Here is a 72,089-nt window from a genome sequence, read left to right as displayed (position 1 = left end):
TCATCCAGCTCAAAGGCTGGTGTATCTTTTGATCATGGAGAGCTCCATGCCAGTATGTACTAGGCTGGATCCCGCCCAAATTCACTCTGAAAAGTACAGTGAGCAATACACCTGATTGCCCACGGTGAAAAATTGGAGCAGTGCAAAACAGAAACTGTGAGTGGTGAATTAAAATAGGGTGGTGTGCCCCAACATGAAAAACTTTTGATTGAGAGTGCGGACACAACCCCCTAACTAAAAACAGAACAGTGCAAAATTCAGTTTGAACAAATAACTGCCAAAACGGGCCAACATGTTTCAGCCAGGCTGGCTAATAGCCCCTAGGCTTTCTTCAGGGCCTCTGCTCTCTTCAAATTGCTACTGCATATATAAGTGAAATATTCGTGAAAACTAACACACAGAACAAAATACTTGCTGTGGTTCGTAAGTGTAATGACGTGAATATGTATGATCCTCCACATCAAATAATGCATGTGGCATCCAGCTTGACCGGGGACTGGACAATCAGAACACCGTCCTGCACCTAGCCGCAACCGTAGGAAGTGAAATACAAAGGTACACTACTGTTTCAAATGTTGATGCAGCAAAACTATGACTTAGAAATTACTTCTCTGAACTGTGCCATGACTGTGCTCTAACATGTTATGGGTTGTTACACAAATGAGGTGTGTGAAGTGTGATTAAACACAGCACCTGTGATACAGAAATTTTGTGAGAGTACATTTTTTTCTTACCTAAAAGTAATTTTGTGTGATCTCAGACCGTCTCTGCTGTCCAACCGCTACTCCGACTCCTGCTGTTGCCCTGCCAGGGGGAGGTGTGCAATCATCATCTGATGAGTCTGAGTCAATCTCTTCAATTTCAGTGCCTTTCCTCATTGCCATGTTGTGTAGCATTGCGCAGCTTGTTACAATCTTGTAACATGTTTCAGGCCAGTACTGCAAAGCCCCTCCACTTTTATGTATGCACCTGAAACGGCTTTTCAATATGCCAAATGTGCGTTCTATGACGCTGCGCGTTGACCGGTGTGCCCTGTTGTATCTTCTTTCACTTGCATTTGATGGATTTAAGTAGGGCGTTAAGATGAAGTCGCACACTGCGTAGGCACTGTCACCTGCATTGAGGGAAAGTAAGAGTAAGTGCATGTTCCACTGACAAATTACTAATGTATGGAAGGATGGATGTGTGAGATATATTTACCAAGCAGGTATCCCTCTCCAAACTGTCCAGCATTCACATGTCCATGTATCCCACTATGTCGGAAAATGAAGGAGTCGTGTGCTGCCTGGGTATTTTGCCACAATATCAGTTATAATGTATTTGGCATTACACACAATCTGGATGTTCAGGGAATGGTAGCTTTTCTGATTCCTGAAGACATATTCTGACATTGCTGGTGGTGTGATGGCAATATGGGTCCCATCAATGCAGCCAATCACATGGGGAAAACGTGCAATTTGGTAGAAATCAAGTTTTGTTTCTTGCAATGCCTGTTGGGTGCTTGGAAAGTAAATGTGATGTTGTAGCCTGTTCAGCATTGCATCAAAAAAGGCATGACAAAACCTTGAAAGAGCACTCTGGGACACTCCACCAACCTCTGCTATGACGCCTTGAAATGACCCTGAGGCAGGAAGGTGCAGTGAGCACAATACCTGCACATGGGTAGGAATTGATTGTGTCCTGCCTGTTGGGTGCTCCAAGAAAGGTTTCAGCTCATCAATGAGGTCCAAAATGGTGTGTGGGTGCAGCCTGTACTTATCATAGATGTCCTCTTCAGTCTGCTGGAACAGTGTGATGTGCAGTCTGAATATTCGCTCCTGTCTCTGTCTTCTCTGTGCAAGAGCACGGATACGCAGCCTCCTGGCTATCAGGTATAGTCCTGCCATTTTGAGGTTACTGTACCATTGTAGGTTTCTTTTTATACTTTCAACCTGGTTACCACCTGCATGCACTTGGTGGTAATTGCGATTTCTTAAATTGTGATTTTCATGAATTTGCAATTTGCGAATTTATCATACACTAGCTTACCCTTTGCGCGTTACTGCGATCTCCGAAGAAAGGAAATTCAAGGAAACTCGTTATGATAACATTCAATTTACATTGTGTCATTTTGATTGAAACGTATTCATTTTAATATAGAAAACATTTCAAAGTGTCGTTTTAATTCTATTTATTTATTCGAGTGCTTGTGGATACACGATTTTTTGTTTTTCGGTCTGGTGCGTACATCAGTATTCAAAAGATTATGAGGGCCCTGGGGGGACGATATTTAAAAATAATTTATGCCAGAAACCTTCGCGGGTGTGTACTCAACAACTTCCCAAAGTTTGCTGGCGATCGGATGAATGCTGTTTTAATTCAATTTATTTATTCGAATGCTTGTGGATACACGATTTTTTGTATTTCCATCTTGTACGTACATCAGTATTTGAAAGATCATGAGGGCCCTGGGAGGCCGATATTTAAAACATTTTTATGCCAGAAACCTTTGCGGGAGTGTACTCAACAACTTCCCAAAGTTTCATAGCGATCGGATGAATGGTGTAGTAATGCATAAAGGACAAACAGACTGACAGACAGACAGACAGACATACATTTGTTTTTATTAGGACGAGGCTACCGTCACACTGCGAAGCAGTGTGCGGAGCCGAAGATTTTATGACTTCTACAGTGGGGCTTGAACCCGCCCCTCTTCTCCATTGGCTGGCCTCGTAAATGCTGGCCAGCCATTGGAGGAGAGGGGCGTCACTCGGTTCTAGCCCTGGCTTGAGCAGATTCGGGGGTGTTTTTCTCTAGTTTTTTAAGCCCCGCCCCATTTCTAGTGGTGGGCCTTTGTGGGCGTTTCCTTTTTTTTTTTTAACAGGGCTGTTTTCGCGCAGTTGGTAACGTCTCTGTTGCTGGGATGGACGTAGCGATTTGCGAGCAGGTAAGCATTTTGTCTCTTTTTATCATCTAATGTGTTTGTTTGTTTATTCCTGTTCCTCGTTGTGCTCGTGTTTGTTTATTCCTGTTCCTCGTTGTGCTCGTGCCCCCCCACCCCGCTGTTCCTCATTGTGCTCGTGACCCCCCCACCCCGCTGTTCCTCGTTGTGCTCGTGTTTGTTTATTTCTGTTCCTCGTTGTGCTCGTGCCCCCCGCACCCTGCTGTTCCTCGTTGTCCAACGGCCCCCCCACCCCTCGTTGCGCTCGCTTTTCTCGCCCACCCCCCTGTTGCTCGTTTAGCGCGCTGTCCCTCTTTTCTGTCTAACCTGCAGTGTCACAGCCGCATTGTTGTGGCGTGCTGAAGTGATGAACTTCCGGCGCGCAGAGTCACCGGCCATATAGAAGGGAAAAGGATGGTGAGTGAGCGCTCGGCGTTTGTAGGTTGTGACTAAGTGATTTGCTTGTGTTATGAAGGTGGCACTGTGCGGGCTAGGATACCGGGAGGGTAACACGATGTCTGCCGGCAAGAGACTGATTTTAACTTGTTTTAGGGGTGTTCGCCACATGATGCTCGTTCATAGTACAGTGTCTCGCTATGCACCGAAGTGTAATTATGTTGCCTTGTTGTAGGCTCGGCGAGTTCACTGTAGGGCGCCCCATGTTACAGGATAGGTGATGTAATGCCTGGTTCTGTGTTTTGCCATTGACCGAAGGTGAGTTATAATGCTCTGCCACATTGGTAAGGCTGGTAAGTGCACAGTGGCTTGCTGCCTCAGACAGGGAAGGTAGGTGAACAGTGCATGATTAGACAGAGAAGGTGATCGCGTTGTTCAGGGACAGAGATCTCTCAGTGCAGTGCAGGTCTATCTGCCTTGGAATAATGGGACAGGCATTTTACACTTAGGAGAGCTTCCAGGCACGTGTGTTCAGTGGCCCGAGTATCTAGGCCATCATACCCACATCTATCATTTTGTGCTATGACGTAGCATGGGCGGGCCTATTTTACTCTGACCTCGTCACCTGCTTCGATGGCTACCTGTACCCAGTGCGCACATTCTTTAACTGTGCAGCACGGGTGGTTGGCTGTCGGTGGGCCTGTGTACTTGCCCGGAATGCGTGTGTTGATGCAAAGACAGTTCATGGCACTCCGTCTGCGCGAGAGGAGGTGCACCCTTCCCCCACACCACAGGGTTTACTGTGTGTTGACCAGCAGGGACTGCTGCTCGGGGATGTGGGGTGGTAGCAATGAAGGCCGAGTGTCAATGCGCTTCCTTACTCTGAGCGCCGCCTCTGGGTTGTGCCTGAGGTGGGCTGCAACTGCAAGTGTTCAGGCAGCGGGACCTTGAGAAAGCAGGGTGTGTGCGCTGGATAGCGCTCTGAAGACACTACTGGCATTGTTTTAGCTGTGAAGGTCTGAGTTACACCCACTTCAAAGAACATACAGATATAATACGGGCCTGGCTGCCAAGGGCTTCCATGATACTTGTGGCACCTTTGTCCAGTCCCGGCTTTTTACCGAACAGCGTTTTCCATGTTGCGCCTCCATTTTTTTTACATAGGAAAAGCAAAACTAAGTCCCAGAGTGCAAAGTGCTATAAGTAAAAAGAAACAAAAAAAAATTAAAACCTGGTCGGGCTAAAGGTGTCCTGCGAGACAGGCAGCCACCATGGAGTTTTGCAGAATATTACATACTCTAACCAAAAGTCAGTGGGCTGTATCTCATTAAAGGAGATCACGAAATTGCACCGACCATCATGTTATGTTATGATACCCTCACTTTTTAAAGGCACTGCAATTAACCATTAAAGGGTACATTTTTAAAGACACAATTCAAACATATGCTTTTTACTTTTTAACAAACGTGGCTCAATTTGTGTAGTGTCTTGCTGACTTTCTCTTCGTGTACCTTTCACTTGCACTTTAATGGACTTGATTTTCTAAATATTGACATTGTAAATGACAATGCCATTTATTTATCTGTTTTCAAAACCAACACATAAATAAGAATGTTGTCATTTACAATGCCAATAGCTCTAACTTTGGTAAAGGCGAGACCATTGCATTGTAAATGCTTGTATATATAGATGTCATTGCGATTTCTTAATTTGCGAATTCTGGTTAGCGATATTCGCAAAAAAAAACATAGCAAAATAAGAAATCGCTAATTTTTGCGATTCCTTATATTGCGATGCAATTTATTTGATACATACCTTTTATCTATTTTTTAGTTGCAAACGCTGTTTTTTTGCGAATCGCAGCGTTTGCGACAAAAAAATTGGTTGATACATCTGCCCCATAGTGAGGAGTATCAGGAAAGTAGCGTTGCCCTGTTTAAATACATGGGCGTGATCAGGAAGGCACAGATCATGGGGGGATATGCATGGGCACAATATGATGAGGAATTTCGGGCATGCAGGGCCTGGGACACTGAAACAAAGTGGGGTGAGTTAGACACAGATCTTTGGCAGCACACAATGGGGGCGTCAAGGGCCGGGAAAACATTTTCACATCTAGCAAGTTACTTATAATTTATCGGCCTTTTCAGGGGAAGCCCACCTGTGGAGGGGTGGGAGAAACAGGCAGCACATTTCTCCAGTGGCTGTTTTCTAGGCGCACGGGTCACCAGTTGGTGACACATTACCTGGATGACTTCTTTTTTGCGGGCACCTCAAACTCCACGGAGTGCCAGGCAGCTCTGGACAGCTTTAAAGAGATCATGAGGGAACTAAGGGTGCCTTTGATGCTGGAGAAGACGATAGGGCCCAGCTCGCTCTTTTTTCTTTTTTGGGCATTGAATTGGATTCACAATTGATGTAGGTGCGCCTGCCGGATGACAAAAAGCAACAAATGTGGGGGCTGCTGCCAGGGATGCTAGCGAAGGACAAGGTCATAGTGAAGGAGATTCAGGTGTTGCTGGGACATCTCAATTTTGCTTGCCGGGTAGTGAGAGTAGGGAGGTCATTTTGTAGGAGACTAAGTAGTGCACTTACTGGACAGAGACCTCCACACCACCATGTACGCCTCTCGATGGGTCTTACAGGAATTCAAAGGTATCCCTTTGGCAAGGGAGGGTGACATGGTTTGGGATGTACAGATTTTTTCAGATGCAGCAGGCATCAAAGGCTTTGCCCTTTATTGGCATGGAAAATGGTGCGCAGAGCAGTGGCCAGCAGAATGGGGTGGGCAGTAGGAGTATTGCATTTTTGGAATTCTTTCCTTTCGTAGTGGCGATGACATTGTGGGGGGAACAGCTAGCATATAAGAAGGTGACTTTCAGGATTGACAACATGGCAGTTGTAGAGATCGCAAACCGCCAGTCCGCCAGGGATGAACAGGTGTTGAAGTTGCTGAGAGTGTTAGTTTTGGGCTGTTCGCAACATGATATAGCATTCAGAGCATTGCATGTGCCAGGGGTGGACAATGACATAGCGAATGCTTTGTCTCGTTGACAGTGGGGGAGATTCCATGGGCTAGACAGGACTCCGAGTCTGACCCCTAAGCCGCAGCAGTTATGGTACATAGGCAACACAGGATGCTACAACTGGTGAGAGGGTCCCTGGCACAATCCATGAGGGTAGCATATAGCTTAGCCTGGGAGGATTTTTTATGCTCTGGAGCCCAGAGGCAATCCACATTGGAGAGTAGAAGGGAAGATGTGATTCAATTTATTCTAGACTTGATTGACTAGGGGCTATCTAGGGTGACGATCGCGGGTAAGTTGGCAGAAATCACATTTGTAGGGAATTTGTTATGGGGCTATGCATCATCCGCAGGGGAGATCGGCACACAGATGCTGGAGAGGTGGGCTAGAGAGCAGGGTCAGGTGGGGAAAGCTAGGTTACTGCTGTCTTGGAACTTGCTAGACGGGGTGATACAGATACTACCGACGGTATGCCTGGAGGAATATCATACCTGTCTTTTTTCCAGGGTAATGGTGTGGATGTTTTTTGGGGCCTTTCGGATATCAGAGTTGTTGGGCCCGAGGTCGGGGGGAATTCTCTGGGAGGATGTGGTACCGCATCACGTCAGGGTGTGCATATGGCTGCATAAGCCAAAGACAGATAAGAGGGGCGCGAGAAAATGGGTGTCGCTTTAGGCTTTGGACCCTTAGTTGATTTGCCCTTGCGAGTGGGAGAAGAAGTGGAGGGAAATATCTAGGTCCTAGGTTGGGTTGGTCTTTTTGCACGCGAATGGTAGTAGGGTGACTGTGTTTCAATTACTGGCAGTCCTGATGAAGGCGCTCACAGAGTTGCGCATTGACGGTAGGGATTTTGGGACAGCATCCGAAGTGAATAACAGAGGGTGGGGACCAGGGGACATTATGAGGCTGATAAGATGGTCCTCGGATTGTTACAGGCGGTAGGTTCGCAGTGCAGCTAGGGGGGTGTAGCACAGTGTTTTTTTCTTCCTCATGTTCACGCAGTTTTTCTTGTTTCAGATTCTGTGGCTGGCCCCCTCGCCAGAGAGATGTCCAGTTGGATAGTGGGTTGTAATAAAGGGTTCACCCATTCAAAGTCAGTGGGACCTGGGTAATAGAGCGTTATAGAAAAAAGGGGTCCCAGACAGGGAAGAGGAAAATAGATTTCAAAGGTAAATGCTACGTAAATAATCAAAGATATAATAAAGTACGATGTTTTAATTCACAAGGTACCAAACAACCATAGAAATGGGTTATACACAACAATTTTTGGATTTTTAAATTTTCTTATAACATTATGTGCCCAAATACACAACGCAAGGGAAAGGGGAGTGAGGTACTGTGAAGGGTGTTCAGTGAAAAGTGCAAAAGATTTTTCAATTTCGTAACAAACCAATACATTCAATTCTTTATGTTTGTTAAAAACATTGTTCTGAGTGGTCACCCATCAAGGAGCCACAATTAGCAGCATGAATCAAATTTTTTTTTATCCAAAACCAGACTTCTATTATGGCAGCATCAATCTTGCTTTGGGGTAGAAGCTGGTACCGGTGGGGTAAGCGGTCTACGTTTCGACCCTATAGTAGGTAGGGAAAGTTGCCCTTACAAAACGGGTCTTCATCAGGACAGGTGGTGAAGTGGGCAAACTTCCTAAGAAAGAGAAAATTAAAAACGAAATTACACTGGGGTCTATGTGAAAGATCCTTATGTAGCCCTTAGTGGGCCGAAACCCATTAGGGGGAATTTAGAGAAATCTACACGCACAACCAAGAGTATTGTACACCAATGGGCAATCAATACACATCAACTCCAATCTGATAGATGCCAGATTTAACTGGAGCTTAGAAATCCTCGTGATTTCTCTGGAATATATACCTTAAAGCAGAAAATCCCATAAAAACATCATAAAACATGTATTGCGTGTTGTCTCACCTACAGGAGCCCAACCACGGGTGAACCCGGGAACTCCGTATGTTTTATACTTTCAATCGTCTAGAAATCAAAAAACAGGGGGGGGCCATGTTAGACAATGATTGGAGCACCTCCTCCAAATAGACATCAAGTGACAGTCCCAAAATACACTCTACATGCTATTCAAAATAGGTACCTGTGCTTTCAGATGGTATTCCGCCTTAAGACGTAATTAGGTTGGCGCTGGAAATACCGGTGCTAAAATGAAGAGACCTTGCGTTAATATGGGAAGCGGGCTGGTAGTTACACTTCCCCACTGTTATGCGAGGTAAACTCACGAGGCAGAAACCAAACGGCACTCACCTAAAGTTGGCAAAAAGGCTAGACAAAAAGGGGGAAACTCGGCAGATCACTCGAAGTATCACCTCACGGCGTCACTGCTCGTGCAGATATCTGCATTACTGGCCGGTAACTAGGAAGTGTAGTTGAGGGGTGTGTCATTCCAGAGGGGATGGACACCGTAGAAAGACTACACACTACGGGTCACTTGGAAAGACAGTGCTCGTCCTCCGGTTGCTTTTAGGTCAAGGTTTTGCAATAGACCTCGAAATTCAATATGTATACCAAGTAAAATGGTTACAAAGAGAAATTTTGCAATGTGTTTTAGAATTAGTTCTTCTTGACTGGAAAAAGGAAATTAACAGCGCACTTACCTCACAGGGCAGTGAAAGCTGTTACGTATATATGCTCATTGCCAGTTACATATGATCACGTTCAATATAGTGCACCTACCATCGCAGGGTGGTGAAAACTACATACCTAATAGGTGATGCATAGTATATCAGTTGCAAGCGATGTTATAAGCATTAAGGAATAAGACTCAATGGGCCTCAGTTGGAAAGTAGAAAAGGTAGAAAAATACAGGTTTGGAGACGAGATAAGAGCATTAGATTACAGGTTGGCTAGTTGTGCAAAACTGTTTTCTGACTCATTCAGCCCGTTCTGTACTGATTTAAAAAGTGTAATCCACTTCAGCTCACGCACATTAAGAATGGAGGTGATGCTACCACCCCTGGGTCCCAGATTCACATGTTCAAGGACAGTCCACTTTAAACTTTCTGGTGCATGGTCCTTGCTCTCACAGTGTTCCACCATGGGTGCCCCAGCGACTCTGCATCTAATACGACTGCAATGTTGCAGAAAACGTGATTTAACCCGTTGTTGAGTCTGCCCCACATAGATTAAGTCACACGGGCAGATGATGCAGTACACGACATTCATGGTGTTACAATTAGTGTGTGCCTTGAGTTTGATCTGATGTTGTTGGAAAACAAATTCCTTGGTCTGAATAGTTTGTGGACAGGCTTTGCATTTGCCACATTTGTAATGTCCCAAGATAGGTGGCAAATTCCACATTGACGTTAGGGTGGGTGTAGGCGGAGCTTCCAAATATGCACATACCACATAATCCCGGATGCTTCTGTCTTTTTTGAAAGAATGCATCGGTAGGGTACTGCTGCCCAAATCATCCGATATCAGCGTCCAGTGTTTGTTGATTATTTTTTTGATAGCATTACTCTTGGTGGAATAGGTAGTCACACATATCATACGCTGTTCTTCGTTGTTTGATCATTCGGCAGGTTCTAGGAGTGATTCACGATGGTTGAACCACGCTCTCTTCCTCGCCTTTTTGGTCAATCGCCTAGGGTACCCACGTTCAAGTAACCGTTCCAACAATTTAGCAGACTCATCCATATAATGTTCCTTCTTGCTGCAGTTTCTCCGGATCCTCAAGAACTGTCCAAAAGGCAGGTTGTCACGGAGGCCACGGGGATGATGACTGGAATATTGTAGCAATGAATTGCGTTCTGCAGATTTCCTGAATAGAGTAGTGTACAGTACATCATTTTCAGCTACTATAGTCAAATCCAAAAAATCAATCTTTCTTTCATCAGATTGTATGGTGAACTGGATATCCCGGGATATAAAATTAAGCCATGAATGGAAGGCCAAAATCTCAATCTTAGTTCCTGTCCATACTAGAAGGATGTCATCAATATATCGCATCCATAATTGGATGTTAGATCTGTATGGATTGGTGTCACTCAGGATGAAGGTGTTCTCAAATGTTGACATGAATATTATAGCTAGATCAGGAGCGAAAGCTGCCCCCATGGCGACTCCCTTCGTCTGCAAATAAAAACAACTCTGAAAAATGAAAAAATTCTGCATCATAGCAATTTTCAAAAGTAGGATAATAAATGAAGTGGGGACGCGTACTGGTGCTACACGGCGTTCCAGGGCCATGGCCACAACCTCAAGTGCTTCGTCTTGGGGAATGCTCGTGTATAGAGACATGATGCCGCATGTTGCCAAGAGTTGATCTTTGGATCTGAATGGACGTCCGTCCATGATGTTTATAGTATGGGTGGTATCGCGTATGTACGTTTCAGTCTGTTCAGCCAAAGGCTTCAAAAAAACATCAATGTAGCGGCACAAGGGTTTTAAAATCGACCCACAGCCAGAAACAATCGGCCGACCTGGTGGTTTCTGCATATCCTTATGCACCTTGGGGAGCGTATATATAGTAGGTAGTCGGGGATTCTTCTGATTTAGGTATTGATATTCTTGTTCAGATATAAACCCTTGGTCCAAACCTGCTTGGGTCACCTGTTGTATCTCTATCGCAAGTTCTTTGGATGGATCACCTGGCAATTTCCTGTAGCTTATCCCATCATTGAGTTGTCTCAAAATCTCATCTGTGTATTTCGTCACATCCTGGATGATGATGGCTCCTCCCTTGTCCGCTGGTTTCACGATGACATCACGGTTTTCTTTCAGGGATGACAAGGCCATTCTCTCGGTCTTCTTTATGTTATATCTTACATATGCTCTTTCATTCAAAACTTTCTGAACATCACTGGTTACTATGCTTTCATATGCCAGGATCCGTTGTGTCATAGTATGCGTAGGAGGGACAAAAGTGGAAGGTATCCTCAGGCCGGTTGCTGATGTCCTCATTTGTGATGGCCGGTTTTTAAAGAAATACCGCAACCTTATTTTTCTAGAAAATCTGGCCAGTTCGGCCAAGGTGTTGAATTCATTGGGTACTGTAGTAGGGACATATGACAGACCTTTGCTCAGCACGCTCATTATGTGGTATGTGCATATTTGGAAGCTCCGCCTACACCCACCCTAACGTCAATGTGGAATTTGCCACCTATCTTGGGACATTACAAATGTGGCAAATGCAAAGCCTGTCCACAAACTATTCAGACCAAGGAATTTGTTTTCCAACAACATCAGATCAAACTCAAGGCACACACGAATTGTAACACCATGAATGTCGTGTACTGCATCATCTGCCCGTGTGACTTAATCTATGTGGGGCAGACTCAACAACGGGTTAAATCACGTTTTCTGCAACATTGCAGTCGTATTAGATGCAGAGTCGCTGGGGCACCCATGGTGGAACACTGTGAGAGCAAGGACCATGCACCAGAAAGTTTAAAGTGGACTGTCCTTGAACATGTGAATCTGGGACCCAGGGGTGGTAGCATCACCTCCATTCTTAATGTGCGTGAGCTGAAGTGGATTACACTTTTTAAATCAGTACAGAACGGGCTGAATGAGTCAGAAAACAGTTTTGCACAACTAGCCAACCTGTAATCTAATGCTCTTATCTCGTCTCCAAACCTGTATTTTTCTACCTTTTCTACTTTCCAACTGAGGCCCATTGAGTCTTATTCCTTAATGCTTATAACATCGCTTGCAACTGATATACTATGCATCACCTATTAGGTATGTCGTTTTCACCACCCTGCGATGGTAGGTGCACTATATTGAACGTGATCATATGTAACTGGCAATGAGCATATATACGTAACAGCTTTCACTGCCCTGTGAGGTAAGTGCGCTGTTAATTTCCTTTTTCCAGTCAAGAAGAACTAATTCTAAAACACATTGCAAAATTTCTCTTTGTAACCATTTTACTTGGTATACATATTGAATTTCGAGGTCTATTGCAAAACCTTGACCTAAAAGCAACCGGAGGACGAGCACTTTCTTTCCAAGTGACCCGTAGTGTGTAGTCTTTCTACGGAGTCCATCCCCTCTGGAATGACACACCCCTCAACTACACTTCCTAGTTACCGGCCAGTAATGCAGATATCTGCACGAGCAGTGACGCCGTGAGGTGATACTTCGAGTGATCTGCCGAGTTTCCCCCTTTTTGTCTAGCCTTTTTGCCAACTTTAGGTGAGTGCCGTTTGGTTTCTGCCTCGTGAGTTTACCTCGCATAACAGTGGGGAAGTGTAACTACCAGCCCGCTTCCCATATTAACGCAAGGTCTCTTCATTTTAGCACCGGTATTTCCAGCGCCAACCTAATTACGTCTTAAGGCGGAATACCATCTGAAAGCACAGGTACCTATTTTGAATAGCATGTAGGAGTGTATTTTGGGACTGTCACTTGATGTCTATTTGGAGGAGGTGCTCCAATCATTGTCTAACATGGCCCCTCCCTGTTTTTTGTTTTTTGATTTCTAGACGATTGAAAGTATAAAACATACGGAGTTCCCGGGTTCACCCGTGGTTGGGCTCCTGTAGGTGAGACAACGCGCAAAACATTTTTTATGATGTTTTTATGGGATTTTCTGCTTTAAGGTATATATTCCAGAGAAATCACGAGGATTTCTAAGCTCCAGTTAAATCTGGCATCTATCAGATTGGAGTTGATGTGTATTGATTGCCCATTGGTGTACAGTACTCTTGGTTGTGCGTGTAGATTTCTCTAAATTCCCCCTAATGGGTTTCGGCCCACTAAGGGCTACATAAGGATCTTTCACATAGACCCCAGTGTAATTTCGTTTTGAATTTTCTCTTTCTTAGGAAGTTTGCCCACTTCACCACCTGTCCTGATGAAGACCCGTTTTGTATGGGCAACTTTCCCTACCTACTATAGGGTCGAAACGTAGACCGCTTAACCCACCGGTACTAGCTTCTACCCCAAAGCAAGATTGATGCTGCCATAATAGAAGTCTGGTTTTGGATTAAAAAAAATTTGATTTGTGCTGCTAATTGTGGCCCCTTGATGGGTGACCACTCAGAACAATGTTTTTAACAAACATAAAGAATTGAATGTATTGGTTTGTTACGAAATTGAAAAATCTTTTGCACTTTTCACTGAACACCCTTCACAGTACCTCACTCCCCTTTCCCTTGCGTTGTGTATTTGGGCACATAATGTTATAAGAAAATTTAAAAATCAAAAAATTGTTGTGTATAACCCATTTCTATGGTTGTTTGGTACCTTGTGAATTAAAACATCGTACTTTATTATTTATTTTTGATTATCTTTGATTATTTACGTAGCATTTACCTTTGAAATCTATTTTCCTCTTCCCTGTCTGGGACCCCTTTTTTCTATAACGCAGTTGGATAGTGGGGCATTCATTTGTGAAGTGGGCCCAGGTCCAGGCACGCACAAGTTACTTTGGAGAGAATTTGGGTTTTAATAAAGATCTGTTTAAAGTGTCTTGGAGGGGAAGAGGGGCCATGCCCTGGAAGGAACTTGTACAGACTCTGAATGATTTGTTGGTGGCTGGTAGGTGCCCGACATCTTGTTGCTTCACTTAGGGGAAATTGACATGGTAAGAGAGAAGGGGATAGTCTTGATGAGGAGCATGAAAAGTGATCTGGCCTTGATCGATCAAACAGCAGTGGTCTAGGTGCTCAGTCATTTGGACAGAGTTTGTGCCCTGCAGAGTGTGGAGAGGCACAGTTAACCCTGGGGCAGTGGGCAGGGCCAGGAGGAAACTCAGTACGGAAATGGTTGGTTTCTGCAGTGAAGTGGGGTTTGAGAGAATTGCTCATAAGGAAATCAGATTTAATGCAGTAGAATTCTTCAGGGGTGATGGTGTTCACTTGTCACGTATGGGCACAGACCTATATTTGCCGGAAATCAGGTAGGTTCTAGACAGGGTGTTGAATGTACAGGGTTGCTAAAGTCTTAATTCCGAAGTTAAAGGGGCGGGGCAGCAAAAAAGGGAGGTGGCGTTTCCGCCTACGCTCCCGCTTTTTACTGGGGGGGGGGGGGGGTGAAAAGTTCGTCAGGATTGGCAGAAGTTTTTGGTTAAGTGTTGGAAGTTTGTGAGCAGGGACAGGAAAAGGGTAGGCAGGTAGGCTACGTTTAGAGTAGATGTTTGGTAGTTACAGTTGCAGAAAGGCAGGTAGGGGTTTGGGTTTCATTGGAAGGCAGGATTTTTAACTGCAATAATGTGGTTGCTATGCAATGTTATGTTATGGGCAAGGTGGGAGATTTGATGTGTGGATTGTAGGGGTGGGGGGAACAGGGGATCAGTTATTTGATGTATAGTGAGGTTTTTGTTTTGTAAGGCAGTTGCCAGTGTTTTTATTGTGATATGCACCTGTTTTAATAAAACAGCCTTTTACACATACAAATTTGGTCTCGGTTTGGCTTGACCCCCTCTCTCCCAAGGAGGGTTTGGGGGTGGCTGAACCTGGTGAGATCTGCCCCCCAGGCAGATTGGAAGGGGTGAGGGGCTGGCTGATTAGCTGTCATTTTGTGTGTTGGGCTACTTTGGGGAATAGCCCAATTACAATTGCGCTAAGCCACAATTTAATAACTATTGAACTGCAGCCCAATAGTTATTAAACTGTGGCTTGGCACGCTCCCAGCCACCATTTTAGGTTTGGTGACCCGGTGGCTGGGAGCAGTGTGGGTAGCTCGAAGTTTTTGGGTCCCTCCCTCCCACCCTAAAATATGTCTCTTTGTTTTATTTTTTATCAGGTTGAGGTTTTTATGGCTTACGTAGGGCTAGGATTATTGAGACAGGTGCATAGGGTTATGCTTTGTATACATATCGCTTGGAAAAGGTGCATGCAGGGTTGTTAAAAGTTGGCCAGGATAGGCAGAAGTTTTTGGTTAAGTGTTGGAAGTTTGTGAGCAGGGACATGGAAAGGGTAGGCAGGTAGGCTAAGTTTAGAGTAGATGTTTGGTAGTTACAGTTGTAAGGCAGTTGCAGTGTTTTTATTGTGATATGCACCTGTTTCAATAAAGTGGCCTTTTACACACACACAAATTTGGTCACATTTTGGCTTGATCCCCTCCCTCCCAAGGGAGGGCACATTTTGGCTTGATCCCCTCCCTCCCAAGGGAGGTGCTGGGAGCAAATGCTTCTTTTCTTGAATGAACGTATAGGTGGTGGAAAGTACCCTGATCTGCTGGTCCTACACCCTAAGGATACTGACGTGGTTCAGAGGTCTGGTTTAGGCTCACAAAGGACATAAAACAGGATTTGGGACTGGTAAAGAGTTTGGGGAGAGGCATACGCATTATGTGGGCAGCTTTAGTGCAGAGAAAAGCTTGCAGAGATGTAATAAAGCCTAGGGGAATTAAACAAGCAAGAAAGAAAGTGAATTGGGAAAGGAAAAGGTTTGTGCAGATCAAGGGATGGGCATGATTTTGTACAGCATAGGCAAATCATGAGGGGTGGGGCAGGACAGCGCTTGGGGGGGCAGATTTCCTAGTTGGCAGGGCTGTAGGCTTATTCTTCAACTCGAATAGGGAATTGGAGTATCACTGGTCGGACTGTTCCAACGCTAGGAGGTTGGGGGAGAGGGTGATATGGGGATAGGGTGAGAATGGGAACGTGATATGCAATAGTTGAGGGGCATGGTAAAGGCTTTACAGGGGGAGTATTAGGAAGGGAAGCGACTTTGCAATGACTGCAGGGTAGTTTGCCTGATTGAACAAAGTTGAGCCGATTGTATGTTTGTTGTGATGTTTTGGTTACAAGGGAGAAGTTTGATGTATTAGTGAGACATTAGTTAGTAGTTATTTTGCACCTTCCTGCCTTGTGCACAGCGGGAGGCAAGACTGCCCCTCCAGAAGGATTCTTCGGGTGGGTGGTGCGGTGGGCGGTGCGTGCCATAGAGTAAGGTGGAAGGACAGGTAGGTTTAGTTTAGGGGGCTGGGCTTTGTGGGAGTTAGGTCAATGTTAAGGTGCAGGATAGACTCCTTCACCGAGGGGTCCTTCCATCATAGAAATCTGAGGGTCATTTCAAGCCCAACTTCCGACCCCTTTCTGACTAGCTAGTTCCGTATAGAGTGACAACAGTAGAAGTTGGGATAAAAGAGGTTGTTTTTTTGTTTTTTTTTAAAAGAGAAAGTTTAAGGCAGTGGAAGATAGCTTAGTGGTGAGTGGCAGAGAGGTGGTTAACATTAAGGAACATTTTATAGGGTTTCTGTAATGCTGCTATGACAGATTTGCAAGTAGGCAGGATCGAACACATCATTCTTCACCTCTTAAAGGGTGTTGGAGGGCCACAGGTGGGCCATTTCCAGCCTGGGGTGGAAGAGTAACTTGGGCGGTGGATGGAGAATAGGAGTTTAGTAAAGAAAAGCTAAGGAATAAGGACACACCTTCAAAGGGGGAGTATTTGATGGAGCTTTAACATGACTGCTGGACTTCTTGCAGGGGGTTAACAAATTTGACCCGGTTGTGTGTTTGCTGGGATATTTCGGTTACAGAAGGGTTCATGGATGGATGGATAGTAGGACATTTGATGTATTAGTGAAGCAGGTGAATCTTTAGTCATAAAGACTGTTGTCAAGGGATTGTAGCACAACACTGCTCTATTAAAGCGGACTTTTGCACTTTTATACACTGGTCTCTGGTTATTTTGCGTCGCCCTCCCTGAATGAGCATTTTCTGTTTGTAAATCCTGTCTCCATCTCTTTTTAGTAAATCTTTAAACTATATCTGTCTATCCAACCTGTTGTGGCGTACCACAAGCGCAGGGTCCAACACATTGTCTCTGGCCCGGATGCATTGGGTGCTCCCCCTTGAGTGACTAACTATAGAGCTTGCAAGTTTGAATCTACACACAGGCTAGTCACAGACTCACAACTCGGACCTCTCAATTTCATTCCCGCACCACCACAGCCACCCTTTCTTGCTTTCAGAAAATCATATTTTTATTACGTTAGAGGAAAGGCATACAGCACGCAGAATTATGCTGCATTGAACAATACAGCAATCCTGACTGCTCAACCACATCTCAGATACAACCAAGACTATTAATGAAGCACTTTCGAAATAGCATCATATATGTCTGTGCTAAATAAAACTGCACATGTAAGAAATGAGCGTCCATCTTGGGATTATTTCTGTCCCGTCAAACCTACTGATTCAGCATGGCAGTAGGCGGTCTAGCTTCTGCACAACTCACTGGGATGCTCAAGCATCTTCTCTTGTCACCGCTCACCAGCAGCCGAAAGCTCTTATTGTACAGTTTATTTAACAGGCATGTTTACAGATGCTTGGCCCTCCCTCACACCAGGTCGGTGGAGCTCCAGTGTTCTTTAAACCCACTTGTTTAAATGAGCTGTACAAGGTATGACCAGAAGTTCTCAGTAGATCTTACACCCTAAGAAGGCTGTCTCCCACACTTACTTAGTCCAGTTTCTTTTCCTCTTTTTTGATTATATGTTATGTAGACCAGTGGCTCTCAATATGTTGTCTTCTGTGCACCCCCACAATCATTACTGTAACCCAGGGACCCCACTGGAATCTGGGGTCCTCCACTGAATCATTAATAGAAGCTGGGGACCCTAGGCTGAGCATTTACAATAACTTTAACTTAAAAAAAATACACCAAAAATACAGAAACAAGCATTCATTCATTAAACAATTAGACAAAGATTCAATATTTTATTAATTTCACAAACTAATAAAAAAATAATCAAACATTTAATTTTAATGGGAAGGTTGGAGCTTTTCTTAAATGTAGTTGAGACCACTCATGGTCCATACTATATTCTCTTTGATGCACGTCCACTACTCCCACAAATCAATCTGAGCAACTTTATTGAGAGCATCAAATTTTGTTTTTTTATTTCTATACACTTTATTAATGTGTTAATATTATTTAATTTTTTGAATTGTCATGGACCACTTGAGTATGCTTTGCAGACACTTTGAGGTCCACAGAACACAGGTTAAGATGTTACCTTTGCCTCAAATTGTAAAGCGCTCTGATATCCTTCGGGATCAAGTTTGCGCTATATAAAACTTTATAAATAAAAAATAAAATAAAAACTTATGTAAACAGAGTACTGAGCTGACCGTGATTTACTACTGGCAGCTTCCTCTCACTCCTACTAATTAGTGATGCAAAGGTTGTGAACCTCAAAGTGATACCCATGTGCCACCATTACTGTTCATGCACACTACAACATCCATCCACATTTTCTGGTGATCACATGATGTCTGTCAGCAGCTCATTATCTAGCTAGACCTCAGAAGAGCCACAATCTGCTGAAAGGTCACTTGTGCTCAACGTAAGTGGTCCTCTGCCAATCAGACAAGGGGACCCAGCTCAGCTCTGCACCAGTGCATGACTCATAATGGCCTCATTAGCCCCACTACTATATGGAAACATGACCAAGTAGCGGAAAGATGCATTAATAGAAAAACTGATATTATTTCACCATCCTGGGCAAAGTGAATCCGATCATTTCAACTGACAGCACAGGTATTTCCCGCCATTATTAACCTTAATGCTAATATAACAACCTTTATCAGGAAATGAGATTCCTCAATACATAGATTAGTACAGTTCGTCTATTATATAGAATTTTACTGTAGTATTTTTTTAGCGCTCACTTTCCCTGTGTGGGGCGCTGACTGCTCATCCACACAGATAACACGTTGCATCATGCGGGTTGTGTGGCTGAAAGTGTGTTGCCTTTGTTTTAAGCTGTAGTGGGAATTGTTTTCATGTTTCATAATCTGGCCCAAACGTTATATGGTGAATGTAGCAGAAGGCTGACTATTCCGCATGTGTATGGATCTGGCGGGGAAGCCGCTAGACAAAGAGGGAGGAGAGCAAGAGAGTAGCCCGAAAATTAAAATAGCCCCCACTTTGAACTAAAGCATAGATGCCGCCAAGCAACCTAAGCATGCCAATCGAACCCTTCTTGCAATATCTTCCTTGTCTCTTCATTATACCCATTCGTTCTTTCACCCTTTCATCCTCCTTCTGATAGCCACTATTTTACCTTTACATTCTGTCATCCATTTTTTCTGTAATCCAATCATTCTTTCATCCATCATTCAGTCTTTCCCCATCCCATCCATCCATTCAGGCATTCATCCAGCCATCCATAATTCTATCCTTTCACTCTGCCATCCACCCATCCATCCACCCACCCATCCAAAAAACCCCAAAAAGAAAAAACGTAATTTGGCTCAAATATTGTAAACCATAAAAGCATCACCTCAATGCACTAAACGTGTGATAAAAACATCTATCTTATAAAATATGCAAATTCATAAAAACACTGACACATAAAAAAGCTAGATTTGATATAAAAAGTATTAAAATGTATCTGTCAAAACACCTAACGTGATAAATAGCGGTACAGGGTTTAAATCACATAATAAAGTCATAGAGCACAATAATTAATTTCATTCCCTGTGTCATACAAAGAGTTTCTAATGCGGAGCACCTTAGAAAGAAACAAAGCAACCCTATAACACACTGTTGCATCACCTAACTCGAATGTATACTTATAAGCCACCTGATGGTAAATTATTTTTTCTTGTAGGAAACTGGTTTTAAGATAGATTTTCCTGGCAGTTAGGTAAAACTTACAGAAAAGTGCAAGTGCTGGGTTGCTGCTCCAACCGGTTGTCACAGGGAAATTTCCGCAAAATAAAAACCCACCCTTAATTTCTTGGAAATGCAGTCATACAGTGAAAAATAAGTAGGTGAAAGCAGGTTAAAAGGTACCTTTGATGAACAATATTGATTATTGTAGGGTACAACCTACAACCTAGCTGGTCCTTCAATGCAGTATAGTGTCCCACTGACACCTTTTGGAGATCTGTTTGGGCCCTTTTCTCATGACCTTGCCTAAATACAGAGGGCCTCATTTATGAAAAGTGAAGCATCGCTGGTTGAAAACAGCGATGCGTCACTTTTCACTCCGCCCTCCTTGGGAGACCAATGATGCGTCATATTTACAGTATGACGCATCATGGCGCAAGGAGTTACAGATACGTCAGTATTTCTGACGTATCTGTATGGCGCAAAAGTGAGGGCATTGCTGGAGTGTGTCACAAAAGTGACGCAACTCCAGCAATGTGTCCTTTCACATGGGGCAAGCCCCATGTGAAAGGGCCTGCGTCAATCTTACGCCCGCTGTGAGGCAGGCGTAAGAAATTGACGCATTTGTGCCCTAGAAGTGGCGCAGTGAAATCTTATAGATTTCACTGCGTCACTTCAATGACCCTGTCTTGCGTCAGAACGACCCCCTGCATACATTATACCTGGCGCAGGTATAATGTAGCGCAGGGGTTTACAAAGTGACGCATCTACCTAGATGCGTCACTTTGTAAATATGGCGCAACAAGGCACACTTTTTACGGTGCTGGTGTGTCACAAAAAGTGACGCACTGGTGACGTAAAAGTGACGCACGGCCTCATAAATGAGGCCCCCACTCTTTTAGCACTCTTTTAGAGTAGATAATAATTTCCTCCAGGTTTGCCCAGGAATCCCTCTCTGTTTTCCCAGGCCACGCAGAGCCTGGTTTATGTGCTGTAAGCTGGGGATCTTTATTCACCTTATCTAGGCCAATGCTATCTTTAATAATAGATGAACGAGGTTTCTTGTTTGGACCACACAGATCGCTCTAATAGAACTGGTTTGTTTTTAAGGTTATCCAATAGAAAATCAGCTATCACTTCCCAACGGACAATGTATGGGGTGCAGCCAACAACCACCGTAAAAGTCTATTTTCTGTTTTTTGGAGAACAAAATTGTCCCCCATACCCCTAATTCCTGCACCATATTCTTCAGCAGAAAGGGTTTTACCGTTATAGAGTGGTAACAACTCTGCAATGGGTTCGGTACCTAGCTTAGAGGCAAACCCTGTAAAGCATTAAATATTTCTAATCATGTTGGATACACAGATCTCCCTGTGATGCTTCCAATTCACTATGGAGGAGAACTGGATCCCTAGGGAGCTAAAGGTAATCATAATTTGTAGTTTAGTCCTGTTAATAAATAAAATATTATGTTCCCTCATGTGCAATCACAACTCATAGTGTGAGTTTTGGCAATAATAATTTTCATACCCCTCCTTTCCATAAAATCTGTGATGGAGTCTAATAGAATCTGCAGACTATTTGTAGTAAGTGCCAACACTGCTGTGTTCGCCATAATTTGGCAGTGTATGCCCAGACGTGGGTCCCTCAGCTAGCCTGGCTGATGAGGGTTGCTACCCCGAAACTGGTCGCAGGATGCTTGTTTTCAGTTCAGGGAGGACCTGGCTTGGCAGTTCGAGCTGCCCTGTTCCTATGAAGCACAGGGCCAAGCCTGATTTGCATATAGCTGGGTCTGAACTGATGTGCAAATTGAGCTAAAGAACGATGATGGATTAAGCCCAGATCTGTGACTGGGGTGAGTGTCTGAAATGGTTCAGCGCTCCGTCCATCATTACCTTGTGTTTGCTTTGTTCACCCTAAGTTGGCAGGGCATACCCAGACGTGGGTCCCTTGCTTACTTTGCCACTGGTTTCAAGCTAGCCTGGCTGATATGGGGTGTTATACCGAAACCAGTCCCAGGATGCTTGTTTACTGTCCAGGGAGGACTTGGCTTTGCAGTTTGGGTTGGAATGTTCCCATGAAGCACTAGGCCAAGACTGATTTGGATATAGCTGGGTCTGAACTGGGGTGGGGATGTGAGCTAAAGAACGATGATGGATTCAACCCAGATCTGTCACTGGGGGTGAGTGTCTGAAAAGTTTCAGTGCTCTGTCCATCATCTCCTTGTGTTTGCTAAGAGAGAAGATCAAGCCAAAATGATCCCCCACTACGCGGTGAGATTGACGATTCCAGGTCAGGGGCTATTTTCTTGGTGAACAAAGGGGCATCAACTGTTCTCCAGTATACAGCTTTAGCTTCCACAGCCTCCAAGAGGTTTTCCCAAGCCTCCCTTTGAAGTTTTTTCTTTCTCTGCTTTATGGCATTATTATAAGTAGCGTTGGCTTCCTGAACTGCATGTGCATCGCTTGGATGTCGGCTTAGTGTTTTAAGCTCGTTACTTTGTGCCTTTGAGCATTGGCCATTAAACCAGCACTTTGTGTGTGTTCTAGACCGCATTGGTCTTGCTGCCAATGCTTAAATGGTGGAATTTGATACCTTGATGTGGGTGTCATGCGTCGCTGTGTGATTTGTTTCTGGGGCTAGACCTATTATAAATTGATCCAGATTCCTGGCTACTAGATAAAAAAAAGCTAGCTGAATAAACCCCTGCCCGTTTCGTTTTTATGCCATTCAGGCCTAGGGGGATAATGTTATCAATCTTCCCTGAATATGGGGGTTTGGGGATGTTGAACTTCAATTTAAGGATCACTGAATTGTGGTAACTTATACAGTTGGTTGCCACATGTGTATATAAAATGTTTGCTCTTATTATTATCTGAGAAGAGCATATGATGGATATTACTGCTCAGTCCTTTCACTATTGTGGTGGGTAAATGAGGAGAATTGCTATTACAGCAGTGTTCAACTCATTTCAGATTGCATTTCATCATTAAATCGTTAAGATTAACCATAAGGACTGTGTTTAAAGTGAGCCAACGTGTTTCGACCAACATTACTATACCCACAGGTTAGTTTGGACATAGTAGAGTATTCAGTGATGGGAAAATCACCAACCCTGTTTATGTAGGGATCTTAGTCAATACATCATTCCAAATCTATTTCTAATTTTTTGACCACATCCACCTTTGTTAAATCAAAAACGGTAAGTGTATTGAGTTGACAATAAGGGAAGTCTGTAAAACTCTTCTTGATTTGTGGGACAAATGCTGTCAGACCCCCCGTTGGCCTACCACTGTTGGAGGGGATTGCAGGAGAATTAAAGGCTGCAAAACCATCCATATCTATTATATTGGATGTCAAACGTCTCTTGCAAACATACAATATGTGTGGATTTGACATATTTTACCCAGTCCTCTGTGTCCGTTTTATCGGCAATCCCAACAATGTTCCATGTAATAATGATCGCCCCACTTTCATCCTGTTCTGGATTTTGACCGAGGGCATCAATTGTATTACTGCAAACGAAGCACATAGATGGGCTAGGGGAGAGAATTTGATCAGAAAGTCAGTCCTGAAGATCCACATGTGAAAAGGCAGAAAAATTGTTATAAGTTGGCACCTTATAGAGAGATGCGGGGGGCAATAGGGTCTTGCCTCTAATGGCCCATAAAATAAGCCCAATGGTAGGCTTCAATTGATGAATAAGGATGCCAGAGAAGTCGATCCTTGTCAAAACATCCGTAGCGACGGCCTTATTCTTAAAGTTGATGACAATGCTGTCATTAGAGTCTGGTTTTGGAGAGCTGCTCACCCATCCAACCCTCCGAACAAGGTTGATCTGCTTGTTCAAAAGCTCTTGCCCCTCTATTCTGCTATTGATCCACTGCACTGCTTTGTTCAGGATCTTTGCTCATATCCTGAATCAGGGGAGCAACGCCTTTTAATGCCATCATGTATGGGGTAACTTGTGGAGGAAGTTGCAATGCTGGTAGCATCAGAGGCATTTGGGAGTGGTAAGCCATGGACCTTGGAGGGGCGCGAGGGGTCTCTGGACCAGTAGGATTTTTAATGCAGTAGTCATTCTGCCCTCCTATTACGGTGTGAATCAATCTTTCAGGGGTACTATTAGTTGCCTCCCCTAAAGGGCATGATCCCTTTATTGGCAGCTGACTTGAGGCGTGTTCCCCTGTGGTAAGCTATCCTTTGCAGTATGGCCCCCTAGGAGGAGACACAACCACGGCACCCTTCGTGTCCAGATTATGCTGACCCACCTATCTTCCCTCCCCAGGCAATGGTTTCAATTTTCTTGAGTCTTTTCATTTATACTGATATTATGCGCCACCTCATAATTTAGTTCAGCTTGAACATATGCAGCGGAGGTAGATGACAATAATAGCCTCCTCTCAGCCAGCTCAATTTCTCTCCTTTCTCCTCACGGCACTCTCCAACGTGAACGGGTCTCCTGATGCTGCCTTGAGAAGGTAATCCTTCAACCTGGAGACTGCATCCAACCTTCACTGCATTGTTGTGGGTCTCAACTTGTGACTTCGACCCAGACCAGTGTGAGCAGATATCCTGAGTAGGTGCTTTGTGTTTTTGGTGCAATTTTCACTAAATTCTTCAGAAATTCTTTCGTCCAGTTCTACTGATTGGATTCTTATTGTTTTGGTCTTGGTTTTTTAAAATACATTTCACTCTAGTTTTCTAACTTAGTGTGAGAAATCTTTTGTGCAGTGTTTTTACTTTAGTACTGTTTGAAGTGTTGCACGCATACTTTACACATTGTCTCTAAGCTAAGCCTAACTGCTCTTTGCCAAGCTACCAGGGGGTTGAGCAAAGGATAATTTGGGGTTTGCTTGTACCGTGTTCTGACAATGATTGTGGTTGCTGCTTGACCAGGGCTCATACCGAGTCAATCAGGAACCCAATTTCTCACAAGAAGTTATCTTAGTTCGATTTTACCAGTTGGAACTTGCAGTTTTCAATATAGAGGATGGCTTAAGCATACAGTAGAATGTCTCTGTCGATGTCAGGAAGAATATTTTTGTCTCTCAAAACCTCCTACATCTCCATATCTCAACTAGCTGAATTGGCTTCCTGTCAGAAAAAGGATTATTTTCAAAGCATTTATGCTTGTCCATCAGGCCTTACATAATACCGGCCCTCATTTAAAAAAAAGAATTCAACAGTACCAGCCAAATAGGAATGTGTGGTTGAGTAAAGCAAAATTGATATTGGCTCCTTGAGGTGAGGTGCACAGCTCAAACACGGAGTGCAGCACAAGGTAAAGTGGTTGTCAGTAGATTTATTGGAAGTACATCCATAGAGACCTCCTACTCAAGGTCCAAACTTCAACTGTCCCACCTTCAAACAGCAACATTCCTGACAAGAGCTACATTCTAGAATACACAATGAACACTTAGCAGCAAAGATGTGAAACAAAGCAAGCAATAGAACATCACACCTTTCACCAAAAACTAGATGAGGTGGTGCATCTTTCGTGGTTTGTACGGCCAAAATATGCAATCTTATCCCTGCACAGCTTCTGACTTTAGGCAGCGTATTGGCCTTTCGTAAATCTCTAAATCCATATCTCTTTAGTCATTAACCTTGGATGTCATCTCTTAGTTTCATGGAGCAGTGCCAAAAATCACTCTTTGAGTAGCTGTACGCTTTACAAGCTATGTCATTCATTCATTCATACATCCTAGGCTAAGCAACATTTGAAGTTTTTTTTCGCTTATCAATGAGAAAACTTTCAAACAATAATGATAAAAAGAAAGTGAGCATATTGTCAAGTTACTGGTCTGATTCACTGAAGTTAAGTCTAATAATAATTTAATTACTGAAAACTTTGGCCGAGATAAAGATTTGCTTGTTGACTAATCCAAGGGCATTAAAACGTTTTACCATATTCATAATATACCTGTATATCAGATGTCGAAATCTAAGAGGCAATACTACAATGTAGTCTATCAGTGTATCGTCCTAAACTGTCCATTGCTCAACAAGAAAGCTTGATGCTCCATGTTATGTCCCAAGAGATTACGCGAGTTTTGGCTACAATGCAAATTCAAAAATCCATTCCTTTTGAGGTACATAAAGATTTTTTTCCTCAACTTCAGGATTTCCTAAACCATTTTGAACCAAATTATTCAGAAACTCCCCATTCCAACTTCATTTTCTGAAGCAATTGTAGTTGATTTTATTTAAAATAGGGCAAATCACCGAATATTCCAAATTCTTATAGACCTATTAGTTTATTAAATATGTATTATAACTTATTTGCAAATCTATTGGCTTGTCGCAGCACACCTTTTGACAAAAAATTGCTGCAGAGGTACCAAAATGTTTTTTATCCAAGAGGTCAATTACAAATAACACTGTGGGTCATATTTATGAATATTGTGGCACAAGGCAGCACAGCAAGTCCCCTTGCTGCACTGCCATGCGTCACAGGAAAAAGTTGGTGCCATTTTGGCAGCCTATTGCTAACGCAGGCAACCTTGAAGCATGGTGCAAGGGTACATGTGTTTTTGTGAGGATTGTGCAGGAAGGCGCACCTACCTGCACAAAAACTATACTGAGAGGCTGTTTCCTCTTTCGATGTGTGCTGCAGAATGCAGCACATACAGAAATATCAAAAAGAAGGGGAAAAAAACCTCCTGGGGAGGCATATCTTTTTTGCGCATTCCCAGGTTTACCAGGTTTGATGAATCTGGGAATGCAAAAGAAACACTTGATGGACGGAATGCTAGACAATGCAAACATTCACCCCCAGTCACAAGGATCTGGGTTAAATCCATCATTCTTTTACTCACCACACCACCCCAGTTTGGACCCAGCCATATGGAGTGGCGGCTGGTCCATAGGGGGCGACGGGGCGGTGCCGCGCAAAAGAAACAGCTAACTGCAGTTCGGGTAACAGGAATGTTAGCAGACAAATTCATCTGTTTACATTACGCGTTTTTTGCAGAGTCGCCCCATGCCCTATCAAATGGCAGGATGCAGAGTAAGTAAACAAGAGTCAGCCGACACCCGGCGCATCCAATCTCCTGATTTCGCAGTTAGTATTGCAAAAGAAGAGAGCGGGGAGAAGTTAGTTCCACCACGTTGCAGAGACCTGATGCGCTGGACCGGAGGAGAATGGAGATGCCTGGTAAGTTTCCTTTTTTTAATTGTATTCATTGAATTAACCCCCACATCCCCTCCCCGCGCGTACCCGGTACCCACGAGTAATGCAGGCCGCGAGGAGAGGCATCCGTTGCCAGACGATTCCACACTGAATGAGATCGTACATCTGAGTGCGGGGTGGGGCGACAAAGCTCAAGGCCAAGGTGGTTCAGTGGGATAATGCACCACGCAGAGCAGAGGTGCAAGTGCATACTGAAAATCGTTGGAGCCAATGCTGGCAAGTGTGTTCAAACTTTCACCATTTTTAGAGGATAAAATGCATAGCTGACGCTGCAGCGCTATGAAACTACCCGGGGTGCCGAGTGCAACGTAAGTATAAGGTATTTTTTTTTAACTGGACTTTATCCCTTAAGTTGTGTCAGTCGTGTTGAATACAGAGTTTTGTTGTTTTGCATTTTGATTTATGATTTATGAACCGTTAGTCAACTTCCTCTTTATATTTGTTGTAAAACCTTTGGTAACCGGTGCTCTTTGTGTTACTTTGTACCCGCACTGGTATAGTTATTGACCCTAACACCAAATATAGCACACACAACTTTTTACAGGTCTAATAAGAAATATTTAAAGAAGTGTGAACTTCGACTCGCAGCTGCATTTCTTGTTCAAATGTCAACCAATTTAAATACCAGCTGAGACGGGTTTTGTAGAAGTCGGATCAGGCCCGGAGTGGCCGTTGCAGGCACCGAGCAATCCCCCGGTGCGCCGCAAGGGTGGGGGCCGGTTTTGGGCCCTGGGGGCCATTTTTGTTACAGGGCCGTTTTTGCAGCATATCGGCCCTGTAACAAAATCGGCTGAAAACCGGCCCCGTCAAAGAGCTCGGTCACACCCCCAGGGGGCCGGCCGAGTACTTTGCCAGGGCCAGTTTTGGTTCTCAGTCCGGCCCTGAGTTGGATCCCATTTGTCAGTAGCCGAAAGCCAGCTGCAAAAGGCATTTCTCTGTGTGCTGGCCTATTCATTCCCACTACCATTAGAGATTGCATTCATGCACATCATGCATATTCTCGAGCAACAAATGAATTTGTGCCTCCTCCACCTTTCAACCAAAATGACTTCATATGCCAACCAAGGTTGCGATTACGTTTCAAACGTGGCTACCTGGCAAGATTAGACATTTTAGTGCACTGTGCAAATACACCTTTCCTGGACCAGCACTGGACCCCCACCCCCTCTGCTTTCAAAGCGCCAGGAGACTTCTTTTCTTAATGAGACTGAAGGTCTGCGCAGCAGTCCAGGGATGCTGAAATAGATGCTGTCTCTTAAGAAAGCTGGTGCAGTCTTCTAATAAGAGTAATTTCTGCCACTTCACCTTGAGCATTGGCTGTCAGCTGGAGACAGCATTATTTCAGGCTCAGTAGACCCTCCGAGGAGACTGCCTTTACTCGGCTCACATTTGTGTCACACACAGCTTTAAGTGCATGCTCTATGTGTGTGTGTTTCATCTCTCTGATAACGACATAAAAAGGGAAGGAAAGGGCTTCATATGAGTAGATGGTATCTGTGGTGTCGAATAACAGCTCTGAGTCGGGTTGAAAGCCAAGCGCCGCTGGCATCTACTTCTCGGCGCTATTATGCTGACTCGAATAAATGCAGGAGTGTCTCGGGGAAGAGTAGGCACAGCCGTTGTATCACAAAGTGGCAAAGAGTGGCATGGTGCCTTCAGACCCAGGGTTGTGCCTCGGATAGAACAGCTGGTACCCAAAAACGTAGCCAGGACAAAGGGTACAGTGCTTCATAGATGTTGCTTTGAGCACTGTTCAAACTTAAGAGACAGCATAACATAGGCAGTTGGAGGAGTGGTGTGTGCTTGTGCCACCATTTTATGCAGAGCACAGATCCTGCAGATGTATGAGTCATTGTGAGTGGAAGGATCTGGGCCAGGCATTTCCTGGCTCACCCATGCCAGCCATGCTGGTGTGCCTAGATGACGTGGGCTTGTGACGTGTTGTGAAGGTGGCCAAGGACTCTCCATGCTGGAGTGTCTGATTGGAACTGTGGTTCGCGTGTTGAAGGTGGCCGAGGGCTCCCCATGGGGGTGTGCCTGGATGACGTGGGCTTCACAGTGTGAGGGTACATCTTCTTGAATCAGAAACTTCTCTGCGTATAATGCAACTTGATTTTTTAATAAATATTTCACTGTTTCTAACTCATTTTGGTCATTTAATAAACTGATGATAAAAATATTTATATGGAGACCTAGGACCAGATTCATAAAAGTATTTTCATGTGTAACTTGTTCTCAGTTTACATTTCTAAATGAAGATATTTGCTCACATCATAGTTGGTATACACAAAATCTCACACTTCATATTACTCCATAGGTTCAATAGTCAGTACCATAAAATCTGCGGGTGAGTTGTTGTTATTCTAGGGTTGGGAAGATTCCCAAAATAGGTGAACATTTGCAAACACCAAACTAGTGGGTATTTAGAAGCCTTTTGTGTGGCATCGTCTCACCGGTCAGCACATTACTCTTGCCAGACTCATGAGTAGGCCCGTTTTCAGATTCAAAACTAGGAGGAAACATCCCCAATATTGGTGGTTCTACAAGGCAAGAGATTCCTCTAGTGAACTGATATAGTATATGTACCCCGGTGTTTGTGTGCGTGAGGTTGTTTGCCATTTCTCAGTGGGATAGAGTAGCGGAGAGTGGAGGTGGGTGACCAACGGGGAACAGGGAGAGCCATTACTGGCCTTTGAAATGTTTGGCATTCAGTGAAATGATGGTGATGAAGTCTGAAGGAGTTGGTATTGGCCCTCGCTGCACATTGCTCCCTTGTGAAATGGATTCAAATATCAGAGTCAGGTCCAAAGCGAGAGATATGTGCTTACTGTGTTACATGTGCTTACAGTGGCCCATCCTCTGATGTATGGTATTAAAACTGGCCCTGTGTACATGCCCCAGAGTGAACACTGATGCCAAAAACATGGATTGACTTGCAAACAATGAATGTTAAAAACGTAAAGGGAATGCACTTCAGCAATTTATTCCTTGCTTATTTTAACATGTTTACTTGATCTTGCATTCCCCACGAGTTAGCTATTTTATCATGCTGTTGTTTATCTGTATTTTTTTCTGTGCATACTTTGAGGCTTGAGCCATGCCAGGTATTTGAGGAGCTTAGATTGAGCACGCAGGCATGCAGACTAAAGCCAAACTAAGTGCATGTCATTGGGTTGGCCTCTCTGCAGAGCACACAGAACAATACTTGTTTATTCCATTTGCAACTGAAATTCTGTGGTAATGTGTGTGAATGAGTTACACAGATGTCAAAATATTTGCAATGCAAAAGTAAGAGAAATGAAAGTGCTTATATTCAAGGGAGTGCAGTACATTGTGGAACGGTGAAGTGACAGAGATGTGAGGGAGGGCATTCGGGGAAGAGTGAAAAGAGGATGCTGAAGAGGAAGAGAGGGGGTTGAAGATGTGCAGATGGACAAGATATGCAGAGAAAAAGAAGATACATATCTAACGTAAAGCACACATAACTGAAGGCCAAAACTCCTTCCACAGGCCTCAATGCTATTTAATTCACAGACTCAATATTTCAGAATTTAAACATTTTCAATGTTAATTATTTATAAAAAATCATTGTTGTTACTCATTTATCTTAAACAGCTAACACCCAGTGACAAAGCCAATCATACTGACAGGCTTAAGGCATATGTCAGTTGCTGTACCATTTATCTGGATAAAATTACATCTCAGAAAGAAACCAAAATACTGGTCTGCTGGAACACTATGGGAATCACAGAAATGTATTTGGCATGTTCCTTTATAGGGAGCACCCACTGTTTTCATCTCACTTAAAGACCTGTCTTCAGATATTTTTAAATGACTGGTTACAGCCAGCAGCTGTGGTGCTTGCCGAAGTCTGGTTAGAGCATATTTTTCCAAAGTTAATGCTGCATGCAGTGCAAGACACTGGGCAAGCATACATTTTAAACAGCTAAAGTTGTCATGCAGAAAAATGTACATATTACAGTAACTGTTGAACAAATGAATGCAAGAAGATACGGGGCACTTTTTAATGTGTTTAATATTTCAAGACTATACGCTCCTACTGCTCTATAAGCCTTGCTTTATCGCTGCATTCATTTGCCTAAAAACGCACCATTTGCCAATATTTCTTAAATTTCTTTCTCAGGAGAGGGACTCTCCCTAGGCCCCAGATTTGTCCATTAAACTTGGGCACATCGGTAACTAGTGTTTTCTATTGGGGCCCACTTCAGAAGTCAGATTTGCTTGGCAACCTAGAAATTCTCTGAAAATAATGTATGAGTTTTCTTTTATGAATGCCTAGAAGAATTGAATTTTTAGTCCATTTATCACAGAATAGTGCTGAAAATCGCACGAAAAGGATGGCAATTTTTCAAAAATTTCTTCACGGGGGAGAACGCCCCGAACCTTCCTGATTGCCGTTGTGCTCACTCGCTGCGCTCACTCGCATACGTTGATTCGTTTTGCATACGCCACACCAGTTTCAAATTTCACCAGCCGCCACTGGCCATATGCAAATCAGTCTTGAACCTGTTCCTTGTGGGAACAGTACAGCACACAGCCAAGCCAGGTCCTCCCTGGACCGGAAACAAGCATCCTGGGACCGGTTTCTGGGCATCACCCTTCATCAGCCAGGCTAGCTTGAATCCAGTGGTGTAGTGAGCACGGGACCCACGTCTGGGTATACCCTTGACACTTAGGGCGACATATGCAAAAGATACAATTGATGGACGGAATGCTAGACAATGCAAACATTCACCCTCAGTCACAAGAATGGGTGAAATCCATCATTCTTTTGCTCACCACACCACCTCAGTCAAGTCTGATTTGCATACGGCTGAGCCCAAACTGGAATGGCACAGTAAGCATAAAAACAATGGATTTAGGCCCAGATCTCTGTACTGGGATGAATGTATGACATTGTTCTGCATTCTGTCAATCAATTGTTCTCTTTCCATTTGTCACCCCGAGTGGGACAGGTATGCCCAGATGTGGGTCCCATGCTCTCCATCCCACTGGAGTCAAGTTATCCTGGATAATGAGGGCTGAAAGCCCAAAACTGGTCCTAGTGATGGAGCGGTAATTTCTTCTGGTAATTTCTCAATGCAAAACCCTCATGCTACCTCTATTTTACCGCTGAAAAGGTGTTGGGCCCTTCACACCATGTATTACCTTCAGGAGATTTTAAATAATCATGAAGTCAAAAAAGAAATTATTATTTAAGCCAATAAAGAGAGTTGTTGAGTATTTTAAAGGGTTTCATTTTCTAGTCAAAAATTTAGTTTTTCTCTGACCCTTTAGTCATTAGTAAAATATCACTCAGGTTACAGAATTTGGAAGACAGGAAAAATAGCATTAATATAAAACATATTAGAGTCTGAATATAAGCATTAAATGTAGGAAAGAAAATGTGGCGCAAAATATCAGTCAAAAGCTCTTAAAGAGTTTCTAAGAAAAATAGTCTTGCAAGGCTAATCAATAATAAAATAGTTTGCAAAAATATACCATTAACAGAAATAAATGCATAAGTCAAATAAATCTTTTCAGACCTAATTAATTAGTCAATGCATAAACTTAAAGTTTAGCATCTAATTCTATCCTAATCAGCTGCACTCTCTGCTCCTGTCTGTGTCTAAAGAGCAAAACAGCCCGCCCTTCACAAGACCTCAAAGGAATGTGGCCTGCAGTGCCAAAATATGACGTTCCAGGACTTTGGAAAAAAAATCACCGGGGAACCCCCCACCTGACTCTCCTCGGACGCCCAAGGCTGCACCCGTGACGGTCTCGTACCTAACCCATAGAATGTCTGGTCAATCAATCAATCAATCAAAGCATTTGTATAGCACACTACTCACCCGTAGGGTCTCAAGGCGCTGGGGGAGGGGGTCCGCTACCGCTTGAGTTGCTTCCTGAAGGAGAGGTGGTCTTGGGTCAGGCGGAGGTGGATGGGGAGGGAGTTCCCCGTCTTGGCAGCCAGGTAGAAGAAGGATCTTCCTCCCGTTGTGACTCTTCTGATGTGGGAGACGGCGGCGAGGGCGTGGCTGGTCGATCGTAGCTGGCGGGTTGGAGTGTAGAAGGTCAGGCGGTCGTTGAGGTATCTTGGGCCTTGGTTGTGGAGAGCTTTGTGTGCGTGGGTGAGGAGACGGAACGTGATTTTCTTGCTGACGGGGAGCCAGTGCAGGTTTCTCAGGTGTTCGGAGATGTGGCTGTGTCGGGGGATGTCCAGGATGAGGCGTGCCGCGGCGTTCTGGATACGTTGGAGTCTCTTCTGAAGTTTGGCTGTGGTTCCGGCGTAGAGGGAGCTGCCGTAGTCCAGACGGCTGGTGACGAGGGCCTGGGTGACCGTCTTCCTGGTTTCGGTGGGGATCCACCGGAAGATCTTACGTAGCATGCGGAGGATGTTGAAGCATGACGAGGAGACGGCGTTGACTTGTCTGGTCATGGAGAGGGAGGAGTCCAGGACGAAGCCCAGCTTGCGTGCGTGGTCTGTCCGTTTGGGTGCGCTGTCCAGGGACAGGGGCCACCAGGAGTCGTCCCAGGCGGAAGGCGAAGATCCCAGGATGAGGACGTCCGTCTTATCTGAGTTCAGTTTCAGGCGGCTGTTCATCATCCACTCGGCTACGTCTTTCATCCCTTCGTGTAGGTTAGTCCTGGCGGTGGCGGGGTCGTTGGTGAGGGAGAGGATCAGCTGGGTGTCGTCGGCGTAGGAGATGATGTTGAGGTTGTGTTGGCGCTCGATGGCCGCAAGGGGGCTCATGTAAATGTTGAACAGCGTGGGGCTGAGCGATGATCCTTGGGGTATGCCGCAGATGACTTCGGTGGCCTCGGATCTGAACAGGGGAGGGGGACTCTCTGGGTTCTCCCGGCGAGGAAGGAGATGATCCACTCCAGTGCCTTCTCTTGGATCCCGATGTTGCTGAGGCGTTGTACTAGGGTGCGGTGGCAGACCGTGTCGAACGCCGCGGAGAGATCCAGGAGGATGAGGGCCGCTGTTTCTCTGTTGTCGAGCAGGGTTCTGATGTCGTCGATGGCTGCGATGAGGGCGGTCTCGGTGCTGTGGTTGGCCCGGAAGCCAGACTGTGAGTGGTCGAGGGATCCATTCGTCTCGAGGAAGGCGGTAAGCTGTCTGTTGACGCTCTTCTCAATGACTTTGGCACGAAAAGGAAGAAGCGAGATGGGTCGGTAGTTTTTGAGTTCGGTGGGGTCCGCTGATGGTTTCTTCAGTAGGGCGCTGAGTTCGGCGTGCTTCCAGCTCTCTGGGAAGGTGGCGGTGTCGAAGGAGGCATTGATGATGTCCCGCAGGTGTGGTGCGATGATGGAGTCGGCCTTGTTGAAGACGTGGTGAGGGCAGGGGTCGGTTGGAGATCCGGAGTGGATGGAGTTCATCGTGCGGATGGTTTCTTCGGTGTTGACCGCGGTCCAGGCGCGGATGGTGGTGGTGGGGGGTGTTGGTGCGGTCGTAGGGTGCGTCGGCTGTGTGCTGAAACTGTTGTGTATGTCTGCGATCTTGTTGTGGAAGAACGAGGCGAGCGAGATGCAGAGTTCTTGCGATGGGGTGATGTCGTTGTCTCCGGCATTGGGGTTCGAGAGCTCTTTGAGGATGGTGAAGAGTTCCTTGCTGTTGTGGGCGTTGTTGTCAAGATGTTCCTCGAATGTGGTTTTCTTGGTGGTGTGGATCAGCTGGTGGTGTTTTCGCGTGGCGAGCTTGAGGGTGTTCATGTTGTCTGTAGTTGGGTCTCTGCGCCAGGCTTTCTCGAGGGCTCGGCAGTTCTTCTTGGACCTCTTGAGTTCGTCGGTGAACCCTGATGCTTTTTTGGTGCCGGGTCTGCCGGGGGGGGGGTCTTCAGTGGGACGAGGTCGTCCGTGCTGTTGCTGATCCACTTTGTGAGGTTGTTGGCGGCTTGGTTGGGGTTTGTTGAGCTGGCGGGAGGGTTCTGCCTCAGGGATGTGGCGAGCTGGTTGGCTGTGATCTTGTTCCAACATCTGCGGGGGACCTGTTGTGGGCGGTGGTGGATCGTGGTCCTTCTGAAGCTGAAGTGGACGCAGCTGTGGTCCGTCCAGTGGAGTCCGATGGCGTGGCTGAAGGTGATGTCCTTGCTGGAGGAGAAGATGGGGTCGAGCGTGTGGCTGGCGTAGTGGGTGGGGGTGGTCACCAGTTGCTTGAGTCCGAGGTTGGCGAAGTTGTCCAGCAGGGTGGTGGTGTTGCGGTCGTTGTTGTTCTTCAGGTGGAAGTTGAGGGAGGATGTAGTCAGCGGAGGGGAGGGCGTGCGGGCTGATGAAATCGGCGATGTCTTCCCTGAATTGTGTGCGTGGTCCCGGGGGTCTGTAGATGAGGGTGCCTCTGAGTGTGGTCTTCGGGTCGGTGTGTATCTGGAAGTGCAGGTGTTTGGCGGCTGTGCGGGTGTCGTCGGAGCTGGTCGTGATGCGGATGGTGTTCTTGTGAATGATGGCGATGCCTCCTCCCGTCTGGTTGACGCGGTCCCTCCGGGTGATCTTGTATCCGTCCGGGATGGCGATGGCGATGTCGGGCGCTGAGGAGGCGTTCATCCAGGTTTCCGTGAGGAAGGCAACGTCTGGTGATGTGGTGTCGAGGAGGTTCCAGAGTTCCACGGCGTGTCTGTGGGCGGAGCGGGTGTTGAGCAGGATGCACTTCAGGTGGTTGCTGCTGGTGCTCGGCTTGGCGGATGCGGTGCAGGTCCGGATGCAGGAGAACTTGCAGGATTGGCAGGTGAAGGGTCCGTGGGTGCGTCCTGGGGTGGCTCGGTGGCAGGCACGGACGGGCGCAGACGGGCTTGCCTTTGGCGTGCCTTCGGCGCACAATCGGCGCACAATCGGCGCGCCCGCTGCGCTCCTGCGTGGCGACCTTCATAAATGGCGAAGTGGGAGGGAGGAGCAGCTGGGAGGCGGGAGCGGGGTGGCCAATGGGTTACACGGAAAAAAGGGGGTGGGGCCACAGGGGAGCAGCGGCGGGGAGCGGGGACGGGAAAAAAGCGGCGGAAAAAGGACACTGGGGCGGCGAGGATACCAGGGGCACAGTGGCACAACAATTAAGGGGCACAGGCACAGAAGGCACAACAATTAACAATCAGTGAGACACAACAGAATGCAAATACGGGCACAAACCGGCAGAGAGCTGGCAGAGCGGCGATGCAGGCACACGGCTGTGCGAGGCAGCAGCAGGGGGGTCAAGGGTCCCGCCAGTCACAGAGGGAGCTGCGCGGTGTGTGGAGCGACCGGCCCTGCAGGCAGGGGCAAAGGTCTAATCTTTTCCTTCTCTCAAGAGCTCACACGCCCCCCTGAAGCCTAATGAGCCTAGTAGCCAACCACGCCTCCAAAGAGGTCCTTATTTATACTCTAATTCTTGGCAGACTACACAAAAATGTTGCATCTTCGAAACAACTTGTACGTGATTGGTCAGTCATGATGGCAAGAGGTCTCAGGATCCTGACTCATTCCAAAATCCTGACTATACCAGTTTTAACAAAAGAAGCATACATGAGTAAATACAATTATATTGTTTTTGCAACATTTACTAGGAAAAATGTTTCATTCTAATTCTCTTCCTTCCTTCCACAGCGCAGTCTAGTAGGATACTTTATCTAACTGGTACATTGGCACAATCACAAGAATGTACAGTTCAAAATGGCCTTGACTCCTTCGTGGTTTGAGGAAAGATGCCACAGTCTGCGCATGCACTCTTCTCTGAAAATGCAAGTCATAGCCTTGCTGGATTCACAGGCAGCCATGTTTTGTGTAGGCCCCAAAAATAAAACAAACACAAAGAGAATATTAATGTCATGTAAATCAGCCCATTATGTTTCCCTCCCTTTTACTAATACCCCTTATAAATGTTTACCTAGCCAAGCTATTAGTGTAAAGCAGCTTTTTTATTATTTATGACAAAATGCTAAATAAATGTGCAATGTGTAACATAGCATTATTATGCATTTAGTGTATATTTTAAAAGCACACACAGTTAATAAAGCACACGCATTTAATACAGCGCACACAGCAACATGCTTTAGTGTTTTAGATAGCTTTTCATGCAAAAAAGCATTTAGTCCCATGTGTAGTGTTTGGTGCATTTGTTAATTCACACACATTATAAAAAGAGGTGTTATTAACTGAAAATGTTTATCTAAATATGCAATAAGTCAAAGTCTCTTAAGACAGAAATAGTGAATTTATATTACAAGGGATGAGCTGGGAAGAGAGAAACACATTCTGTTAATCTTCAAAGCTAAAAAGGCCACTTTTCTCTACAATACCAAAAAAACACATGTTAATTCAGCACAAGCATTTCAGACTGACTAGGCCTTACTTTCATATTTTTCATGGGCCATGTGTTTTAACTTGCACCAAAATGTGCGTGGCAATTTTTGTGCGTGGCAATTTAAATGCAGTCTGTCTGAAGCACAAAAATAAACAATGCCTGACTCCAGGTGAAATCTGCTCCATCACTAGGATGACTGTTTCCAGCCCAGGGAGGTCCTGGCCTGGCAGTTCGGGCTAGACTGTTCCCATTGGCGCAGGGGCAAGACTGATTTGCATATGGCTGGGTCCAAACTGGAATGGCATGGTGAGCAAAAAAACAATGGATTTAGGCCCTGATCTCTGTACTGGGTGAATGTATGCCATTGTTCTGCATTCTGTCATCAATTGTTCTTTTTGCATTTGTCACCGCGAGTGGGACGGGTATGCCCAGACGTGGGTCCCATGCACTCCAAGCCACTAGAGTCATGCTATCCTGGCTGATGAGGGCTGAAAGCCCGAAACTGGTCCTAGGATGTTTGTTTCCAGTCCAGCGAGGACCTGGCCTGGCAGTTCGAGCTGGACTGTTACCATTGGGCGCAGGGTCAAGACTGATTTGCATATGGCTGGGTCCAAACTGGAATGGCATGGTGAGCAAAAAAACAATGGATTTAGGCCCAAATCTCTGTAGTGGGGTGAATGTATGACATTGTTATACATTCTGTCCATCGATTGTTCTTTTTGAATCTGGGAATGCGTCAAAAACCATGGGAGTTGGGTGTGAACAGCCAAGCAATGCCATGGAACACCTCCCGTGTGCAGAGTAATGCAATGCAGTGATTTGCACTGTATTATATTAATCCAGATTTGTTAAGCCATTCAAAGCCATGCGCAATGGCTTTGTGTGGTTTCACAAATCTGACTTTCGGTTTTCGTTTCTCTGGCACCACGTTGCATTGTGCGTGATTGATGCAAACCAGCTCATAAATATGGCCCAACTATCTTATTATTGCAACTGATTACTTTTCAGATATCAATGCAAAAGCTGCGGTCATTATGATTGACACAGAGAATGTTTTTGATTTAGTTAATTGGAAAGCCTTGGTTTATGTTCTTGTTGCTTTCAATTTTCTTGAACAATTTATACAAATTCCTAAAACCCAATTTCTCTAGGCTTTTGCCAGCATTGTAATAACAGTCAGTCAGTCAGTCAGTCAAAAGCTTTAATTTCGGTTAAAAACCATAAAAAGGCATATTTACATACATCAATGCAATTAAGTAGGGTTATACATAATAAAAATATTAAAAGACCCCAAAGGATCCAGTTTTATAAATAGAGATTAAAATGTTGTAATTACATGAATAAAAGTCTCATTGGCGCTCCTAAAATTCCAGCCGGCTCCCCAGTCGGCTTTTAAAGAAGAAACGCTCGCCATCCATTTATCCCAACAGGTTATCCCCTGGGGAATAGTTGGTGAGATTACTCCTTTTTAGTGTTGCACACCTTGTATACCACATAGACAGAAGGAATTTAGATGTTACAAAAACTGTCAGGAAGGCGGTGTCCACTTTAAGTATCCTATAAATCTCTCTATAATCCCTCATGCTCCTGGACTTACAAAATTGGATTATCCATTTCGCTCTAGCCCGAGAGTACGAGGGGCAGAAGAGCAGAACATGCAGATCTGTCTCTCTGCTACCCTGGCACCCTGGGCAGATGATTGCCGGAGATGTGGCTTTTGACCACTTGGCAGTTACGTCCCTGAGGGGGAGTGAGCCATGCCTGAACTGGGTATAAAGTTTCCTGGCCAGGGGGGCTGGATGTCATCAAAAAAAACTCTCAAGGGAAGGGTGAGCCTTAATCTCAAGGAAGGTGTCAGTCAGCCTACCTAGGGAAGGGCTTGAGACTAAGAGAGCCAGACCATGCTCTCTCACTGCCACACACAGATTTTTCTTAGAGACCACAGAGCAGGTCTCCTCAAAGGATGACCACAGTTCCCCCCTGCCAATGTCCTTAGAGAGGTGCTGGATGTGCTTTAGCCATGGAATGTTACCCGCACCCCTGATTGCTAACAAGTCCTGTAAATCCTCCCTGTAGCTCTCAAGTTCCGGGGTGGCCCCTAGTCATCTCCATAAAAACAGAGGGCGATTCGAAATGACATCTTGGATAGGGACCAAGCCCAAGTCTAGCCTTAGTGGAATAAGGGGTCTACTCTGTGGTAGCCTCAAAAGGCGCCTCATAAAACTATTCTCGGTAAGGGAGAGAGGGGCCGCGCTGGCATGTCCCCAAAGGTCCGCTCCATACAGTGCGCCACCTCTCGCCTGGGCTTTATATATTTCAACAGGCGGCGCCACCAATTTAAGGGAAGATTCATTAAAAACTTTTAAAATACTGCCCGAAGATTGGGCAAGCTTCAAATTAGCTTTGGCAATGTGAGTCCCCCAATCCATTTCGTCATTTAGAGTCACCACCAGGTACTCAAAAGTGGACACCTGATCCAGGGCCACACCATCCAGGTGCGGGTGGGGACAGTTAGAGCGTCTCAAGTTGAACACCATGTACTTGGTTTTAGTAAAGTTAATTTCTAAGTTCCTCACTTTACAAAACCCAGAGAAGGCCTCCAATGTGCGCTGGATACCCCCACGATGATTTGGACAATAGGAGGGTATCATCAGCGAACATTAGTGCCGGTACCTTCCGTCCCGCTAGACTGGGGGAGTCCAGATCTTTTGCTCCCAGTAGGAAGGCAATCAGGCCATTCAGAAATAAGGAAAATAGCGTTGGGGCGAGGACGCACCCCTGCCTCACGCCCCTTTCCACTGGGAATGGGGATGACAGCTCACCGCCCCTCCCATGCCTCACCCTGGCGTACGTGCCCTGGTGCAAGCGTTTAAAATGATCGCACAGGTAGGCCGGGGCTCCCATCACCTTTAGGATAGTCCAAAGCTTGTCCGTCTGGACCAGGTCAAAAGCGGACCTGAGATCCACAAATATCAGATACAGGCTTCCCTCGCCTAGGGTGACCGTCCTCCAGTAGACCAGCTGAAGCCTGAACAGCTGATCGATCGTGGAAACCCCCGCCCGAAAACCTGCCTGCAGGGAGGTTAGAATGTTGTGGTCATCCATCCAACACTGCAACCTGGTTAGGAGGACTCGGGCGAAGAGTTTCTGGAGGACATCGATCAAACTTATGGGGCGATAATTGGCCGGGTCCAGGGGAGAAGCCTTCTTGTGGATAGGTATTATTTCTGCCCCCAGCCAAGTCGGGGGGATGGCCATACCCTTCATGATGGCATTAAAAAAAGTGCAAATATATGGTGCCCAAATCCCTTGTTCGGTCCGATATAAATCCCCCGGGATCTTATCAAGGCCTGTGGCCTTCCCCGGTATCAAGCTCCTCCAGGATCGTGCATGGATAACTGTCATAGCCACTACCAATCTCTACGGCTAGATCAAGGGAGTTTGGGAGTTCCGCTGTCACTACTGGAGGAGCCTCGCGGTCTAGTGAATAGAGGGGCTTAAAATGAGCAAGCCACACCTCTTCACAGAGGTTAGGGGCAACAACGGACAGCCCTGTGGCCGATCCTCCGTGCACCAGATTCCAGAAAGCCCTTAACTCTCGGGCATCGAGTGCTGCTCTGATTTTCTCCCATCTGTCTACTTCCCATTCTGCCTTAGCTGCTAGGGTTAAACTATCATATATTTGCTGTGCTTTCCTGATAGAAGACTGGGTACCCATTTTCACCTCCTTTATCAGAGAAGATTTTGCCTCCCTGCATCTTTTGTTAAACCATTGTAATAACAAAATTGAGGTTGCAAGTTACAATTTCTCAGTGTATTTATTAGGGATGTCCAATCTCCTCTATTTTCGTTACACTTTTGATTGAACCCCAGACAAATATGATTCAAGACGACAACTTTATTTTAGCTCCCCTTTCTGATATGCCTAAACTAAAACTTTTCACTGACAAATAAATAAATATTCAAGACTGGACACTACTAACCTTGTTGTAAAGTCGTATGTGGATAGGCCACCTGATTTTAAAGGAATTCTGGGAAGAACCTGCCCTGAAGACTACATAATCTGGATGCACCACACAAATATCCTTCCTCGTAGGTCCAGGCTTTTGATAGTTAGTCTTCTGCTGTTAAAGCAGGTTGTGGGATTTCCTTCATGGAGTCGAAAAGTTATTTGCAGTGTAATTGGGTGCATGTTGACCCCTCCTAGGGTTATTCATGTTTTCCATGCAGAGTGAGAGCTGGTTCGGTGATGGGAAAGGAACATTCAGAATCTTAAGAAAACATGATAAGGAATTTGTTTATTAGTAAAAAGACCTAAGTGACAGATATTGCACTGTTCACAAAATACTTCAAAACCTCCTAGGAAATAGGTTACTTGGTCCAAATATTTGGATCAGTCCATTGTGAACTTAAAGAGCAGTGACGGTCAGGCTTGGTTCTCTTGTTCAAGAAGGGTCCAGTGCCCACATTTAGGACCTCATTACGATGACAGTCGGACGTGATTCCGACCACCATCATATCTGGATGGAGACCTCCCGACATGTAGTCGGAGGCTCCACCCGACAAATTATGATACAAGAGCTGTCGGAAACAGGACATTTCTATTGCGCCTTTTACTGCAACCAGGAAAAGGGCTGCAGCACAAGTTGCAGTAGAAAAAATATGTTCTAAACATTCATGCACCCTGTGCCAGGTACCATGTGGTGCCTGGCGCAGCATGCATGGATGTTTGGAGGGGCACCACATGTTCCCCCGGGCCAACTAGCGGAGGCCCAGGGGTTATGGGGCCCCTCACCCTCAAAGCCCCTGTCCGACAGCCCTTTTATGCCATTGGGGTCCAGAGTCCCGGCAAAACATGCATGCCCACTTTAGGGAGTGCAAACACCTCCTCCCCTGACCTGCTCTGTTAGCAGAGCAGCCTCACCCTAAAGCTGCAGCAACAAGGGAAAAATAAAATGATAATAACTTAGAGTTATTATCATTTTATTTTTCCTTAGTGAGACTGCTTAAAAGCAGTGGGGCGGTGCTCCTCCGCCATAGCGGATGAGCCGCCACTTTGGCCAAGTATATCCTAGGCAATCTAATTGGAGTAATGGAAGAAACAGAGGGGCATATGTACAGGCCCCTATCACCATCACAACATCACCTTCAGTAGCTTAACGCTGCCTTGTAAATAAGGCCCCCTTTCACGCTATACTTAGCTGAAAGGGGCGGGCAGTGGGTGTTGCTGTGGGTGTTTAACAGCAGCACCCATTGTTTTTGATGCTGCCTCCTATTTACATGGGCAGCGTAAATAGGAGGCAGTGCCAAAATTAAGACCAGGAAAAACCCGGTCTTAAGTTGGCAAAACGAGGAGAAATGCTTTATTTGTCCTTGTTTTTGATTTTCCGTGTTTGCTGTCTTGTACAGCACACATGGAAATAGCAAAACGCTTTGGAATATGTATGTGTAGGAAGGTGACCCTTCCTGCACATGAACAACACTTTAAAAAATGACATTTTGTAGAAGTGACAAAATGGCATTTCAGGATTGTTTATGTGCAGGAAGTGACATCTTCCTACAAATAAAAAATCCTCCCCTGCACGCAGACACCCTTGCACTATGGTGCAAGGGTGCCTGCGTTGGCTCTACACAGATAAGTGTAGTGCCAGTGCAGGGGGAAACGCAAGGCTGCACCATATACTTGTAAATATTGTGCAGCCTTGCATTTCTGAAGTGGTGGAGTAAGGCGTTAAGCCATGATGGCTAATGCCTCACTCCGCCACTTCCTTGTACATAAGCCCCTGAGTTTGAATTAGTCGAAGTAAGAATAGACATGCAATTCAGCTGATGATGTAAAGCTGATGGATGGGCTCAGATAGGCACAACACAGATGCAATTCCACTCAGAGGAATTGTGTCCCTGGCCTTGTCTTCCAACTCAACCTCAAACCATCTTGTATTGGAAAAATTTTGTCGCAGGGCAGATGACCTTTGCGAAGCACCGCTATGCCATCAGGATGGACAACATCAAATGAAATATACACCAATAATGTGATTTGATGATTCATGAGCTCCAAAAGAGCAGAACATTCATCCTCCTTTTCCACAGTTTTAACAAGTTCCTGTAAGTCTGAAATCAAGGATCGTGAAGTGTGCACCCCATACATTTTGGCACATAGTGACAGGTTGGAATTAAAGTTCACCTACTTCAGAGATAAATCTAACATCTTATCTACGGGATCTTTACAAACAGCATCCTGATCTATGGATGCTCCCAGGCTGTAAACAAAAGAGTCCATAGGCACAGAATCAAGCAGAGGTCTCTCCTTGTCCTCAAACAGGTACAGTCATGCGGGGATGGAGCTTGGAGCTCACCGAGATGGCGAGCTCTGCCGGTGCTCCAGCACAGCACCACTTGCCATTGCCCCTTTTCATACTATTGTGGGCTGTCTGTTTCTATTTATGGCAGCTGGTGGGCTCTGATGCATGGAAGCGAGCAGAGGACTTGGCAGAATGTATTTGGAGGACTTGTTGACACATGAGAAGCCGAGCCTGTGGAGCTGTGTACGCAATCAGAGGTCTCACAGTGCGTGATGCTGCTTCATTTGTATGTGGCATAATAGCCTCAGAGAGCTCTCCAAGCTATGGAGCACAGCGTTTCCCTCTATTGCAGTCCAGTTGCACCCGGAGGTGGCCATGGACCTCATATAGTGGCCTGACCGCGGAGATTCCTGTCTGAGGGGGCCCTCTTTAGCTGGTCATCCTTCTTGTAACCCAGCGAAGACTACCAATGAGTGACTTCTAATGCTAGCAGGGTTTAATGGAGACCAGAAGCAAGGTGGACAACATAACCAAGCCTGGTCTACATTTCTTTGTTCCACTTGCCTATGGCCTCCGGAAGCACTGTGATTGGAGTGGGTGTGGCAATTCAGATGGACACTTGATGCTTCTATGCTGCCTCATCTTTTTTCCTTGGCACAATTTTTGGGATTCATTGGCGTACAAAGTTTATAATCTTAAGGCCTTGGGGACAGCTGCCTATGGGAAACGTCGTTTACAATGCGGTCGTTACAACGCGATGCCATTACATTGCGGTTTTTAGAATGCAGGTCGTTACAACGACTTGCGCTGGATGGCGCTCTAGGACAAGGAATAGTATAATTTACTATCCAACACCTTCCCTACTGTATGTAGACTGGAGTTGAAATAGTAAATTATACTACTCCTAAGTCCAGCGCCCTCCCAGCGCCCTCCAACGCAAGTCTATATCTATATGCGACCCCATTGGCAATGGTGGAAAAGCGCTTTTGCGCAAGTTGGTGGGTGTACCTGTGAGAACTTTTCTGCTTCCACTTAGGCTGGACTTTGGGGTTAGAGTCCTCTCTGACAGACTGCCACTGTGCCCCTTACTTTATTGGAGGAGGGTGTGGTTACCCTGGACTTGGATCGACAACAGTTACAGAATTTTTTTTCTTATGTGGGCTCTTGTGGAATTCCATGGCTAAAGCATGGGAAGGGTACCCTGTCAGAGATTGGAGTACCCTGAACCAGGCTGGGGCCATTTCTAAATCATTTATCAAAACAGCAGATTTGCAATATGGAGATAGCCACTGACACAGTCAGTCGAGCCATGGAACTTTAACAAATGCCTTTCTCACAGGTAAGGACTCCTTTATAGAGGAGGACTTTCTGGCTGAAATAGCACCCCCTCTAGCTAGGTGACTGTATTTACAATTCTGGTATCGAATCTTGCCCCTCCGGGCATTTAATGCCAAGTGGAAGCGTACACCACGGGTGAACAAGCTTCAGAACCCAGCCTGTTGGGACTCAAAAGAAACTATTGAGCACATGATCTTCTCCTGCCCAACCTATGTGACCTATAGGAGGTGCAGGATAATTCTGCTCTGTCTGAATTTGAGAACAAGGGAATACAAAGAAGAACTCAGGAGTCTGACAAATAATACATGTTGATTAATAGTTTTTGCTGTCACTCATTTTCTAATGGGTGTGTGGAGAGTAAGGCACAAGATGAACATTTCCCATGAAAATGTGTTTATATTACTGTTGGAGAATAGGATGTGCAATAATTATTTAAATATTATAGAATCATTTTTAGAGTATTTATATATTTTAACCTTTAGTGGGTGACCACACTACCTTAGTGTGTACTAACTTATGTACAGCTTGATGTGCAGTTATAGGATTAGGTGGTTACGTAATTATGTTAATGTATAACATCAGTCAGTGAGAAACCTGGCACTACTTGACATATTGCACATTTTATATTACAAATCTTAACAGTTTTTATGGTATTTTAGTTTAATCGTATGTGCTTTTATGGCTTATATTATGCTTTTATTGGGGTACCAGTGGAGGGACCTTCCCCCATACCCTGCTGTCTGTTGCCTAACTACGGTACGCCACCCCAATCTATCGATCAATGAGACGTTTGTGACAATTATGATTGAGCCCCTTTGGAAAATGGGCCAGGTGGTCATCCTGCTCTGTGTCACTGGACTGATATAGCTGCCGCTTAATGCCTATCGTTTCCTGGGAAGCGAAATTGATGAGATAGGTGATGTTCACTTGCAAGCATGGGTAGACAAAGTAGATCAAAGACTCAATTGGGTTAAGCCTCTCTGTGACGTCTTACTGGACTGGGCAAGGATATTACATTCTTGTGACACAAGGTCACAGACTTGGAGGATGGGGCCCAGTGGGACAACTTCTGCATCTACAGGTACCTGAGGAAGTGAAGAAAGGAGACATGCTGACATTCCTATGAAATCTGTAACCAACACTTATTGACCTTCACTGCAAGGACCCACTGGGGGTGTATGACATTACAACGCATGATTTTACCACGCATGCCTTTACAATGCGGTATTTACAACGCATGCCTTTACAACGCATAGCGCTTTGGGGTGCTGGATAGTGAATAGTTTAATTTACTATTCCAACTCCAGTCCCCGTGGATAGTAGGGAAGGTGTTGGATAGTAAATTAAATCTATTCCCTATCCTAGAGCGCCCCCCAGCGCAATGCGTTGTAATGGTTTGCGTTGTAAAAGTTGCGTCGTAAAGGCACTCCGTGGTAAAAGTTGCGTTGTAAAGGATGTTTCCCCCCACTGGGGTTCCAAAGGGCCCACTGCATCTGGACATGCTCGGCTGCCCAACAGCATCACTTCATCTGATCCTAGCATGTGCCCTCAAGCATCTACATACCAGATCCATCTTACAAGCTGGGAAGTGTGCCAAAGGCCCAATACTTGTTGACCATGCCTTACTTTCAGATTATTCTTCCAATACTAGCCTCAAGCAGAAGAAATTTCTAGCCCTTAGGCCCAGGCTTAAGTTTAGGGACTCATAATATGGTTATGTAGATGCTGATTGCCCACTAGTCGCCATGGATGGCAAGATCAAAAACTATTCAGACCACAGGAAGCTCCAGGTCCAACATGGACACCACAGATTTGCCAGGGCCGCATAAGTTGTCTCCAGTGAAAACCACCTCAGTCCCTTGGAGACAACCGCACCCTGAATCAAAGCATCAGCAGGTTGGGGCCTGAACCACAGAGAATCAGATTGACAGGGCCTTCACCACAATGTCAAGATACTATCCAGTGACAGAGACAAGTAGTGTTCACCCATTAAAAAGCCATTGGTCTAGGGAACAGTGGAAGACACTACTACTGAGGAAGCATAACTATGTCACTTTTATCTGTACCGTATGTAATGTTTCCCACCATGTTTTAAATTTCAGGAGTTGTTCCCTTCCCTCCTAGTATGTGGAATTGACCTCTTACCTGCCATGTACTAGGCTGCTGGGCTCCTGCAGTGGGACTAAGTGGCATATTTACAAGGGCTTTATCTCCGCTTAGCGGCGATAAAAACAGAGCCCTATTTAACAGAGGGTGCCAACATGCATAATCGCATGTTAGCACCCTTTTCCCCAACGCCTCCCTTTGCATCTCCAATGAGATGCAAAGTGGGCGTTACTGGGCGTACCCCAAATGGACTAACTTGCAAATATTGCTGATGTTTACATCGCAATATTTACAAGGCAGCCCACATGATTTTAGCACACATTAGATTTTGTCGAAAACAGTAGTTTTCGCCAACATCTAACGTCTGCTAAAATCCTGACTTTTGCAGGGAACATCGTTGGAAAACCAGCGATGTTCCCTGCAAAAGGCCGATAACTTCGCTATCTCTGGAATTTTTATCGCCCTGGAGTAACGCGTTGTTAATTACGTGCTACCAGGGCGATAAAGCCCAGAGATAGCCTGAGATAATTTAAATTATCGCTAAGCACGGCCAGCGATAATTATCGCTGGCCGTTGTTAATATGCCCCAAAGCTCTTTTATCTTCTGTTTTTTTTCTATTTACATCCGCTTGTTTGCATGCAGGGCTTGATCCATCTCTACACCCCGAAGGACTTTCACAGCCAAACACATGGTTTTAAGTGTAAGAAAGTACATATATGAGTACCGCTCTATGTTCCTCACACCCACCACGCTGAATTGAAGTGGAATGAGCTCCCTACTTTAGTTTAACATGCCCTATCTTTTTTTGGGCTTTGCTGGGGCCGTGGTTAGCGTTGATGTTTGAAAGCAGAACTGAGTACACCCCTCAAGGTTGCCTTCTTTGCTGTCCTTAAAGTCCTGTGTGAGCTCACTGACCACTCATTATTTGAAATGTAAGACCAGATATGCTACAATAGTTGTATTTCTTGCTAGGGGGTACCTCTATGCAAATGCCTTCATCTGCCATCTACTCAGTAGAGGTGCCAGCAAACCAAAATTAAGATGCAAGCCTCTAAGATCTTACAGCTAATCGGGTTGGGCAGCAGCCTTCGTTGGAGAAGGAAACAGTCATTGCCTGACATAGTTTAGTGAGGGAATGAGTGGAAGGTAAAGTCTTTGTTAGTAGAGTTTAACAGATGTCACACATCCAAGAGATTGTGGATTTTCAAGAGATCCTGAAGAAGGGCCCTATCTGTGTGATGGTGAACTTTGGGTTGGTCTGTTTAGTCTAGGACAGGATCCGGTGAAAGGTACCAGTCCCCTTCCCCATGAGAAGGGGTGTACATATTAAAGCAGTGACAAGCCTAAATAGGTGAGGCAGGAACTGGGTCTTATGTGCATTTGAGGCATACATCGAGAACATGGGCACCATTTTTTATCTAGTATCTGTACCGAAGCTAAGACCCATGTGCCTTCGTCATCAGCCCAGGTTTTAAGGAGTCTATAAGAGAGTCTAAGGCTGATCAAGATGGCTACTCCGCATTTCATACGGGAACTGCAAGACAAGAACAGCTCACCATAAGCTCATACCAATCTACTACTGATAATCACCATGCCCGCCCATTTCCTCTTAAATTTAAGGGATTCCTCTGGTGATGGTGTGCTTCCTGTATAAGTGAGAGGTCTACCTGTTTTGTATTGAGATAATATAGGATCGTTTTACAAGTGAAATGATCGGACAAACCATTAACATTCAAGTTGATAATCAAAAGGAATTTGGGCATTTCAGTGAAGCATCTGACTAAGAAGTTCCGGTGTCAGAGAAGCTACCGACTGAGTCAGGAAAGTCAAGTGTGTTGTACACCAAGAGGTCGAGGTTTCAGCCAATTGAAAAAGAAAGGCTTGGGATCAAAGTGTGCAGACAGGCAGAGTTAGCCATCAGGTACCAGAGGATTCCATACGTCCCCAAGTATACATATAAAGAAAAGAAAAAGAGGAAGAATGCCATCAGCAGATAATCAAAAAGGATGTTGGAATAAAGTACATGGTCCAGATAAGGCATGCACTGGAATCTATTGGGGAAAGAGGGAAAGGAGAGAAGACGAGGGTAAGGAGGAAAGCGGGTTACCCAAGTAAAGAGAAGCATGTGGTGTCAGAGAAGGGTAGAGAATCAGTAAAGATAGTAGGATAGAGGTGAAGGAGATCCCAATATGCTGAGAACTTTGACTCACGAGCCATGGGAGACACTGCTGTAGCAAAACAGAAGTCGCTGTATAAACAGCGGCCCCTGGAGGCCACAGTCATCAGTCTCCATGCTTGCTACTAAAACAGGCCATCCTTGACTCTTTAAGGAGAGCTAGAAGTGGCCAAGGAATGCCTGGATGTGCTCTTGCTGAGACAGTGGAGAAGGCATTAGTTAAGCTAAAATGGAGGAGGTATGTTCATTGAGAAAAAGCTGGCCTCCTTCTTGCTGTGCAACTGTGGAAGCGGGAATCCCAGCTGTCCATTCCACAATTTGCGATGAACATTGGTCCTTGCTCTCTTACCCCATTGCCAGCACAGATTGTTTCCCTCTTTTTATTTGTTTCCTTGGTAACTTGGAGTCCCAGTTAACACCGAAATGCATTGACACCCTTTTAGCCCCTTTACATCTACCAACTCTCAATGAGGAAGGCAGGGCTAATTTGGAAGGGGGTTTTAATGAAGAGGAAGTGGCTGAGGCTATTTATACCCTCTCCACATGCACATCACCAGGAGAGGCTTCTGGGTAAATTTTATAAGACAGGTAAGGCTCTGCTCATGACTCTCCTGGTGAACGCATAATAGGGAAGCAGTGGCATCTGGCTCAGTTGGGACATTTCTAACAAAGCCCCCAACACCCTTCTCCTTAAAGAAAACAAAGATCCTTTAGAACGTGGCAGCTACCGCCATTTTTGTCTGATCAATGTTGAGTAAAAAATAATTGCCAAAATACTTGCAACCCAATTCCGCATGGTGATCCCTCAACTCATTCGTGAAGCACATAGTGGCGGCTCCTCCACCTTAACATCCGCTAAGGCGGAGGATTATCGCCACAATTCTCAAAATAACAAATAAAATGATAGTAACATATTCTTATTATCATTTTATTTTTCCTATTGTAGTCAGTGGCGAGGCAGGGCTGGCCAGAGCAGAGGAGGAGTGGTTTGCACTCCCTAAGTGTGTATGAACTTACACAGCCTGGTGAGAAAAATGCACAGGCTCCCTGTCCCCGTCGGAGCCTACTCTAGCACAACACGGCCTTCTATATTCCTGGTTGACCAATTTATTGGATGTCCACTTTTAACTATGCGTATATTCCAATGCATCTATCTACTGAGGGTCATTGTCATTGTTGTGTTATATTACTGCTTGTTGGGGCTGCTATATATCATAATACTATATATTATGCTATATATTAAGTCAGAGGTTGGGGGACTGGATCTATGTATATTTCTTCACTTTGCTTCACTGGATCTACCCCTTTTCTCTCCTCATCTAGTACCCTTCACCTCCAGGGTGATCAACTATCCGTACATTTCATGGACTGTCCCTTATCTCGGTGTCAAGTTAATTGTCCGTTATAATTCTTAATACAGCTGCCATTTGTCTGTAATTCTGGGGATTGCAGCAATCTGTGATGCCCCTGCAATGACGCTTCAAGAGTTTTAGATCACTCACCGTTGGGGGCCAGCTTGTATTTCTTTGCACTGAAGAGGCTTCAACAGCTCCTCCCCGACCTCACAAAAAGCCCCATTGTCATTCTGTCTCTAGCCTATTCTCTCATACAGAATGACAATGGCCATGCTGCAGTTATAGCATGTGGTGCTGCTGCTCCTGCAGTGGCCTAGGGCAAGGCATTCTACTTTTGTTAAGGGGTCAGTGCCACTGAAACAGGGGCCATGCTTGGAGTTTTGCATTTTGAAGCATTTTGAAATATCAGAAGGGGCTAATGTCTTCTTGAGTTTTGTGCCTGCCTGCAATTGTGAGGCCACCATAAAAATGTCAATGTAACTCAGGTGATTAATGTATCCCTTGGAGAAATAGCTGAGGTTTGACAAATCCCAGTTTTGACTCCTCATGAAGTAGAGCAGAGGAATAATGTGCCTCTAGCAAAACACAAAGGGTAACATGCATCTCAAATAATTGTTTTTATGTAGATAGTTCAGAGGGTTCCTTTGGTTAATAATAAATATGTATTAGCAAGGACAACCCCAATCACTATGTCATGTTTAAAACCCTGAGTTTGCATTTCCCCCGACCAAGCACTCGTCACACATAATCAGTGTAACTGGATACATGCACTTCTGCGGCCTTGGCTTTTTCTCATATATATTGATTTGCCGCATTTGCCATATAACCCATGATCTGTTTGTATAACTTGCAGATTTTAGCAAAACAAAATGTGCTTCAAGCTCAAATGGATCAAAAGTTACTAAAAAGTGGTGAGATGTGTTCACCTGCAGTGGAAGGCTCTTCATTAAGGTTAATTGGTCATCTTTGAGTTGCTTATTTATCTATTGAGTTGTTAAGCTGGTACTGATGAGGTGAAATCTTTGCCCAGACAGCATTACTATGTATTAAAATTTAAAAAATAATGAAGTAATACTACGAAATATGTGCCACATTACACGAACATCTTCAGAATTTCAGGGGCCCTGGGTCAAAAGTAATTTGGGGATCACTGTTTGGAACACTTTTAAATGTATGATCAAATTTCAGCTTTTTCATGTCCTCTTTGGCCAGGTCACTGACAGAGCACAGGCACAATCGTCCAAATTCAATGACGTGTGTTTTTAGTATTATAATACAACAGCAGTACACTAATATTATCATAATTGTTTGGGTGAATCTGTTTTTATTGGCATTTTGTTATTAGTACAGCATAAAGCATGGTAGACAATTGACAATGGCGAGCATTACATTCATTATGCAAGGTTCAGTAACGTCACATGACATAGGCACAGCTTACACGCGGAATGGTGTACAGTTGTGATTGAACTTACATTGGACTGACGTTTCATGGCATGTGGCTGAGGTCAGGTAGGGAACAAGTGCAAGGAAGGAGGGGGTTAGGATAACAGTTCGATTGCTTCTCTGCCCTTTGGATGGCTTTTTCCTTGCCATGTATATCAACAAATGTCCGTTGTTGCACTTAAGTGCAGGTACTGTCCCATGATGCAAGCAGGGGCTTTGGCGCCCAGCTGTGAAGAAGTTCCAATTAAAAATTCACTGCTAACAATAAACCAAACACTGCACTTCAGGGGAGAGTTAGAGAATAGAAATAACAAAGGGGAGGAATGCACAGCGCAAACAAACCAAATGAAAAACCCGTAGCCCCCCCCCCATTATCTTTCCCTTCTACGTATGTCGTGACTCATAGCACGTGTGTTGAGCAATGTCTGACTGCTGCCTCTTACCTAAAGTGTGCAGTGACTGAGTTTCATGGGCACGCAGCGTGCACTTATTAAGGGTCAGTGCGGCGTATGTACTGTTGCTGTTGCCTGAGCGAGGCTAAGCGCTGCTGTGGGTTGACGTGGCAGATGTGTGCACAGTCGGCGCATCTGGGTTGTGTTGCAGAGTGAGGTAGATTGTGTTCCAGTATGTGGCAATGGGAACCCTGCGCAATCCCAGTGTTTCCTCACGCTGAATAGCAATAAGCTGAATATTCTGATCCCGATATTATTCAGGCCCTACCACCTGGCTACTCCCTCTCCCGACTGGACAGAAAGGCTGGTAGAGGAGGTGGCATTGCTATCGCTACTAAATCGCCTATAGAATGCACCCTCTCTCCCATTTCTGTCGACCATAGTGAAGCTGGCTCCTTTACCATAACCACGGGACCTAGCCACTCTTTTTCTGGTATTCTTATATACCGTCCTCCTGGGAGGCTCTATGATTTCATTCCCACTCTTATGGATTCCCTAACCCACCTTGCTCTTAGAAAAAATCACTTATTAGTACTAGGGGATCTTAATGTTCATTTTGAGGACTCATTAGATAAAGAGGCGGCAGATATCATAGCTGAGCTACTCTCTATACAACTAGAGCTAAAAAACTCCGAACCCTCTCACCAACAAGGACATCTATTAGACCCAGTATTTGGGAACTGGAAGGGAGTCCGAATCCTGCCTCACCAGCCAATACCCTGGTCTGATCACTTTGTCATCCCTATACTACTCCAAATGGATGGCAATGTGTATCACAAACTAAGTTCACAGCAATATACTCGTAGGAAATGGAAAAATGTTTCCATAGACTCCTTCATAAAAATCCTCCAAGAGGCTGGGCCTCCGAAAGGACTGGATTGTGAGACAGCATATGACCACCTTCAAGTATGTATCATAAAAGCCCTGGACATCACTGCCCCCAAACGCACTGTGACTAATGCCACGAGGAAAAATAAATCGGCCCCTTGGTTTAGTCAAGAACTCCAAGGCGCCAAAACGGCTAGTAAAAAGCTTGAAAGAGAATGGCGTCAAAATTTCTGTCCTGAAATTAAAGCCCGGTACAAAGCTGCACAAAAAGAATATAATAAAAAGATACGTGTGTCCAAAGCTTCTCACTACAATGACCGGATTCAGGAAGCTGAAAACTCCTCGAAAGAGCTTTTTCAGATATTTAAGGAAATATCAATATTTGACTCGAGCCCTACCTCCCATAACGATTCTGTGGATACCTGCAATAAAATCGCGAACTATTTTTCTGGCAAAATCGCGAACATATATGCAGGTTTTCCGGGAAACAAAATACCTGGTATTGATTTTGTAGAGAGCGATGATCACATAAACACCCAACTCCATCTAGACGCTTTTTCTGTTCCCTCTGCTAATATACTAGTGTCTGCCTGTAAGAGTATTAAATCCGGCTCCCCAAGTGATCCTGCGCCTCCTAAAATCCTAGCAGCCAGTCTGTCGGTTTTAGAACCCCACCTCAGACACATACTGCAACTATCCTTTTCCAATGCCTGCCTACCTGCAGAATGGAAGAAAGCTATAGTGCTCCCCATCAAAAAGAAACCCAACATGAGTCATGATCTTATGGAGAATCTACGCCCCATCTCCCTGCTTCCTTATGTGGCTAAACTAGCAGAGAAAATTGCCAATGTCCAACTTATGGCCCATCTTGAAGCCCAAAATGCATTTCATACATCACAGTCCGGCTTCAGATCTAGATTCTCCACTGAAACAGCCCTCCTGAGAGCTACCGAAACCCTGCGGGAGGGAGCCGATGAGGGCAAGACTATGGCCCTTATCATGCTGGACCTCAGCGCCGCGTTTGACACTGTAGCTCATTTCACCTTGCTACAGTGTCTAAACCGGGCGGGTGTCACCAAAGAGGCTCTGGGATGGCTGAAAGCTTTTCTCACCAACAGAAGCTTTCAGGTCCAAAGAGGGACCTTCCTTTTAGACAATATGACATTGGAACAGGGGGTGCCTCAGGGCTCTGCCCTGAGCCCTACCCTGTTCAACCTGTACATGGCCCCTCTGGCAGAAGTTGTTCAATCGTTCGGCGTAGAGCAAGTCTCTTACGCCGACGATACTCAACTGTTGATCTCTCTATCTCAAGCTCCCTCCTCTGAGGCCGATAATTTCAAATCCTGCATGAGTGAACTTGCAAGGTGGATGAACGAAAACTGCCTCAAATTAAACGGTACAAAAACGGAGGTACTCGTAATTGGAGGAAAAGAGACAATGTGGACAAAAGACTGGTGGCCTTCCTGCTTAGGACCTTTACCTACTCCTAGTCAGGAAGCTAAGAACTTGGGTGTCTGGATAGACAACAAGCTCTCCTATGACAGCCATGTCAAAAAAACGGTAGGTAAGTGCTTTGGAGTCATGAAAACTCTCAACCTCACCCTGGACCTGCTCCCGCTGAATTCCAGGCGTACCATGACTCAGGCACTTATTACCTCCCGTATAGATTATGGCAATGTGCTGTTGTTGGGAACATCGGACAAAAACATCAGGAAGTTACAAGTTCTGCAAAATTCAGCTGCACGTCTAGTGCTAAGACTTCCTCGTAGGGCTCCCTCTAAACCCTCCCTGGCCTCCCTTCACTGGCTGCCTATTGGGCAGAGGATACTATTTAAAGCTCTCCTGTGGTGCCATAGGATTATCCATCTAAAAGCCCCCTCCTATCTGTCCGACTTAGCCCTACCTTATGAGCCGAATAGGTCCCTTCGTTCTAAGGGAATGGGGCTGCTCAAAACATCGTTCGTGAAAAAAGCAAGGATGGGTGGAAAGTCCTTCCGCACTATTGCGGCCAGGAAATGGAACCCCCTCCCTACTCCCATTAGGCTAGAAAATAATGAGGCCTCTTTCAGGAAACTGCTTAAGACACATCTGTTTACCCTCTAACCGCCACCTTTCCCTGGGTTGGTTAAGTTTATCTCTCCACAGCGCGGGGACACGCCGGGAGGCGTCACCAGGCGCTTTAAAAGCCCCTTTAATAATAATAATAATAATAAAGGCTCTCCGCCTTGGCCCAGGCGAGCTTGGAGTGACACCAGGGGCCCCATTAGGATGGCGGGCGGACTTTGCCCGCCCGCCATCCTCACGGTACTTGGGACCGGCCGCCATGAGGGCGGGGGTCCCGTTGGCAGCATTAGGATGCGCCCGCCACAGTGGCGGGCGCATCCTGTATTCCCATCATTGTGGCGGGCGGTGCACTCTGCACCGCCCGCCACAATGCTGAAAAAGCATTGCAGCATTTGCATGACGAAAGCGGCAGGCACCGCGCGGTGCCTGCCGCTTTCATTATGCAAATGCAGGGGGGTACCATAGGTACCCCCCTGTGTGCACCCCCCTACTGTGCTGCACTCTGGGGGCCCGTAGGGGGCCCCCAGAGTGAAGTCCGCCTGCCTTTCCGTGGCGGCATTGCCGCCACGGAAAGGCATTGTCGGATGCCTATTCTAATATGGCTGGCGGTGTCTGATAGACACCGCCACCATGTTATCACTTATCCGCCCCGGCCGCCAGGCGACCGGGGCGGAAAACAGGCGGGCGGTGTTTCTGACCGCTGCGGTCCCCTCCGCCATCCTAATCAGGCGGAGGGGAAATCGAGAGTGGTTGTCGGGCGGTTTGCCTCCGCCAGGGTGGCGGTGGCCACCGCCACCCTGGCAGAGGCAATCCGCCCGACATCCTAATGGAGCCCCAGGTCTGTATATGTGGGGGATCTGACTCTTTCCATCTTTTACTGATCAGACGTTTGGCCACTATTATCTCCCAGGTGAATAAACCTAGACGTGACCTTTGTGCGTGCGGTTCTGTGGAATTTATGTAATATGTATGTAGGCCGGGTGAATGGTAGCTTCCCGTCTGTGCATTCATACAGTTTAGTTGCCACAGCCCGGCAGTAATCCCCCACCCTGGGGCAGGTCCAGAACATGTGCAGCAGGCCAGCCCTATTTTCTTCGCATCGCGGGCACGCTGCATCACTACGGGTAAAGTATGGATTGATTTTTGCAGGTGTGAGGTAAGCCCTGTGAATAATGTAGAGCTGTATCTGCCGGAAGTGCATGCTTCTGGGGATGCGTGTGGGGCTTTCAAGCACTCCAGCCCACTCCTTGTTGGTGAGTTGGCTACCCAGGTCTCCTTCCCACTTGTTGCGTAATGTGTTTAGGTTGACTGTTGTATGCGTACGGAGTGAGGCCGCAAACCAGCATGACAGGTGTCTTCCACGCCCCATGACATGTAGGTATTGTATTGCGAGGTGCGTGTGCAGTTCCGTCGTGATATCTCCCCATTGCGCCATGAGGGAGGCCACCAGAGAGCGGTGCGTAAGGAATTGCCCAGGAGGAAGCTCCTCCTCTTCCACCAGGGCCTCGTAGGGTGTGAGTACCCCATCTTGATACAGATCCCTTAGGGTGTGGATACCCTTAGCATGCCAGTCCCTGAGTATTCGTGCTGTCAGCAGTGACTGTCTGCTGGGGGCACTTTCTAGGGGCACCGCCGGTGCATAGGGGGTAACACTGCATGTTAGATACAAACTTCTTCGGAAGCATTTGTAGGCTACCGCAAGGTGTAGAGGTTCCGGTGGTCGTGGACGCACCCCAGGGTGGAACAACCGGATAATGCGCTCCAGGGAGTAGGGCGGCTGTGTGGGTGCTGTGTCCGCGCGGTTGCGATCGGAAAGCCAGCGTGCTATCCATTGCAGTTGAGAGGCTAGGAAGAAGTGTTTGAGACAGGGGGCCACCAGTCCACCTTGAGCCGTCGGTAGATACAACTTTTTCAGCACCAGCCTATGTCTGGCGTTACCCCAAATGAAGTCCCTAAGTTGGCTCTCCAAGCCAGAGAAGAAGGAGGCAGGGGCATATGGGGGTAAGTTTGTAAAATAGTATAGGAGCTGGGGAAGGACCACCATTTTGGCGAGCGCCACCCTGCCTGTCACGACCAATGGTAGCGTGCTCCAGAAGCGCATCTGTGATCTGATGAATGTGACTGCTCTGCCAAGATTGCCGTCGTGTACATCTTGTGGTTGGCGGTAAATGTGAACACCCAGATAACTAAATGTTTCTGTGTCCACCACACTGGTGTACCGCTTATGATTAGTCCCGGGTCACAAAGCCCTTCTTTAAAGCGGTAGAGGGTCGATTTACTAATATTTACTTTCAGTCCTGAAAGCACAGCAAACTCTTCCAGCAGCTGGGCTAGCTAAGCGGGAACACAGGTGATATCTCGGAGGTAAATGAGGTCATCTGCATAGAGTGAGACCTGATGGGTAGCATCCCCCAGAGGCACCCCATCTGTCAGCTGGGTGCGTAGTGCCTCCGCTAGCGGCTCCATTGCGAGTGCGAATAGGAGTGGGGACAGGGGGCACCACTGATGTGTGCCTCTACGCACGGGGAGAGAGTCCAAGATGTACGGGCCTACCTTGACGTGCACTGTGGGGTCGGTGTAAAGAAGACTCATCATGTGGATGAACTCAGGGCCTAGGTCAAATTTTGTGAGTACCGCAAACAGGTAAGGCCACTTCAAGGAGTCGAAAGCCTTTTCAAGATCTAGTACAAGGCAGCCTGCTCTTGGCCACTCCGACACTGCATAGGTTGCTACATGTAAGAATCGACGCAGATTTAGGGAGCTGTTACGTGTTGGTATGAAGCCATTTTGATCCGTGTGCGCCAGTCCCGGCACTACCTGCACAAGACTATCTGCCAGTACCTTTGCGAGTGCTTTATAATCGGTATTGCATAAAACCAGGGGTCAATGTACAGGAATTTATATAGCGCAAATCACCAAGCGGTCTCTAAGCGCTTGCTTAGGGAACCCGTCCTGGTATTCCCCTGTGAGATAACCCCGGCAGGGTATCCGCAAGGTGAAAGCCAGGCATCCCGCCGCGAGGGGCCGTTGTGGAGATTAAGCAAGCTATTGCCCCGAGTCACAGAGTGTGAACCCGTGAATCGAGAAGGCACCGGAGCGAGAATTGTCGAGTCCATGGACATATTAGGACTCAAGACCCCGCCGAGCCGGGAATTGAACCCTGGTCCCGGGCTGACCTCTGCTTCCAGGTCTGCCTCCTCTAACCAGTGAGCCACACTTCTCCACTATTATCAATAGGAGCCTAGCTCTTCTGGTCTTTGCCTGGCTTCAATAGGGAAACCAGATGTGCTTTGTGCATCGAAGGAGGAAGGCATTATTTGTCTAGTGCTTCAGCAAATACGATATCGAGGCGTTATACCAATGAGACCTGGTACGCTTTGTAGTATTCTGATGGCAGGCCATCGGGCCCCGGGGTTTTTCCCATTGCCAGAGAATGAATGGCTGTACTAATCTCCTCTCACGTAATTTTCTCATTAAGCACTACATAATGTTTCCCCGGTACTGTGGGTAGCTGTAAGGGGTTGAGAAAAAGCACCAGTTCTGCGGCGGTACTGCGGTAGTTTGACAGATAGAGTCGGCGTACTGTTGTGTCAGGGCCTCATGGATATCACTTTGTTCTGTGAGTAACTGACCTGTGGGGGAGCGGAGTGATCTAATTGGGGTGTGCACGCTCTCCTGCCAGATCAACCAGGCTAATAACCGACCTGCCCTGTCCGCTGCCAAGTGGGTGTGGGCTGTGTGCGCGGTGTAGTTGTGACAGTGGAGCTGTTCCATGTAATCCGCATGCTCAGACCGCAACGTCGTCAGGTGTCTCGAGTCGTGGCCTAACACTTCCCCTGTGTTTTCGTAGCATAGCAGCTGGGTTTCAATCTGCTTGAGAGAGGTAGACAGTAGTTTACGTATGTTCCAGGTTGCCCCTATGCAGTGACCTCTGATTGTCACCTTGAATGCCTCCCATTCCACAAGCGCGTCCCTGGCTGTACCAGCATTTGACTCAAAATATTGCAGGGTCGATGTCCCCAAGGACGACCTGAAAGCTGGGTCTTCCAGAGCCTGTGGTTGCAGGTGCCACGTGGGGACCGGAGGGTGATATGGTTCCCAGTGCAATTGTAATAGCAAGGGGTTATGGTCGGAGTTAGTTTGCCCTAGATATTCTGCACAGTGGATCAACGGGAGCAGCGCCGGTGACGCCACCAATCTATCAAGCCGCACATGGAGGTGATGTAACGCTGAGTAGTGAGGGCAGTTCAGGTTGGGATATGTGTGTTTCCCGAAGCATCGCTATGCCTGCCATGTGCCGCTGCAAGTATGAGTGAATAGAATAGCGGTGTGCCGGGGTTTGCATGCCAGGTTTGTTCCATGTAACTATTTGTATCTGTGTCATGTTGACTTAGGGTGGTAAGCAAAGTATGGAGTGATGTGCCACTGAGTCATGAGTTCGGGTAGCGTAAGGGGGCTTCGGGGGAAACGTGAAAAAACATAACAGAAAATAGCTAATCAAACCTGGGTAACATTAAGGGCGAGTGCCCGAGCGGGGCTCGTCCAAACCATATCTGGCCCAACAGTGGCTATAACTGTGTCAGTGTGTAGACTGTTGTGGGAGTGGGATGAGTGCCGGTGTGGGTGCTTTGCCCAACCCCTCGGGCTGCGGGTTTGTCTCCTATTTCCTTGACCCACTCATTGTTGCATTGCTAGGCTATTCCTGTGCCCTGAGGTGTGTAGCTCTGTGTTATGAATGAACATGTTTCAAATCCACTCATTAGTGAATGACTCTAGAGGAAAATAAAATTATGATATGACAACATTTCAGTGCTTGGCAGTAGTAGAGTCTCTACTTGTGTGTGCTGTTGCTCATGCCGGTCGTGCTGCCACCACTGTGATCATATGATGCCATCTGCAGTCTGCGGCATAACTTCTGGTAGCCGTATCTCATCAAGTTTATCAGGCCTGGGGGTGGAAGATCCGCTGGCCGTGGCTGAATCCAAAGAGCCCGCTTCATGGTTCTTGCGGTATGAATGCGCTCCCAGTGCTGCTGCCACCTCTAGAGCATTGCAGCGCTCCATTCGGCTTTGTTCTGGGTCCTGTGCAATCATTACAGTGTTAGTGATCCCAGTCTTCATCCTACGTCCACGATGGCGGGGTCCTCTACGGTGGGGTCTGGAAGTGTCTGTGGCGGCGGGGCGTGTCACTGACCACAATCACGAGGTCTCCAGCCAATCCCAGGTGTCTTCCGGTGTCTCAAAATCGCTACCACTTGCAGCTTGGCTGGAAACAATAGGGAGTATGGGAGTTCTAATGCACGGAGCTGGTGTTTCACTTCCATGTAGTTGCTCCTCCATCGCTGTACCCGTGCTGTGTAATCCGGGAACAGCATTACATGACTACCTCACACTTGTAGACCAGGGATCTTGCGGGTTTCATGCAGGACTGCGTCTTGATCCCTGTAATTCAGGAGCTTATAAAGGAATGGTCTTGGTCTGGCTCCTGGGTCTGGTTTGTGCACCAGCACTCGATGTGCATGCTCTACTACAAACTGTTTCGCAACCGCTGCTAGCACCGGAGTCCAGTTTAGCTGGGAGCGTGGCACTTGATATGTTGGTCTTTGCAGCCTGTTGCTGCACGCTTGTACGGAGTCGCCCCATTGCCAATTTCTGTGCGGATATTATTGATAGGATTAGCAGATGCGTGCCTGTGTTCACTGATGTGTTGCCACTTCACTCAGGAGCGACAATGACTGTGGTGGCTTAACCCTGCCCCAGTAAACCGTTCCTCAGGGCAGCGAGACTGCGCCTCTTCAGGGGCTAATTGATGGCTGTGCAGTGCCCTTTGGGGGCCCTTGTCGGCAGTGGGAGGCAGAATCACAGTCTGTAGGCAAACGAGCGCAGCCGTATGTAGAACTAGCACGTGTCCACTTACCGCGCAGTCTGGTCCTTACTTGTGTGTTGGTGTCTCATCAGGGATATCGTCCATTATAATTGGCAGGAGAGGGGGGTGTCCAGCGTAAAGGTGATGTCGGGGAGTGGCCTCAGCAATTAATCCCAGCACAGAGGGCTAGGCACATGGAAGTCCCGATTGTGTTTACATGCCGGGGGAAGGGGAGTAATTACATTGACTGACTCACCGACTATGGGTGCAGTATTGCCATCTGCGATAGGTACTGCGGGTCTCAGTCTGTCTGTGGGGGTCAGCAATTCAGAATGGTGACAGGCCCCCTGCAATGCCTTCTCTGCCCGCGGGTGCCTCCCGGTGTCACATTTCACCGTTAGTGGCTGATGGGTTCAGCCCTGCTGCACCAGCTCCCCGCCATCTTGTCCGGCTGTGTTCTTCACTCCCAGGGACCACTCTGCTGCACCCCCGACACTCTGGATACAGAGCCTTCCTCCCTGCCGTCTCTACCCTTGCAGCAAGTGGACCGCTGGCAGTCTCTGTGGCACACACCGTCACAGCGCCAGTGCTGGGTCTCTGATATCGCGGACTTCATGCCAGCACGAATGAGGTCCTCCATGTTGCCCCGTGTTAACTTCCACCTCATAGGGACTCACCGCCGCAACTGCTGTCTGTAGCCAGGTCAGGGTGTCCCCCTCCGCAGTCCCCCGCTGATGCAGGCACCAAGTCAGACGTTTGGATGCCGTAGCTTCTGCGTGGGCTTCCCCACGCTGCCGGCCCCGTTCCTTCGCTGCTCCGAGGCAGAGGGGTAAGGTGTGGGCTGACGCGGTCGGGTGATGGGCCGCAAACGCACCGCTGGGCTCAGGGTTTGCACGGTTGGGCACCGCAGAGGCAGTCAGCAGACAGGAATTGTAGGGTCTGTCCCATGTTCATGATCGTTGAGCAGCGCGGCGAGGCACGCAGCGGCGACAGACTCCCAAGTCCAATCACCACGTTGGTCAGGCCGCGGAGGGCCTCGCGCCTATTTTGTAGTTGCAGCTCACCCGTGGCAAGATGTGAGGGGGCCAGTGAGCTGGTTCTCCCTAAGCCATGCAAAACCCCTAATCAAGCATTGGTTTATCTTCCCACCTACAAAGTACTCACCCTTGTCACAGGTGAACAGAAGCTGCGTGTCATCAGCATAGGAGATTATTATAGCACTGCAAGCTTCTGCCAAGGGAGCAAGGGGAGACATATAAAGATTGAAAAGTGTGGGGCTCACAATTGAGCCCTGAGGGACACCCACCTTCATAGAAGGAATGGGAGCAGCAAAAGGGGGAGATCAGACCTTTTGGTATCTATCCTCTAAAAAGGAGGGAAACCACTTTAGAACCGTGCCACCCAGACTGCAGTCTTACAATCTGTGCAGGAGTTGGTCATGCGGAACGTTGTCGAAAGCCGCGGAGAGGTCTAGCAAAATTAACACAGCTTCACCCCCCTTAACCAGCTTCTCCTTGATAGACTCTGAGATTTCGAACAGAGTCGTATCTGTGCTAAAATTGGATCTGAAACCAGACTGGCTCTGATGGAGATTATTTTATTCACAGATTCCGAAATGACTGACTTAACATATTTCTCTAGAGTCTTGGAAAAAAACAGGAGCAGTGAGATAGGTCTATAATTGGATGCTACCAAGTGGTCGGCTGAGGGCTTTTTTTAGCAATGGCAGGATTTTGGCACTTTTCCATTTGCCAGGCACATGGCCAGTCCTCAGCGAGGAATTAAGGACCTGATTAGCAGCTGGATTATTGACCTCGGCCACAGAGGACAGCAAATTTGCTGGACAGGGATCTGAGGGGGAGCCAAATTGAAGGCGTTTCATAATCTCAAGCAAATCCCCCGTTGAAGAGGGGGAAACTGTCTTACCTATGGACCCGCCGCAGGGGCTCCAGGTGTTAGAAATTTGGAGTTCATCCCCTCCGCCGGGAGGTTCTCAGCAAACGAGTCTTGGATGACTCTGATCTTATCATGAAAAAGGGCGGGAAGTTGGCTTGTCTATTCCATAGAGGGTGTAAAAGGCCTGGCGGCCGAATGCGGGGAAGGGAAAGCTTTCACAATCTTAAAAATGTCCTTTCCCTTACTACCAGATGACTCAATTTTGGACGAAAAAAATATTTTTTTGTCCTCATAAATTTTATTGTGGTGGACTTTCAAGGCCTGTTGATAAATAGTTTTGTCCTCTAGTTTCAAGTTTGTATGCCATACCTTTTCCAGGTGTTGCAGGAGCATTTAATCTGCCTGAGGACTTAATTGAACTAAGGGGCAAAAATTCTGGTTGCCTTGGAAGAGCAGGTGGGCATAGGAGCAAGCGTGTGGGTGCGTTGCTGCAGTTAATTCTCCAGGCAAAGAGCATCAATCTCCAAGTTGCCACTTAATGAGAGCGGGTGATGTTCTAATGCTTCTCTCAGAGCTGCTGAAGTTATTCGGTGGAACTGTCTTGAGGTATTTGCCCTTTGCTTAATAAGAAATTGAGGATTTCTTGACATCAAACACACCGTAAAACCCATAAGGTAATGGTCTGACCATACTAAAGGCGAGGGCAAATCCATCTTGAGTTCCATGAGTTAGAAAAGATCTTATAATGAGTGGGGTGAAAGATATAGGGGACAGATTGAAGATGGCAAGGGTCTTGGTCAATGAAATGGTCTTGGGTATGTTTAAATGAATGTTAAAGTCTCCCAGTACCAAAAAGTACTTGTAATTAAGAACTAAGGGTGACGAGCTTGCCCTATGCGTGCCCTATGCAAGCCAGTGGCTCGCCAGCCGTGAACCCACTGTGTGCGTTTGATGCGCATCGAATGCGCGTCCGCGCAGCGCCACTCCTTTTATTCATAATTGAGAAACAACTAGAGCGCTCACACATCAAAAATGGCACTACTCCATGTCTAGCGTTTAAAATTGATATGAACAGAGTTCGAGTCCCTCCCACCCACCACACATTCAAATTAAAATGATAGTGATTGCAGCACAAAATATAAAAACAATTGATTAAAATACAAGCTTCGCTAAAAAACATTATTAGGCAGTGAGAGAGTCCCCCGTCAAGCACAGCAAACACATTTTAGACTTTGAAGTAGAGAAACTTCAAAGAAAGGTATTTGTAGTGCATAAGACCCTGCCCATTCTGGACTAGGCTCCAGACACACTATAGGGGTGGATACTGCTTTGTGAGGGGTCAGGCCCAGCCCTATTTAGTTGCAAGTGTCAACTCCTCCCACCACTCTAGATCAGGAAGATCCATCAGCCTGATGATGGACCATCATGATATGCAGGGCACCTCAGCTCCCTTTTTGTGTGACTGTCTAGAGTGAATCCACAAAGCTCAGCCGTCACCCTGACGCAGACATGTATTCTAGGGACAGGTAGAGGCCCAGAATGGTTAAACAAGAAAATGTCAACTTTCTAACAATGCAAAAGAACAATTTATGGACGTAATGCTGAATAATGTCAAACATTCACCGCCAGTACAGAGATATGGGCCTAAAGCCATAATTTCTTTGCTCACAATGCCTGTCCAGTTTCGGGGTATCACCTCTCATCAGCCAGGCTAGCTTGACTCCAGTGGCATGGAGAGCACAGGACCCACATCTGGGCATACCCGTCCCACTCAGGGTGACAAATACAAATTGCGTATGCCCTAAGTGGGAAGGGACCCAGACATGGACCCCTTGCTCATTGAGCCACTGGATTCAACCTAGCAAGGCTGATGCAGGGTGATACCCCGAAACTGGACCCAGGATGGTTGTTTCCAATCTAGGGGGGACCTGGCTTGGTAGTTGAGGCTGCACTGTTCCCATGAGGTGCAGGGTCAAGACTGATTTGCACATTACTGGGTTCAAACTGGGGTGGCATGGTGAGCAGAAAAAAAGTGATGGGTTCAACCCAGATCTGTGACTGGGGTGAATTCATGCATGTTTTAGTATGCTGTCCATCATCTGTTCTTTTTGCTTATGTCTTCCTAAGTGGGAAGGGAATGTCCAGACTTGCATCCTGTGCTCACTGCTCCACTGGATTCAACCTAGCCTGGCTGATGCAGGATTTCTTATGTCTTCCTAAGTGAGAAGGGAATGCTCAGACTTGCGTCCTGTGCTCACTGCTCCACTGGATTCAACCTAGCCTGGCTGATGCAGGATGATACCCCGAAACTGGTCCCAGGATGCTTGTTTCCAGTCCAGTAAGGTCCTGGCTTGGTAGTTCGGGCTGGACTTTTCCCTTGAGGTGCAGGGTCAGGACTGATTTGCACATGGGTGGGTCCAAACTGGGATGGTGTGGTTAGCAAAAAACACGATGGATTAAACCCAGATCTCTGACTGGGGGTGAATGTTTACATTGTTCAGCAAACTGGCCATTGTTTGTTATTTTTGCTTATGTCCCCCCAAGTGGGAAGGGTATGCCCAGACGTGGGTCCTGTGTTCACTGCGCCACTGGATTCAACCTAGCGTGGCTGATGATGGATGATACCCCGAAATCGGTTGAATAATACTTGTTTCCGGCCAGGGAGGGTCTGGCTTGTTAGTTCTGGCTGGATTGTTCCCACGAGGTTCAGGGTTAAGACTGATTTGCATATGGCTGGTCCTAACTGGGTTGGCGTGGGGAGCAATAAAACGAGGGATTAAACCCAGATCTGTGACGCTGGTGAATGTTTGCTTTGTCCAGCATTCCATCTATTATCTGTTCTTTATGCTTCACTTTCTAAAAGTGGCTTTTTCAGACCTGCAATTTAAAAATCCACTTCACTAAAACATATATTTTTTAATTCTGGCACCAAACTCAAATTTTGTATCAGCTCCCAGTTAGAAGATACACTTGTAAGATGTTAAAAGGCACCTCCAATGCCATCCTATCAGAGACTTAGGTCTTGCTATAGTGAAAAACTGATTTAGCAATTTTTACTACCAGGACATGTGAAACTGCAACATACATGTCCTACCTTTTAAATATATTGTCCCTTTCCCACGGGGCTGCCTCGAGGCTACCTTAGGGGGGCCATACATGTCATAAAAGAGAAGGTTTGGGCCTGTGAAATAGGGAAACTTTCGAAGTCAACATCATTGTTTAAAACTGCACACACAGGCCACACAGTGGCATGCCTGAGATAGGTTTGAAGAGCTACTTCTGTGGGAGGTACAATCAGCGATGCAGACCCACTAGTAGCATTGCTATTTATATGCCCTGGGCACCCGTGGTGCAGTGTACAAGGGACTTACTAGTAAATCAAATATGCCAATCATGAAGAAACCAATTAGATCATACTTTAGACATAGAGCACTTGCACTTCAGCACTGATCAGCAGTGGTAAAGTGCCCAGAGTCTTAAAACCAGCAAAAGCGAAGTTCAACGCACATCAAAAACAGGAGGTCAGAAGCAAAGTGACTGGGGAGCACATGCCAAAAGATGCCTAACAGGCACCGACTCAGCCCAACCCAGTTCATATCTGTGAGATACAAGATTCTCAAGGACCACTTGTCACATTCTGAAAAGGACCCCCTCATTTTGCGTTATACCACTGGCTCTACGTGTGTAAATCTGCATGGCAGCTGGTCCTAGGTACCTGGACTGAATGCTACTATACAGTACCATGCCTAGCATGTGACGAGTGTCTGTTACTCAGCACCAGTACCTCACTTTAAGGCTCTTTACGTATCAGATTAACAGAAATCAGTACATTTCCAGATGTGTTGCTCAGAAAGGCACAGGATGAGTCATGCGGCGGCCAGGCTGGCCTCTGAAGGAGAAAAAGACTGAACTGAACTAGACCTGCTTATCTCTGCTGTGAAGCATGTGTTGCCTGGACATGTGTTTTTTCTCCCCAGTCGGCTATTAAGCGAGACCTCAGATTGACAGAATACCACAGAATACATATAGGTGAGGAAAGAACAATTTCGCATCTCACGGCTCCTGCAAATCTCTTTCTGTGAGAGAAAGAGCACTGCCGGGGTTTCATAAAAGCACAGGGGTGACTGGGGAGATCTACAGGGAAAGCAGAGACAATGGTGGAAAGAGGGATACAGAGGACCTGCATTTTGGAGGGAAGAAAGGGATAGAGTAGAGATGAATTACGTAGGGAAGGGATAGGGAGCTCTTTATATCTGCCTGCATTACTTTCTCCTCCTTTTCATCTTTCTCTTCAGTTCTTTCTTGTCCTACCTTCTGCTACTTCTGATTCACCACCATCTATTTCCCCCGCGCATAGTGTCTTGTCACATGCATCCATCATGTTCTCTCTGCAGTTGTTTATGTGTTCCCCTCACTATGTCTTTGTTTTCTATTCATTGACTCTCTTCCGCTCACTTTGACCCTTTCCTGCTTACTTTGCCCCCTTTCTTCTATCCTCTATCCTTTTACTGTCTCACTTTGTCCCTCTTGTCTTCCCCCTCTGTTCCTTTCTCACACTTCCTCTGTCTCACTATCACACTCCTATTCTGGTTACCATCTGCTCTCTTGGTCTCACTCTTACGGTGGTTAATATAAGCTTTCAGGCAAGGTTCTTGTTTGGCTGTTCTCCGGCCAGCCTATTACTGTCCCCTAGTTGGGTTCCGCAGGGGCACCCTGGGACTTTGGAGGGTTGAATCTAAAGCATGTAAAGAAGTCCTGGTTGACAGGCTGAAAAAAATATCGATCATTGATAAATAGGGTTACAATGAACACAGTTGCCACAAAGTCAATTTGCCAAAAGGCCCAAAGGCACATAGAAGGCCTTTACGGTCCAACAGAAAAGGATAAAGGATGCAGAGGTCAGTCAAGAACTGGAGCCCTGCACATCTTTTCCAATAACAGACAATCTGAAAATATGGTTGGTGATATTCTCCTATTATCCAGGCCAGAGGATGGTGATACGCCTGCTCTCATCGTATGCCTAATAGGGGATAGGAAAATCTAAGGGGGTGGGGTGAGCCTGATCACTAGGCAGGGCGACTACACCTGGTGGTAGTTCCACTGCACAAGAAGAAAGATTGCTTTTGCTCCTCACTGTCTACTGATTGGTGTCCACAGGGCTTGAGGGTGCTGTGGATCAGCTCATGAGATCTTCTAAATTTGGCTGAGTGCTTTCCACAATGTTAGTAGATCTCCAGGCGTATGGGAGGCGGTACAGGCTCTCTGGCAGAACTTCAGGTATATTCCTATCCCAGCACTCAGTGAACATAATTTCACTCTGCTCAACGCCGCACAATTCCACATAGTGCCACACAATGCTACTCCATACCACACAATGTCACTGTGCTCCGGTCCTCACAGTACCACTCCCCACCATGCCACACAATGTAAATATAAATATACAGGAATTTATATAGCGCAAATCACCAAGCGGTTTCTAAGCGCTTGCTTAGGGAACCCGTCCTGGTATTCTCCTGTGAGATAACCCCGGCAGGGTATCCGCAAGGTGAAAGCCAGGCATCCCGCCGCGAGGGGCTGTTGTGGAGATTAAGCAAGCTATTGCCCAGAGTCGCAGAGTGTGAACCCGTGAATCGAGTAGGCACCGGAGCGAGAATTGTCGAATCCATGGACATTTTAGGACTCAAGACCCCGCCGAGCCGGGAATTGAACCCTGGTCTCGGGCTGACCTCTGCTTCCAGGTCTGCCTCCTCTAACCAGTGAGCCACACTTCTCCACTCCGCGCTGCACAATGGCCCTCCATGACAACAAAGCCTGTAGCTCTCACATAAGCAAGACCACGCATGTGAGAGCTATTGGCGATGCTTTGTAGACATACTGTACAGCAGCCCGGATGCGTTGCAGTGTGGAAGAAACTAATTCAAACAAGCATTGGCAAAGTCAATAGGCTTGGACTATGAAATTTCTATAAAGTCTGTCAATGTATTTTTAGACATGTTGTACAGCAGCGCGGGCTGCTGTGCAACATGGTGTAAAGAAAAAAAGGTGCTTTGTTGCAGTCAGCGCTGACCACGTTATAGTTATATTTTTTTTACTTTAACCCATGTTGCACCACAGCCCGCACTGCTATGCAACGTCTTAAAAAACATTGACAAACTCGATGGATGCCATATAGGCGAAACCTATTGGCTTTCCCAATGCTTGTTGAATGTAGCAACTGCACCGCTTATGGGCTCTTCATAGCCCTTACCAATTACATGAGCGGCGCATTCCAGACTTCAAGCACTAAGAGGACACAGAGTTTCCCTGGCAAGTTTAAATTGGTTCAACCCACGAGTCTAACAGTATTGATTGGGCAGGAACCTCGGGTCTCTTTCCACAGCGGGTTTGAATGAGGCGGCAGGCATCACTGTGAGCACAACTTTATAACTACATGGCAACCTCGAGAGCAGGGACCGTGCAGGTGCAAATAATACCGCCATTCTGTGCAAGGAAGACAATGGAACACATTCACTCGTATGAAGTGCAGTCTTGAAGCTAAGGACAAAAATTGTATATTACCGGTTTCAAACAGCATCAAATGACGCTCCTACTTGAGTCATAAATACAAGGCCTCGATGGCCACTCCAGGAGCATTCCTTTTATCCAGGCAGGTCTAGAAATGAAAGACGAGTTACAACGACCGCTCCCCACCTAACCACGCAGTGTGATCTTGGACAAATCACTGTGTCCACGAGCCTCAGTTCAATTAGCAGCTAACCCCGAGAGAACACGTTGAAGCAGTGAATCCCTCAGTTTTAAAAGCAGAGTTAAAACACATGCACAATCACAGTTCCAAATGCCCTGGTCCTTATGAAAGCAGGTGGTGGGTTTATTTCAACTTACTACTGTCCTTTGTACTGAAAACCGACCTGATAGCAAATTATACATCGAAACACTTTTCAGCTGGTTTACCGATCACCTATGCTTCTGACTGATAAAGCCACTATTACATCGAAAATAACTGGATGACAAGGCTTTAATCAATCGTATCTAAGCACCAACAAACGTCACACGTTCCGTTGCATTCACTGTAGAAAAGTACATATTTGATCGCCTCGGCGTGTGGGAGCAGCAACAAGGGAGAGCTAAGCAACATGTGGATGGTGTGTGGGAGGACAGAAGGTAGGGTAAGACACCCGAGGGACAGATATGGACTGTAAAAGGGCCATGCACTTGGCAGAAAGTAAAATATAAACAAGCATTGGCATAGTTCTTACTTAATAAACTGCAGGTAGTGCAGAACATGGCAGCCAGGGCTGTTCTGAGTGTAAGGCCTAGAGATCGGATCTCTCACGACCTTAAGAATCTGCACTGGTTACCGGTGCGCAGTAGAATCTGCTTTAAAGCTTTGGTCCTAGCCTTTATGGCCCTGCACGGTATAGGAGCAAACTACATTTCCAGAAGGGTCTCTTTCTATATACTTAGCAGATCTCTCAGATCTGCCCATCAACATCTCATGGTCATCCCTAAATATCTTAGAGCCCACAAAGGCGGTCGCTCCTTTCAAGTGCAAGTGGCTGGACTCTGGAATAAGCTGCCTCTCCCACTTAGGCAAGTCACTAACCTGCTCGTCTTCAGGAAACAATTGAAAACCTGGTTGTTTCAACAAACAATATAATAATTTTCCGTATTCCTCGGTTTCTTCTTTTCTTTTTCCTGTTTCTCCCTGTATTTTGGTCCTCTCTGTTTTAAGCGCCGGGACACTCTATTGAGTAGCTGTGCACTCTAGAAATCTATTTTAACATAACATTTTAACATAACATAACATAGCCAATAGGTCTCATTTTTGGGACCTTTAAGTATTTAGATATGCAGCACAATATCCTTGGTGCAACAACATTAACTGTTGCATGGTTAAACACTTATAAGGTTCCAAAGGCAAAACCTAATTGCTATGCCAATTATGTTTTTTTACCAATCCAAGATGGCTGGGGGCCACTTGCATTGGTAAGTCACTTTACTTTTATGAAAGGGCATTTTAATGTCCGGATCGACCAGCAGCAAATGACAGGTGCCAGACTATCCCAAAACCTTCAAATTAAATACATTATTTTAAATGAACAGGAGGAGTGGGGGAGCAACAGAGGAGCACATGAGGGCTAATAGTAGGAGGAAAACAAAAAGAAAGTGGGTAGGGGACGAAGGAGCAAATGAGGCGCTTGAGTCTGAGAAAGAAAAAACAGTAAAAAGAAAAGCGAGGCAGGGGTAGGGAACCAATGGGTAAGTCTGGGAGAGGAATGAGGGAGCAACACAAGTGCACATGGGGAAGGGTTATTTTTGGGTTAGAACCAGCACAATATGAAAGAGGTACGCCCAACCCTGGGAATTTTGCCTGCCATACTGCCACTCGCTGCTGGTCATACCTGCCTGTCCTGCTCACGCTGCAGCTACTGCTACAGATGCCCACCGCTTCCGGACTGCAAGCCCCAGGTGGCCCAGCAAGAACGCGGCAACAACTTTGCGCCAGCCGGCGCATAAAGCACTGTGAGGGCTCCCACGGCGCGGGACGTGGGTGGGCCGTGCCCAGGCAAAGCCCGGGTAAAGGGCGGGCCCGTCTGTGCCCGTCAGGGGCCGGAAGAGGCAGTGCAGGGCCACCCCCCTTGGCAGATGGTAATTCAGACGTTGAAGTGCAAGCGGGTAAGACCTTTTGATACACCATTAATGACTAATTGGTCCGCACTAAGACGTTGAGACTGTGTTGATATTTGCTCTGCCATTGAACGGGAACCTATGAGACCTAAGTATCACCGGACTGTGCATTGTATTGTCATTTGCTAGTTGTACAAACAGATATTGGGGTTATATTTCAAGGTGGGAGAATTGCAGGCTGGCGAGAATCAGGCCCTAGTTTAAGTATTTCTGGATCTCTTAGT

This window comes from Lissotriton helveticus, chromosome 3_1 (assembly GCF_964261635.1).
Source record: "Lissotriton helveticus chromosome 3_1, aLisHel1.1, whole genome shotgun sequence".
NCBI lineage: Eukaryota > Metazoa > Chordata > Amphibia > Caudata > Salamandridae > Lissotriton > Lissotriton helveticus.
The sequence above is the reverse complement of the archived record's forward strand: the minus strand, read 5'-3'. Positions refer to the sequence as shown.